General features: G+C 41.2%; 3 protein-coding genes across 5 annotated transcripts; 2 read left to right on the top strand and 1 right to left on the bottom strand.

Annotated features, from left to right (window-relative positions):
• Positions 1-21391: 21391 nt before the first annotated feature.
• On the bottom strand, positions 21392-23943 carry MRPL32 (mitochondrial ribosomal protein L32). Its single transcript, XM_032696195.1, has 3 exons — positions 23700-23943; positions 22604-22788; positions 21392-22016 (listed from the first exon to the last, which is right to left on the bottom strand). The coding sequence occupies exons 1-3, from the start codon at positions 23821-23823 to the stop codon at positions 21762-21764; spliced, it is 564 nt and encodes a 187-aa protein (XP_032552086.1). The 5' UTR covers positions 23824-23943; the 3' UTR covers positions 21392-21761.
• Positions 23944-24096: 153 nt separating this feature from the next.
• On the top strand, positions 24097-31244 carry PSMA2 (proteasome 20S subunit alpha 2). Its single transcript, XM_032696182.1, has 8 exons — positions 24097-24206; positions 26317-26393; positions 26951-27083; positions 27470-27592; positions 27952-28033; positions 29117-29190; positions 29641-29698; positions 29780-31244. Exons 1-8 carry the CDS (start codon positions 24166-24168, stop codon positions 29894-29896), a joined length of 705 nt encoding a protein of 234 aa, XP_032552073.1. The 5' UTR covers positions 24097-24165; the 3' UTR covers positions 29897-31244.
• A 2480-nt stretch (positions 31245-33724) lies between these two features.
• On the top strand, positions 33725-37418 carry C1H7orf25 (chromosome 1 C7orf25 homolog). Of its 3 annotated transcripts, none has more exons than XM_032710758.1 (2): positions 33725-33822; positions 35842-37418. In XM_032710758.1, the coding sequence occupies exon 2, from the start codon at positions 35858-35860 to the stop codon at positions 37124-37126; it is 1269 nt and encodes a 422-aa protein (XP_032566649.1). In that variant the 5' UTR covers positions 33725-33822; positions 35842-35857; the 3' UTR covers positions 37127-37418. The 3 variants fall into 3 exon arrangements, with proteins under 3 accessions (XP_032566649.1, XP_032566665.1, XP_032566658.1); XM_032710774.1 differs by lacking the exon at positions 33725-33822 and adding an exon at positions 34151-34239; XM_032710767.1 differs by lacking the exon at positions 33725-33822 and adding an exon at positions 35267-35569.
• The last annotated feature ends 33937 nt before the right edge of the window (positions 37419-71355 follow it).

Genomic DNA, 71355 nt, shown 5'->3' with positions numbered 1-71355 from the left:
TACTAATTGAAAGTAATTGATTAATCTTTGCAAAACACTTTCTAATACTTTGGCAAGACTACTTGATGATTATTGCAACATTAAGTGATATATATATGGGTGCAGAGATATCAATGTATATAGAAAGGCATTTTTCTCTCTGTGAAATATTTCCAGATAAATTATTGATGTGTTTTTTTAATGGAAAAACATACTTTTACTAATAAAAAAAGAAAACACTTTAGCATACAGGAAAAATGTAAAAGAGCCTCTATTTTCTTTCAGTGAGTCACTTCCATAACCACTTAAAACTGGCTTAATTAGACTACCACCACCAAAAAAAGGTACTTTCAGTCTCTCCCCTAACCTATTTTCTGCATGCATTCTTGTGCTTGGCAGTAATGCCTGCATCATACTTTTAAATCTCCTGTTAATTTTTTCCCTCCTCTGGATATGTTTCAGCCAGATCTGTTCCTCTGCATGGCCCTGTGCCTGCATGGTAGCAGGAATGCTTCAAAGATAAGGCTCTGTATTGACCCTAAGCCAACCTTTATTTCAGATGATGGCTTCAAGACTAGGAAAGTGATTGGGAACCAGAGCACAGGGGATCTGATGTCACTAAAATAACACAACAACCATTTCCTATCTCTCCTCTGCTTACTAGCTTCTGAGCAGCACCAGGTCTGCCTGTCAGCTCAGTAGCAGCCCAGTCCACATTTCTCTGTGGTGTGTGGGAGTTTCAGCATTACTACGTGAAATCCATTTCTGAGTACAAGTATCCACATGGAGGAACAGCAACATGAGACTAGTGTAAAAGCTGTCTGTGCTGAGAGCCCAAATACACACAGAAGTCTCAACAATGCAGATTTTTAAAGTAAAAAAGAAATGGCTCGTTTGCCAGAGAAATTAAGAACAGTTATCCTGGTAGCATGTGTTTTATTTATAGTAACAGGTAATATCTCTGAGGACTGCCAAATACCCGTAAAAATGCAACCAAGTGCAGTGTGACTATTAATAATAAATTTTAACTCTTAGTTGGTCACTTCACTCAGATTCCTTTGCTTCTCCTGTCAAACTAGCAGAGCAAAGCACACTGACAGCTTCCATAAATAGCAGAGATTTAAATTATTCAACAGCAGGCAAACTGGATGCACATTTATACAGAATGTGAGCATCTCCCTTGCTAGCTCTTAGAGCCCAAGATAGCTGAACACATTTCCTTGTAGGCATCAGTCAGCTCCAACATGAAGGAGCAATACAAGAGCACAGAATCAAAGGGAGTATTTTGTCTGTGATTTTACACAAGGGACCAAAACTTTCCTGATTCTTAAAGCTGACTTTGGCAGCCACTAAACTTCTTGCTTATACAATGCAAATAACTATATTTCTCACTTGAAGAACTCTCTGCATATTGAAAGAATGAATGAAAGGCATTTAGAAGTAGAAAAACTGGCTTTCCAAGGGTCTTTGGATGCTTAGATACACTGCTGAGATGTCACTGATATTCACAAAACCACCTCTCCAGTGACAACTAGCCTTGTAGGTGCATAATGGTAGGTTACAGTAATGCCACACGCTATTTATAATGGTTACCTGTAAGTAAGGAAGTCTGGAAATAGAAGGCGCACAGTAAAGTGTGGGAGGATCCCAGGACAATGCATGATGCTTCTCCAGAAGGCAAAAAGAAGCAGAGTAAAATGCCACGGTAACATGTCTAGGCTGCTTCCAACACCAAGTTAGTGTGTTCAGAAATGGCTCAGATATCTTTATGTATCACCACTGCTCAGGTGTTTGCACCACTGTCCAAAGGCCCGCAGCCATGAGTCACTGTATATCTAATACACATCCAGGTCCCATCACGAGCAACAAAATACTGTGAATCTGCTGATTTCATCTGCTAGACTCAAACCAAGGGGTGTGCTCTCCATGCACCAATTCCTCTGTGCTGCCAAGGAAGTGTACAGAGGACACCACCACTTCCTTCTGCTCAGTGGCTTAGGATGTTCACCTGGAAGGCTCCAGGAATCAATGCAGTGTCTTGGGCTTTGAGGAATATAGGTCAAGTTTCCTAGACAGAGGGACGTTTTGAACTGAGGTCTCCTATATAGGTGAATGCACTAGCTAACAGCCTGTTGCCTACACGGAGGAGATGCAGTGCTGATTCATCCTCTGCCCAGATCCTGGAGTGAAGCTTACTCAGAGAGCAGAATCCTCACTTACGCTCAAACAGAGCTAGTTGTTTACAGTGAAGAGAAAACAGATGCCGCAATCCTAATTTTTCGAGCACCTGAATTTCCTCTGTAATACACAGTCAAGCAAAACTATCTCCATATAAAAAAACAATTCAAAGAATGAAAGAAGATCTCTCTTAAATAACTGAGCCTAATGTGCAAGGATTCAGCATGGCCCTTGAATATGTAGAAATATCAATATATCATGTAAGGATCAGTGTGACTTTGCTTGCACTTAATGTTAGGCAAATGCTGCTTGGGTTCAGGGACTAAATTTTCCTCTTGCAAACAAATAACACCACGGCAATTAATAGAAACCCAAAAGAAATCTAGGCTAGAGGATTGTTCATTTCAACAAAATAATCCTATTATCTGAGAGAGAACGCCTGAATATTCAAGAAAAGTGAGTTGAGCAGAATGTGCAATCGCATTGGGAAAATCTATTACTTATTCAGTAGCAAATGCATTAAGGATATCATCACAAGCAGTAGCACTGCCAAGTACTATTAAGAAGCTCTGCATTGAGCCAGGCTGCTCCTCATAATTTATTAAATGAATGCCTCTTTCTTCATTCCAGCAAAGACTGGCTTCTGAGATTGTGATGCTAAGAATGATTGAGTAAATTGTTTTCTTCAGGACAGTTTTCAAAGGAGCAATACTTTCTATGTGCTTCGTGCACTGTGGAAAGCAGTGCCTGATGCTGATAGAGTCCCTGTGGGCCTGGCAGCTTCTCAGCACAGTGACCCAAGCTCCAGCGAGGAGCTGGGAAAATTTGTCCTCTGTAGGGTCCTACGGGAGCTGTAACCTCCTCCAAGAAAGCCAGCTGATGATCCCCTCACCTGCACTTCTAGAGAGCTGAAGGATCCCAGAGAGTAACACATCAAAGCCTGGCCTGTTCAGGAGCATCGCATAGCCCTATATCCCCACATCAAGTCTAGAGAGTATAACAGTATCTCACCTAATCTCATTACTCATTTTTTTGATTTTTTTTCAAGCTATTTGTAGCATATGCCATGCAGCACCCCCACACAGCACTGGCACAGGAAGCTGGAGTCATCTTAGGCAGCTGCAACTCACTAAATTTACTTTTCCTTTAGCATCAGGGAGCCTGGGCAAAAAGGCATCGAGGGACCTGAGCAACACGACTTTCAAAGATGACTTTGTATTACTTCCAGTAAGCACATACATTTTCACAAGTTCTGTTATTCTGCTGCACAAGAAAATACCCCTGGTGAGAGAAGGAAAATGTCCACAGGAGTGAGAGCAAAACCTCAGAACCACTGAAGGGTTTGAGTTGGAAGGGACCTTTAAAGATCATCTAGTCCAACCTTTCTGCCATGGCCAGGGCTGCAACCCACTGGATTTGATTGCTAAAATCCCCATCCAACCTGGCCTTGAACACTTCCAGAGATGGGGCATCACAATCTATCTGAGCAACCTGTTCCAGTGCCTCATTACCCTCACTGTAAAATATTTCTTCCTTATGTCCAGTCTAAAGTCTGCTGCTTGTGCCCTTTTACAACACTGTTTTCAGGCAACAGTGAATGCTTCATTGTCTCAGAAATTATCTGTGCTTTTATTGTAAATAATGTTATTAAAGGAAATTATAGCCTACCTTGGAGCTCATTCTGTTTAGCCTCAACATGAGCAAACACATCATCCTAAAAAACTTGATATCTACACATATGATTAATTAATTTGGGGTGCTTTAGGTTTGAGGTCTTACTATAAAAATCCTTTTGAAAAAAGCTAAGCCCTGTAGGTTTCCCATCTAGACTGCCACACCAAATTTTGAGCAGCTGTAGAAATTCTGTAGGAACTCAAATCTGGAATTTCACCACTTTGACTTAACGTGGCCTCCTTCCTGTGGAGCATTCGTGATAAGCAGGTCACTTCTTAGATAAATCCTAATGCTTTGGCAATTCTGTATACAAACAAAAGGCATTCCTCTTGATGGACACCCACAGCCTCCCGAATTCAGAATGGGATTTCCCTCCATTGCGGTAGCACACATGGTGCCATTGATCTGTTCACCTCGCTTGGAAGTTACTACAAATACATCCAGCTGCTTTGACAACAGGTTAATCACTTGAAGGGGGTTAGGCTGCAAGGAAGCAGTGGTCTCCACTTATTTGCATGCAGATGTGCTGTTATAACCCAATTGAACACTCACTGGTGTTTCTGTTGACTGCCTGAGTGCACAGGTTACTGCCTGCATGGCTTCCTTGAAGATCAACTTGCTTCTCACCCCTCGAGGCACTGCCTTAAATCCAAGTTGAGAATGTTGCTAAGACCACAAGCGACAAACCTGCACCACCACTGTATACTTTCCTGGGATACTTGTGAAACAGCAGTATAGAAGACCTTGGATAAATCCCATAATTAGCAGACATGAACATATTATTCTGGTTTTCCTTTTAGAAAAAAATTTTTTTTCCCATCCCAAAACACAGCACAGTAAACTATTAAACTAGAGATTCAGATGACTGCATTTTTTTCTACATCTCTGAAAATTTGCAAATCTGACAACAAATTTTCCAAGAGGAAAACATCCTTTTCTTTTTTGTCCCCCAACTTCTCCTCCCCAACATCTTCATCCTTCTCCCAAAGAAGGTAAATTTTTCATGCACACAGCTAATTTGCTCAGTTGTTTTGATTTTGCATTTCTGAGTTTTCATGATGCTGGCACCTGTGGGAAAAGTTCGCTGAATCTGGATGAGAGCTCTACCCGGGCGTATTGAAAGAGGGCTGGCTGAAAACTAAATTTAGTTTTTCCTTTTTTCCATTTTTTAAAAAATAGAACAAAACATCAGTAGAGACCTAAGGCTTGAAAATATTATTGAAAAACTGGAGGGAGCAGAGATGGATGTTATGTATTCTCACATCTTCATTGAGCAGGATAAGAGGGAGAGGAAGAAGAGGCCATCATTTTCTTTTGGATTATTTATTATAGGAATATAAAATTTGGGTTTAAATTAATATTTTTGGAAGCAGTCATAAGACAGACACACCAGAAAGACCACCCTGGATATCTGAAATAAAATTAATAGTCGGCTTTCATTTCTCATTCAAGGACAGAATAGTTTTAAAGTGGATGTTACTATCTTTGCCGTGAGCAACTGGTTTCTAGTAGATGTGAAAGTCACAATGACTGTGCAGTCTGTTTCTATTATTTCCCACTGTGGGAGAGAGCATCCCCAAACTCTCAGGCATTAGTTTGTAGCTTCAGGTTAAAAGTACCCACTTATCCAAACATGCTTTCTTGTTTGTTTTCTAACAGGTTGCTGGAATGGACCTTTCTCAAGCCTGTGGGAACCAGTCAAGGGACTTCTTCTCTTACATCTGAGGTGGTCACCCACACCACATCTTACACACTCCATGGTCTGCAGAATGTGTATCTAGCACTGAGAAGACACTGGGAGAGATGGAGACAAAAGCTGGCACCAAGCAGTATAACCTATAAAATCACATACAGTTATTGGCTTTTCCTTCCCAAAGGACAAGTGGTCTGAGGGACTAAGGACAAGCAAAGCTGAAAACCTAGCAAGTGTCTGTGTAAGTGTCTGCAGGAAGAGAAAGCAGCTGGAAGCCTAGTGGCAGACTTTGCGCTAGACAGAGCTTTCCATGTTGGAGGCACAGCACAAGGGATCAGAAGAGGCACAATATGATCTGGAGCTGTGACTGCGCGATTGTTGCAACCTGGATAAAACGAAGAAGTTCTGAAGCTTTGCTCATTACAGCTGACAACAGTTTCATCAAGGGTTCAGCAACTTGCAAGGCTGGTGTGTCAGACCATGTATTTATTTTCCAAATCAGCATGCTGACAAGAACTCAGTGGGAGATGTGCTGCTGGTGTGATGTGCCTGTGTGGATAATAGCACTTATCCTTTCTTCTGAGTTTGTCTCTCAGTGGTAGCTGCTGCTTCTTGTAACTGTCTCCCTCAAAATGCTGCAGGTCTCTTGCAAAATCTGCCAGAATGCAGTTTGGCAACTATGCTTGAGGTGCCTACACCCCAACCCCAATGACAGCAGAAGGGAACCTTGCCAGCCTTCACTGTCACACACCAGTAAGGATGGAGGACGTGAGTTTGGCTCAGTGAAAAGTGACTTGGGTCTTTACCAGTATCTGCCTCCAGCTCCTCTGTTCATTCTCCCTGTTTCATTCAGCATCCTTTTTTTGGCTTACCCATTCTTCATGATTCAACACAAGTTTTCTTATTCCCAGTGCTTGCTTTCCTCACAAGTCTGGCAGCCTTTGTGACCTGCAATGTCTTTGGCAGCTGTCTCACACATGACTTTACTGAAGAAGTTTAGTCTAGTATCGTTTTTAGGGAAAGGTCAGTAGTACAGTAACTAGCTGAAATGCAATAAAATACAGTGCCTTGTGTAAATGCATCTTGCCTCTGTTTTATCTCAAGTTGGTCAGGTGAAGACCATAAGTTCGACACAAAAGAAGCAGGGAAGGAGACTTTTGGAAGAGAGCGAGTTGAGGGAACACCAGAGTTTATTTGCCAAACCTATATAATTGCCTGAAGCACTGAGAATATTTGCTTTCAAGACTCTTATGAGTCAGATTTCTGCTGTAGAGTCAATTTTATCTCTGCCAATTCATCAGAAATCACCTAAGGAATCTCATACAAGTCTCACTTTGCCACTTTATTCTCTGTTTAAAGAAGTGCTCAGAATGCTTGCTAGCATAGACAATATGATGTTTACCTTTATATACCTGGGAAGATGTGGAGCTTAGCTTCTCTTTATGACAACTGTCTTATTCCTTACCAACTCACACAATCACAAAATAAACCATATTTCACCTGCCTTTTGGCTCTGGCAACACTTGTTTTCTCATTATCAGACTGTATTACTGGCATATCTCGGGTCATAGGATAATTGCTCAATAAATTAGCTTCACCATTTTCCCAAGAGGATCTGGACTAGACAGAAACAATCTGCTGGGTGCTCAGTGGTCATTAACTGTTCAAAAAAGCTGAGTCAGAACAAATAAAAAAATGAAATATACAACTACAGAATATATGTGAAATTTTCAAAGCAGCCTATGCTTACGGAGACAAATTCCTCTTTATTTTAAAGTGCTTACACTGTGGTTTGTGTTTGTTTGTTTGTTTGTTTGAAATTCCAAAGCATTTGTTTCATTAAATTCTCTCGATTTCTCCACACCTTTTCACTTCTGCCTTCCTTACATAACTACAGGTTTCCCCACAAATTCTGCTGAACATAGGGGTTTCTCGGGCTATTAAATAAAAGTAGGAGCTACACTGTGACTGGAACCAGCCACACTGTGATGTTGGATCAAATGCTGCTTAGATGTTACTTCAATCACACTTGCAGAGTGAAGGCTATTCCTGTACTGGAGCAGGTAGAGGTAAAAATGGATGCTCCTCGTCCTGCTTCTCCAACCCAGTGTTTGTGAAGGGAAAAAGTTATGCCAACTGTGTCTTATTAATACAATTTGTCTTCCTCTTTAGAGGATTAAGGATAACAAACTCCAAAAGAATCAACCAAAACCAGCTAAGCAGCAAAATTTGATATGGGGGGAAAAAATTCCCTGGGAAATGCCATCTCCCATTAACTATAGTCACAAACTCAAATGCAAGGAGACAAAGCAGGAAAAGATGCATTTTTTTAGTTTAAAGTTTCGTCCCGTAGGAGCTGGAATAACTTGAATGATAAAGTCATCCATCACAACTTCATCACAGCATAGCTCTCAGCTCTGGAATTACTAAATCCCAGAATTAATGCGAGCATTTATTAGGCTAAATAAAATCCTGTCAAACCTGATTTCCACAGCTGGATTATGCCTTCTTAGGTTACAGCAAGACAGCCAAATTAGCCAAAGTCTTTCAAAAGGAAGCCCACCTAAAATAACCTTTTCTTCATTAACAGGTCTAATTTTACTGAGCTGAGTTATATCTTTATCACAGCCCTTTAGAACTCTGCTACACATAGGACAAAATTGTGAGCTCCTTATCTCTACCTTAGAGGAACTCCAGACAACCAGGAAGCAGTTTCACTGTCTGTATTAATCTTTGCAGTGCAGAGGCTGATAAATTTTTGTATACAATAGCTCAACATTTACCCAGACTTGTATGTAGGGTCATGACCTTGCCTTTAAACAGAGCTCGTCATTGCTACTATAGAAGATAAAGAAGTGGAAGATGAGACCTCGTTTTTCCCTGTGGTCTCAGAAGTCAGTCACCTTCCAAACAGCTGGGTGGTTTTCCTGAAGACTCACTACTGGTATTCACAATTACTGTGCTGGTGCATCAGCTATTTATTGGGGGAAAAAGTTCAAGGTAGTAACTGAACTTCGCTTTCACATTTCGTTTCATCATGAAACATTTTTTTTTTTTTTTTTGCTAAGAAGCTGCTCACATGCTCCACTCAACTCTTGCCAGTTTAATTACACCTTCAATAATTCAGTCGGTAGTTGCTCAATCTCACCAGTTAAATTATTAAGTAGAAGAGTGGAAAAACCCACAACTGAGCATGTGAGGTAGAGCATTCTAGGAATGCAACTGGGGCTGTGCACACACATCTGGGAGAGCGAGTCCTGGAGTGATTCTCCATCTGAGCCTAATCTCTGAACACACAGGATTTCCCTTCTTTCCTCCCTGACTCCATATTTTTCTGCATTCATGTTTTTCTTTCTTAATAACGATTCCCATCACCTTTCCTAAACAAAGCTTTCGTGTGTCCTTGTGGCTTCCCCAGTAAACTAAGTGAAAATATCAGGTCCCAAACACACTTCAAAGCAGGGCACCAGAAGAACAAGGAAACATTTGTTTTCAGGAGCTAGGGAAGAGCATAAGATCTCTCAATCTTCAGTAGGGTGAAAATAAGGGTTTCATATAATAGTTAAAGATGAAAAGGACAAACCACAGAATCACTGAATTGTTAGGGTTAGAAGGGACCTCTGGAGATCATCTAGTCCAACCCCCCAGCCCTTCGAAAAAAATATGGGAAGAAGGAAAATATGGGAAGAAGGTGTTCCTGCCTGTGGCAGCAGGTTGGAACTAGATATCTTTAAGGTTCCTTCCAACCCAAACCATTCTATGGTGTAACAGATGGGTCAGAGATGTGAGAATAGTGAAAGAAAGTGGATAGCTTCACTGAGACAAAGGAATGTGTGAAGCAAGAGGAAAAACAGATTTGGGATTATACGTGACATGGCAGAGAGAAAGTAAAAAGGCATTTTTAATGACATAATTAAGTATCCTTATTGCAGCTTTCTTTCAGCTGCTAAATTTGCATATATGCTTCCCATATTGATCCACATTTCTAGTTATTAACTTGTGAAAAGGTCATCCACTTGAAAAGAATTTCTGAACAAAGCAATGAAGTAATTAATTTTTCTGTTAGAGAACTTGTTTAGGCAATAACAGTTCTTAAAATAGTAAGTCAATTTTCCTCTCCTTAGAAGAATATATGGAATATGTGTGAATAAGTAGTAGAAAAAAACCTTACCCTTCAAGGAAAGTGCTGGGCTAATTAAAGCACTTCTCATCCACCAATACAATATTAAAAACAAATTAATTACGAAATGCAGCTTCCTGCTGGCTTTGAGAAAAACAGTGCATAAATTAATTTAAAGGTATTGCAGCCAGATGCAGCACATGGCAAGTGAATCAAAACCATGATGGTCATTATGGAATATAAACTCTACAACTGGTGGTGGTCCACAGCTAACAATCCATACTGTCTTTACACGGCCTTGCAAGAACCATGTGCTTACAACACGATCATGACACTTACGCTGAGATCTCTGCTTTCCCTACAGAGTACCAGCTCTGAGTACTCTCCAGCTGTTCAATCCCCCCTCCATACACATTTCCATACTGCTGCTTTTCTGATAATCCCCTGTGGCCCTGGGACTTCCTCTGTGGCTAAAATAAGATATAAAGCCATATAAGTCTCAGCATAATGAGTGATGCAGCAGATCTCTTCTTCTGTATGTTGCCTCTGTCTTTCAAGCTGTTCAGAAATAAAAAAAAATTGGAAACACGTCCCTGGGTGAGCAAATGGAGGATCCTTCTCAGCATGGGCTCTTCATTGTTATTAGTGTTACGTATTGCTGCCACTGGAACTGTGCAGACACAAAGCCTTCTTTTGTTGGAGCTGAATTTCACAAAAGCACAGTGTCCTTTTCTTTAAAGGAAAATACAAACCGGAAAGAAGAAGTCAACAAGGTACAGAGAGTCCTCCATGTTTATTGACTGTCTCAGGGACTGAATGCGGAAAGTAATTTGCACCAAGCTGTTGACCAGTTCTTGAGCTTTGGCTCTGTATTTGGCTTTACTGGAAAATGACTGAGGAAGAGAGCAGGAATTGTGCCAGTCCAGGATTTCAAACAAAACATGGAGGAAGCCTGAACATATGGCTTAACTTCAGCCCTGCAGGAACTCATCTGTTGCAAAATTCACAGGGACTACTGCAGAACCCAGCAGTAGGTTGGCTGGAAATATGGAACCATGCTTTTCCCCCTATTCACTGCTTAGATCAATAGTTTACCAAAGGTGAAATTAGCCCCAAGGCCATTCGCAGAAAATAGGAGGAGGATACTAAGAAAATCAGACTGTATAAAATGTGAGATCTTCTTTTAAGGAAGGTTTTAAACAGTTAGTGTTTTCTTAACATTTCAAACTGGGGAAATAAGTGATTAGACTGAGAAATCACAAGACATGCCAAATCTATGCCTATTTTGGCAGTGTGATAAGCAGCATAGGGGAGTCTACAATGGCCAAGTTATCATGCAAATGCCTAAATATTCAGGCATTGCTGTAAGAATTGCCTTATGGATGGAGTCCAGGAAAGTAGAGAACCAAGCAGGCCGTGGAAGACAACAGCTGGCAGTTTTTGCAGCAGGAATAAGAATAAAAGTCTTTGCCTCTGCTCCCTCAGAACCTGAGACGGTTAGATAGTCCATATTTCCTTTGGCCACTACATTTGGCAGAATCTGTCCCTTGCCATTTAGGGGCCACAGTACATGGCACAGTCAGGAAAACACACAGACCACACATAGGCTCGAGCCTGCTGCCACTGCTACAACCAAACCAAGATGTGGTTTGTGCCATCTCTACGAGGCTTTGTCTTTTCTTGTTGACCCCCAGCAATCAGTGGGAAGGAACATTTTCTACAACTACTCCTCTGAGACTGCCAGTGCAGAGCTGGTGTTAGTGCTTCTGTGCAGGCCAGTGATCACAGAATCAGAATCAATGAAGATAGAAAACAGAGACACAGAGAGATGGGGACAATTTTCTCCAGTTATTGACAACATACCCACTAAGGACCATAGCTTACGGTAACCACTTAGGGGGAGATGCTGAGTTATGAAATGTAGATGCCTATTACTTGACCAAACTAACTATGGATTTTACTATTGAAGTAGGGGACTCGTAACTCACATTTTCCTTACAGCTTTTTCTGCTCCTTGCTCTTTTAAGGAGATCTACTTGTGATCATGATTAACACTGACTGCAAATGTGTAAGCGAAATTCTCTTGGGATACAGATATAGAATGAACAAAAAGTAGCCTGCCTGACAATCCTCTCGACAGCTTTAAATTCAGCAATGAACTTTCGTCTTCTTATTTTTTTCACTTCCACAGGCTGGGAAAACTCAGTGAAACTTTTTTCATTTCAACTTTGTCTTTGAAAAGAAAGGAATCTTGCTTAAAGTCTCAGAATTTTCTTCATATTTCTCAGACCAAAATGTAACTAAAAGATCTGTGAAAGGTTATGGAATCCTTTTTTTCCCTCCTTCAAGCGATATGTTCCTGATACAGATAGCATTCTTGAGAATCATATTAACAAAGCCAATATCTATGCTCTTGGGAAGATTCAGTCATTGCAAGGGGTTATTAAAACATCAGTAATTATAACAGGGTTATTAAAACATCAATAAGTTGAAAAGAATTAAATTACTTTTGATCAAGACTACCTATTCTCAATGGTTTGCCTGTTGAATCTGATACTCATATCAGCTAAATCAGCAGCATGAGGAAGATACACTATGAGAGCTTGAAAGCAAAGTACAACTCTTTGATCATAAAGAAAAGGGAAAAAATTATTGCGAATTCTATTCCTTTTTTTTTTTTTAGCATGAAGTGTCTCAGAAAAAAACTTATTTCTTTGAGAAGTGATCTAAATCAATTCTTTGCACATTGGTACTGCTGGTTTTAGTTGTGAATGATCTCTGGATCTTATGTTCTTGTTTGTTTTTCTTTCCAAGCAATTTTATCACTTGTATTGTTTGTTTGTTTGTTTTTCTTATTAGACAGAATGTCTTGTATATAATAGATAAAGAAAGCACCTTATTCCTGGACTAAAGGAATCTAATCTGTGGAGGAGAAATCTTTTACTTCTAGGACTACACTTATTTTTATATTCATACATTAAAAATTCCTGAGGACAGATTCTGCCATTGTTGTCCAGCTGAGTCATACTTTTATAAATAACCTTACTGCACAGAATGGCTTTTCTTGTAGGGGAAGACACTGTTTCTGCAGATGAGAAGTGACTGGGTTTGGTCCTTGGAAGCTTCCTGCAAAAATCACAGTTTTCCTCCTGTTCTCAAGTGAAAGAAGAAAAAAATATAAAAATAAAGGGGGCATCATTTAGTAATAAATCAGATTTCCAGCTCATCTGAAGAGCTCCAGATAAAGGCCCTCATGAGCTTATGTCCTATCAAATGTTTTGATATATGGTACCTTTGCAGCAGTTTACTTGATCAAAATGTAAACCTAACTACATTAATGGCCACTGCAAGTGATAATAGTCATTATTCCCTGACTTGTGACACAGCAGAGAATACAACAGGCTGATAATCTGCTGCAGTTAATTGACCCTGGCTGGATGTCAGGCACCCACTAAAGTCACTCTCCTATTCCCCCTTGCAACTGGACAGAGGAGAGAAAAAAAACAGCAAAGGATTCATGAGGTAAGAGCTGAGAAAGATCACTTACTGGTCACCATCAGGGGCAAAAAAGACTCATAGTAGGGATATTAATTGAATTTATTACTAACAGGGTCAGAGCAAAAGAGTGAGAAGTAAAATAATCCTAAAAACACCTTTACCCCACCCCTCCTTCCTTCCACGTTCTCCCTCCTCCCACTCAGCAGTGCAGGGGGACAGAGAATGAGAGTTACAGTCAATTGTTGTTTCTGCTGCTCCTCAGGGACAGGAGTCCTTCCCCTGCTCCCATGGGGTCCCTCCCACTGGAGACAGTCCTTGATGGACCTCTCCGGTGTGAGTCCATCCCACAGGCAACAGTTCTTCATGAAACTGCTGTCCCGTGGGTCACTCCTCCATGGGGTGCGGTCCTTCACGGATGAGCTGTACTGATGTGAGTCCCCCACAGGGGCCACAAGTCCTACCCAGGAAAAACCTGCTCCTTTCTCCACGGACTGCAGGTCTCTGGCAGGACCCTGCTCCATCTTGCGCCTCCCACAGGATCACAGCCTCCTTCATGCATCCACCTGCTCCAGCATGGGCTCCTCCATGGGCTGCAGGTGGGTCTCTGCACCCCGATGGTCCTCCATGGGCTGTAGGGGCACAGCTGCTCCACCATGGGCTGCACCACGGGCTGCAGGGGCCTCAGAGCCTGGAGAACCTCCTGCCCCTCCTTCTGCACTGACCTTGGTGTCTACATTGTTGTTCACACGCTCTCACTCTGCCTTTCCCCAGCTGGAATTTTTTCACCTGTGCAACAACCTTCTGTTCTTAAATATGTTATCACAGAGGCATTACTATCACTCTTGACTGGCTTGGGCTTGGACAGAGACTGGAAGCCAATCCTGGAGCCGGCTGGCATTGGGTCCACCAGACAGAGGAAGCTTCTAGCAGCTTCTAACAGAAGCCACTCCTGTAGCCCCCCTGCTACCAAAACCAAGCCACAGAAACCCACTACATCTGCAAATAGGTTCAGTTCCTTCCTCTGCCACTGATCAAGGGAGCAATTTTGGGGAATTCCTTTGCTCTTCTGGCACCTATCAGTAGTAATTGTGTCATTTTGCTTCCAATATGAATTGCTAACATCAAAGTGATGTATGATGGCGTGGTATTTGCTATGTTCCCCATTTCTGCAGTGCCAGACACACAAGCACTTTGCAGTTATTCATTCAGTTGCACAACGTAGGTATATTTCATGCTGTAACTTCTGTTGTACTCCTTGTATTACATACACAGTGACAGGATGCCTCTTACTTCTACATACTTGCCAATCACTATACCTTCTTGGTCTTCAACCTTCTTCCATTCCTTTTTTGTAGCAACTTTGTGGTAATCTGCTCTGAGCTGGACAAAAATATCCGAGACGATATTACTCTGGGGCGAGAGTAATTCAAATGTGTCAGCATTATTCTGAACCCTTAAAAGATTACATCATTTATTCATAAATGAGCTTATCCAAAAGGACTATGACAGAACTGGACTCTTGGGCTCAAGTGATGTATCATGATGGGTGTTGGCAACAGACAGGATTAATTTTTATTTCCTTGATTTCAATTAAAAAAATTGAAAATTTAAAAGTAAAGATTTCACGATCTCATTAAGTAACTTTGTAACCAACAGCTTGACGTTGTTTAGCCTGACTCTCAGTCACTTGGAATTAGTTTCCTTTAAAAGAAATCCTACTGAAGTCAATGGCTTCTTGAAGATCAAGGTATCATTTATCCTGTTTAAGAGTGACAGAGTTATGTAAGATATCTATAACTGGACAGAAAACTGATGTTATTCTTCAAAACACCTTAGATGCTCTACTTGATCTGACTATGACTGAGTATGAACAGCCAAAAGATGAATGAGTAGGAACTTCTAAACCCACTATATTTAGAACAAACCTTCCCTACAGGACTGGCCTGTCAATTTTGAGCCTGAAGCTATTCAATATAGCCCCCACAAAGCCACTACTCTTTGTATTAAATAGTAATCCCAGATTATAAAACGAAACGTCTATCTTTCCAACGGTCTGTTCAAAATCCTTAGTTCCACTGACAGAATGCCACCTAATGTGCTCTAGAGCTACAGCATAATGGGAAACACAGCTGTAAGCCATATTGCTGGACAAGCTGATGAGCCTGTGTGATGGGGCTCAGAATAGAAACATTATATTCCTTGGAGATGGATGCAAAAGCTGGCAGCTTCGTAAGTAGGGGCCAATTTTCCTTCCTATACCATGTCACACGCTGCATTTATGGTACCTATTCCTCTTGAGCCTCATGAGCTGATCCCAAAGGGTTAATCTAGCTTACACCCAGGATATGTCAGAACATTCTATATGCTTGTGTAGTGAGAACAACTCCATCAGAATCATCTTGTGTAGAGAAGAGTTTGTGTATTGACCTCAACCAGGGAAAACTGAAACACAGGATATTTGAAAGAAATTCAAGTATCAACTCATTTGTCTCAATTTACTACATTCAATCTTAGTTTTCAGCTGTAAACCAAATTGGGTTTGTATACATGCTCTGCATTAAACATATATATATATACTTGCATATATGCTCAGGGTTTCAGCACATTGGACCAAATTCTGCCTTGAATTATATGCCACTAACTTCAACAGAATCTCCTATATGCAAAACTAGATCCATCACTGCTGCATAGTCTACTATTATACTACTGTAATACTACTCATTCCTTTCATGGATTTTCCTTCCCTTTGGCCCCATTCTTAAGTCTTTGGTAGGTTAAGAGTGAGGCAAATTATTTGGAAACACCTTGTCTTTAGTGATCCTCATTCACTGCATAAATTACACAATGCAGTCATGTGAGATAAATGAAGGATTTTTGCTAGTATCTCATATTTAAATACTAATTCACAAGTTCTAAAGACACAGGCACTTTTATCACTTGTGTGCTTCCAAAATATTTTAAAACTTTGAAGGAGCACAAAATCTTCTATTCCCTTCTGAACAACTAATATTCTTTTAAAGACCACACTGGTTTCCTTTTCTTTTCAGTTTCTCTCTGCTGTTTGCAAATTGATCCTTATTGACTCTATGAACTCACGACAGTTATGCTTGGAAATTCATTGGAATACCACCAGATTACTTTTAGGACTTTATAGCTGCGTAAATAAAATGTCAGCTAACTGAAAATATTAGCCATAGAGAGGAACATACAAAGCTACCTGTATTTAAGGAAAAATGATAGGTACAATTCAAATAATTCACCCAGCAAAGAGGAGAAGTGCATAAATGTCCACAAAAGCCAGTGCATAAGTTCTGTGTATAGACTGAATTAACTATAGTTGGAAAAATTAATTACAATGTATTAGTTTAGATTTCATAACAACTATTGTATTTTTCTTCATACTTATAAAAGTCCTTTTGCAAATGTTTTTCTTACACAGGTTCACTGTTTCCTATCTTACCTGTGATCTTGGGCTTTTGTTTTGCACCTACTGGAAAGCTACACTGCTCTGCCACCTAGTGCTTTCAAGAAGGGTATTTTATACCAAAGGCCAGCTCTGATTGTTCAGTGTGTTCAACAGAATAGATGAGGATTGTGCAGAAACATTTTATTCATATTTTCTTGCTAAATAGGTGATCAAGGAGAAACTTGGTTTATCAGCTACTAAGGATACTAAGAATTGATCACTGCCAGAGATCAACTCCATGTCTGCAGATCTTAGTGTGATTAGCAATCTGCATCCTTGTATTTTAGGATGTTACATCATCTTCATGAATCTTCTTAAAATGTAAAATAAAATAATTTTTACCTAAAATCCCTATGGAAGAAAAAATATAATCAAATATAACATGATCATATGACATTTTTAGACAAAAAATGTCTATTTCAACTACTAGCAGGTACCCAAAGAATCAAATGGCACATGTAAATGGATTCTAGATTACAGCATTTGCAGAAACCAGCTTGCTTTTTGTTATTTTAATTTAGACTGTTTCAAAAAGTGCATGTTCCTATATTAGCACCATTACCATTTACATTTCTTTCAAAATTACATATAAATAGGGCTTATTTCAAGTAACAGACAATGTCACATATTTTAGAGGAATTTTGATTTTTTAATTTTTTTTTAAGTAATGGAGCTTTGCATTATCAGAGTTAATACAGCAAAGCTCTGAAAATGAGCTTTCCTTTGCTCGTCTTTTGAAGGAAAAGTCATTCAAGCTAAACTACTCTGACTCTCACTGAAGATAATTTCCGCCATAGAAAATTAATTGGTACTATATCAATTGGTACTATATCTATGAATCTTCAATATTTGTCAGTTAGTTCTAATTTTTTTTTTAGACACCATGAATACCAGATATTTTACTGACTTTCCCTTCACATTACTCAGAAATGACTGTGAAACATTATCAAGTATCTCTTCTTGTCTGGATTGCACAAAAGCAGTACTAACATAAGCTGTATGGCTATGAAATGAATCACAGAATGGTTGGGGTTGGAAGGGACCTCTGGAGATCATCTAGTCCAAACCTCTTGCTAAAGTAGGTTTATGCAGACCAGTTTGCACGGGATTGTGTCCAGGCACGTTTTGAATATCTCCAGAGAAGAATATGTCCAGCCTCTCTGGCAGCCTGTTCTAGTGCTCAGCCATACTCACAGTAAAGTTTTTCCTCATATTCAGATGTGTTTCAGTTTGTGGCCATTGCCCCTTTTCCTGTTCCTGGCCACCACTGAAGAGGAGTTGAGCACCATCCTCTTGACCCTCCCCTTAAAACATTTGTATGCCTTGATAAGATCATCTCACAGCTCCCTCAGCCTGTTCTTGTAAGACAGATGCTCCAGTTTCTTAATCATCTTTGTTGCCTTCTGCAGGAGCTCCATGTCTCTCTTGTACTGAGGAGCCCAAAGCTGGATAGAGCACTCCAGATGCAGCCTCACTAGGGCTGAGTAGAGGGGCAGGATCACTTCCCTCAACCTTCTGGCAACACTCTTCCTAATGCAACCCAGGATACCCTTGGCCTTCTTGGCCGCAAGAACACACTGCTGGCTCATGGGCAGCTTGTTGTCCACCACGACCCCCAGGCCCTTCTCCACAGAGCTGCTTTCCAGCAGATTGACCCCCAGCCCGTATTGGTGCAGGGGGTTATTCTTCCCCAGGTGCAGGACCCCACTCTTGCCTTTGTAGAACTTCATTAGGTTCCTCTCTGACTAACTCTCCAGCCTGTCCAGGTCTCACAGAACAGTTGCACAGCACTCTGAGGTATCAGCCACTCCTCCCAGTTCTGTATCATCAGCAAACTTGCTGACAGTGCACTCTGTCCCCTCATCCAGGCCAATCATAAGCTGAACAAGATTGGACCCAGTACTGAGCCCTGGGGAACACAGTAGCTACAGGCATCTGGCTGCACGCTGTGGTGCTGATCACAACCCTCTGGGACCTGCCATCCAGCCAGTTCTTGCCTATGAGAATATTGTGGAAGACAGTGTCAAAAGCCTTGCTGAACTCAAGGTAGACATTATCCGCTGCTCTCCCCTCATCTATCCAACCAGTCATTCCATCATACAAAGCTATTGGATTGGTCAAGCATGATTTTCCCTTGGTGAATCCATGCTAATACTTCTGACAGCCTGCTTTTTCTCCGCTTTCTTAGAGATGACTACCAGGATCCATTACCTTTCCAGGAATTATGGTGACGTTAGCTGGCCTGTAGTTTCCTGAGTCTTCCTTCTTGCTCTTTTTGAAGTTCCTCATGTTCTCAGGCACCTCTTCTCTTCTTCATGATCTTACAAAGACGATGGAGAGTAGTTTAGCAATAACATCTCCCAGCTCCCTCAGCACTTGAGGCTGCATCCCATCAGGGTCCATGGATTTGTGAGAGTCAACTTTGCCTTGACACCTACAACTCTAACCTGATTCTCCTCAACCAACACAAAATCTTCATTTGTCCAGACTTTCTCACTTGCCTACAGGGTCAGGGATTTCTGAGGGCTGCAGTAATGGTAAAGACTGAAGTAAAAAAGACATTCAGTAAGTCTGCCTTCCCCATATCCTTTGTCACCATCAGCAGTGGGTCCATGTTTTCTCTAGTCTTCCTTTTGCTACTGATGTACTTGAAGGAGGACCTCTTGTTGTCCTTGACATCCCTTGACAGATTTAATTCCAAATGAACCTTAGCCTTCCACATGCCGTGCCTGCACACTTTGAAAACATTCCTATATCCCTCCCAAGTGCCCTGTCTCTTTTTCCACATTCTGCAGACTCCCTCTTTCTGTTTTGCCAGAAGCTCCTTGCTCATCCATGCAGGTCTCCCGCTCCCTTTGCTTGATGTCTTACCCATGGGGATGCGCCAACCATAACCTCAGAGGAAATGATGCTTGAATATTAACCAGTTCTCTTGGCTCCCACTACTGCTTAGAGCTCTGACGTAATGGGACTCCTCCAAGTAGGAATCGTTACCTAACAGTGACCCAGCAAGTATCTTAAAATATCTTGTATTCACACAGCCTCACTTCACTCATGTTTTGTAAGGACTCTATTTTTAAAGCATCTTCATTGCTTCACCAACACTGTAATGCAATAAAGTAATGCAATGTACTGATGATTACAATTTTTACTCCATTAGCACGAGTTGCATGTCCTCCTTCATGTTTAGAGAAAAATAGTGGGTTTTTTTTAATGATACCTCTATGTTTCTGAGAAATTAGCCCATGACTTGCAATATCCCAGGTTAATTTAGCTTATTTCTCTAGAGAGGACTATCAAAAATATTAATACACAAAAAGCAACTAAGACAGTGTAGTTGGTAAGGTGTAATTGGTCCTATAATATGCGGACAAAAAACCCAAAAAAACCCACCCCTCCCTAAAATATACTGTCCTGAGGGAAAGGTGTATATTTATGTGTCTTACTGCCTGGCTAATCTCACCTCCGGTATGTCAGTCTCATCCCATACAGTTCTGTCAAAAGTTAGCTTTCCACTCTGCATCCTGCTTGCCATCTTTCATTGGCTTCACCTCTGAATGAGTGGAAACCAGATACGACTGGAATAAATCCTGTTTGGACAAATCAGAAGGATTTATGTTGTTTGCTTGGATACTGTCAACTAAATGGCATCAATTTACCCTTATCAGCTTTCATTATTCCCTTATTCTATGGAGGAAATGTAACATCTCCACTAACATCCATTCCTACCAGTTATGCTTCAGAACATGGGATCCAGAGCATGGGAAGCAAAAGTGAAGCATTCCAGTACACATAAGCCCACTCCTTAAGGAGGCATAAGGAGCTCAGCCAAGTACAAATGAAGGCTGTTATGGAAAGCATGGTCCTGTGTCCTCTACTTTCATATTCCTATGGTCCACATTGCCACTTTTATGACCCTGACACAAGCCAAGCTACAGGGAGGTCCCTACCAAAAAAACAAGATGTATGAAGCCAGGGAACAGTTCTAAGTCTCCCTGAACTAGGACAGCACAGGAGCATACACACTTAAGCTCCACAGAAACACAAGGGCAACCCAGATCGGGTTGGGGCAGTCCTGCATTTTTTGGCAGCAAATTGGGCTGTCTGAGCCATAATACCAAAGAGTACTGTTTGCATCCTGAAATCCTAAACAAAAACTGAAAACAGTTTTAAATCCTAAATGCAGTGGTGCTGCTGTGTGGTTAAAACCTAAGTGAAAATCCACAGTGAGGTGCTGTAACTGCACCACTGAGGGCAACGGACAGTGGAGGGCAAAGTTGCCCCTCTCCACAGAGGACTCCAGACAAAGGCACCACGGCTGTTTGCAGTTTTCCCAAGCACATGCTGACCACCCAGATGACTAAAGGGCAATGATGGCAAAAATGCAGATTTGACCCTTGTCAAATTTACAGATTTCCAGTCATTACATTTCAATTTGCTATTTTACTCAAGAAATCAAGTGCACTGTAAAGGGGGGAAAATAGGCTTTCCATATCCCTTTAAGAAAGAAAATAATTTTGTATACTGACAACAGCAAGGAACACTCAGCCTTCAATCCAGTGCAGAAAAAGTACCAATACTATGCAGCAATCACTATTTTGCTCAAAACCAGGAATATCACCAATTATCTCAAACAGCAGCATTGTGGAGAGATCCAGACCAGGGAAATAACCAAATAACTGTATCTTTCCTTGTAAATAAGCTTTGTTTCTAAACAACACTGGCCTTCAACATTTTTTCTCCCTCAGAAACAGCAGCAGCCAAAACCAAAAAGCAGATTCCCCCAGAAACTTAACATACTTTATTGTACACTTATGAATGTTTTCCCTTTATTAAAAAGATGTTATTTACAAAAACCAGCACAGAACATTAGCATGTAAATTATTCAGTGTACTGTACGCAGATGTCCAAATCCAAAGTAGATCCCAATTTCTCTTTGTTGACTGCTGTGATGTATCACTAAGAAGCACTTCCTACTGTATGCTACAGAAACAACACCTGACTGCAAATCATATGGCATGACACAAATCAAGCAGACTTCCCAAAAGTCCATAGGCGTTCTGTATTGACATTGAGCGAAGGAGAAAACATTCTTGAAAATAATTTTTTCTCTTGCTGCAACAACTGTTTTTGTTAGCATTAAATCTATAGCATCAATTTTGAACAAACCAAGATGGGCGTTTCCTGGCTCTTTCAATGATCCGTTTGCCTTCATCTTTTTCTGAAGGCTTTTCTCCATCATAAAGGACAACAGTCTCTACAGTTGGAGCCTTAAACGGTCCTCCTTCCTTTTTGCGCATTTCCATCCGTATCAGACGAGTTTCTGCTTTGACTTTTGCGTAGCAATAGCCACAAAGGATGTGTTTCTGTTTCAAGTTTCCACACTCAGGGCAAACATCTATGTTCCTCTGAAACAACAGCGGAAAACAGGAAATTTTGTAATTTGAACAGCAGCAACAAAAGAACAGGGAGCAATCACAAACTACTAAAAAATTTAAATGAAATACCAGAGAAGTTCAATTACCATTCAAAAATCTATTCTTCTATATAATTTTTCTGTAATGTGTTGCTATGTCAAATGCTTCCTACTAAAAACAGCCGGTGAAGTCAGCATCTAAGTCATTACGCTTATTGATAATGACTCAATTAGGTGCATAGAAAGCACAGAGCTTTTCCACTCACACTATCTGTTCAGCCAAAATTCACATTTTGTTGACTTGCACCTAAAGTCTCACTGTTTATTTAACGACAGACTGCTGTCACACATGATGAATGTACCTCTTCCAAAGGATTTTAAAGATTACAGTGTCTTTTATGCTTCTTTATTTATAAACAAAGTTCAGAAAGCTTTTTAGTCAGCACTGACGACTGTGATGATTCTCTAAAACAAGCAAGGTGAAAAACGACTGGTGTAAATATTACTCTGCCCTGTTTGCCACCAACAAAATTACTCGTGGTGGATACGGTGGCAAGGCAGTGGAAACTTGGTGATTACCTTTACTTCTATAAGCTTGCTGGGATGCCTCCGCCGGCAGCGGTTCACCTCGATGGTGCGCCGTTTCTTGGGCACTGCCATCCACAGGATGCTCTCCAACAGACCCGGTGCTTCGGCACTACTTTCACTGGCATCATCTGCTGCTTGTGGGAGAACAGCTGGAGCTTGCACAGCTAGTGCTGGTCCTGAAGGAGAAAGAAAAAGAGGGGGGGGATTGTCCCGCTCTGCTCTGCACTGGTGCAGTCTCACCTTGAATATTGTGTGCAGTTTTGGCCACCACAATATAGGAAAGATACTAAGCTCTTAGAGAGTGTCCAAAGGAGAGCAATGAAGATGGTGAAGGGCCTTGAGGGGAAGATGTATGAGGAGCAGCTGAGGTCACTTGGTCTGTTCAGCCTGGAGGAGACTGAGGGGAGACCTCAACGCAGTTTAACAACTTCATTGTGAGGGGAAGAGGAGGGGCAGACATTGATCTCTTCTCTGTGGGGACCAGCGACAGGACCATGGGAATGGCCTGAATTTGTGTCAGAAAAGATTTAGGTTGGATCTCAGGAAAAGGTTCTTCTCCTAGAGGGTGGCTGGGTGCTGTAACAGGCTCTCCAAGGCAGTGATCACAGCACCAAGCCTGATAGAGTTCAAGAAGTGTTTGGACAATACTCTCAGGCACAGGGTGTGACTCTTGGGCTTGTCCTATGCAGGGCCAGGAGTTGGATTCGACGATCTTTGTGGGTCCCATCCAACTCAGTATATGCTGTGATTCTGCGAAACACAAATTCCTTACAGCCAAGCCCCATTTTCGCTGGCGGCCGCGGAAACACGACACGATGCTGCGGCCACCCCCGAAGGAAGGCAACCAGAGCGGCGGCCCCCGCCCCGCGCCCTCACGGATCCCAGGGCCGCACCCCAGCCGTTCAAAGGTAAAACGAGTCCCGCAGCCCCGACACCGCCCCCTCACAGAATCACAGAATTGCAGAGATGCAAGTGCTGTCTGGAGATCATCTAGTCCAGCCCCCCAGCCAAGGCAGAGTCACCTGGAGCAGGTGGCACAGGAACGCGTCCCGTTCCTTCAGCGGGCGGAGAACAGGGCGGGACTTACCCCAGGGCGGGCTCTGGGCCCCTAGGCCGCCCGGCAAGAGGCCGCGCTCCAGCCGCCCCCAGCAACGCTGGAGGAGAGCGCGAAGCCGTGGCAGCGGAGAGCGGACTAGCACCAGCACCGCCATGGCCTCGTCGAGCCCTCCAGGAAGGTGCGCCTGTCGCTGAGCCTCCTGGGAAACCGAGTGCCCACCGCATGCCGCGGCATAGCAAAGACACTAGACGGGAACTCCAAGTCCCAGCATTTCTCTCGCTACCGGGAGGGAGGGGCAGTGGAGGGCGCCTGGAGGACTCCAACTCCCAGCGCTCCTCACGGCGCGCCTCTCCGCCAACCGCATCCCGGCAGGCTCAGTCACGCGCCACCACCGCACCAATCAGCGCGCTCGCCGTGCCCTCGCGCAGGGAGCGGGAGCGGCGGCCGCGCGTGCGTCGAGGGAGCCGGCGCGGAGAGCGCAGGGGCTGGTGCCAAGATGGCGGAGCGCGGCTACAGCTTCTCCCTCACCACCTTCAGGTGCCGGTGCAGGGGCGGCTGCAGGCCCGGGGGCAGCGGCGGGCGGGCTGCCGGGACAGCGGGAGGGCGGCACGCAGCTTGCACGGAGCGGCCTGCTGGCGGCGGCGACGCAGGACCGAGGGCTCGCTTTGCAGAGTCATCGGGCCTGCGGGCGCTGGGAGGCAGCGGGGGCCGGACCCGCACAGGGGCGGCGGGCGTGGGGAGAGCGGCGGGGATCGGGCGGTGCTGCCTTGGCCCGAGGGAGACATGCAGCGGCAACGGACTCTTTGCCGACCTGAAGGGCTGCTGGCGCCCCCGGGGGCGGAGGCGGGGGCTGCGGGAGAGTCCCGGCTCCCACCGGCTGTCTGTCGCTGACCTCGGGGCCCGCTGCGGGCGCTGCTTGTGTCTGCTCTCGTGGGCCAAGCTAAGATCTGTCTCGGCACTGGCTCTGAAGCGAGTGCTTGGTGAAACGGCTTAGCAGGGTCCTTTCCCCCCCCCACTCTTTAGGCTGGGGAGTAATTCTGTGGTTCTGAGCTAACTGGAAATGCGTGATGACAGCTGAGCTGTGGTACCTTGAGAGCTTGCTTCAGAACAGGCTTTGCAGATGCGGGAATGAATGAAGCAGATGAGTTATAAAGTAGTATATTTTCCTTCTTGCTGCACTCTGCAGTCGCTGCTTTCCGTGCACTTTGTGTTGTGCACAGCCTGGATGTGGGATGTTTGCATGCACGGAATGAATATGCTGCTGTTGGAGTGGTGTCTGTTGAGATGTTGCTCTAATACACAGATTTAAGATTAATTCAGAGAAAAGGAAATTACCTTCCATTCATTTTTTGATGAAACTACTAAGCTATCCAGGGCTATGTTATACATATAAAAAAGAAAAACTGGCAAAAAAGCAAGAACCTTTTGCTGCTTGTGGTGAAGTTAGACCCCCTTAACCTCAGAGGAGAGTCGTGCTGTGTAATTGCAGAGTGAGTTGCTAAAGGCTTGTTGCAGTTAAGCAAATGAAGTTTATGACCTAAAATGATGAAGAGTGTTTTTAGTGGATGGAAGCAGCCCAGCGTGCTTGCTGTGCTCTAGCAGGTTGAATTCTCTGTTAGCTTTTGGAAATGGTTTCCTGGGGGAGTTACAAACTTCTTGTATTGTAGAGAAGCACTATGTGCTTGGAACTCTTGTTCTGATTTGTTAGTATTTTGTAGTGGAGAAGCCAGAATTATTACTTTGTCACCTTTATAACCTGTTTCCTCAGTGTATAAATGACTACAGTGATTGGTTACGGCTTGCTTTGTTCTTTCTGACTCATCTAAGCACCAAGTTACATAATTTTCTATTTTACTTCTGCAACTGTTAAAGCAGCGGTGTCTGAAATACAGCCCAGGGACTAGATCCCACTTGCAAAATCACTTGACAAGTGAGTGGCTGTTTCTGTGCTGTCCTTTTCCCTAAGGGTCAAGAAGGGACCTCTTGATCCCGCTCCTTATGAGTAAGTTATTATGCCAGCTTTAACTCCTTCATTTCTCTTCTGATGATTCTGCATCCATTACCAGCACATGGATTGTTAAAGAGAAATTCGGGAATACCTGGAAATGGAACAGGGGTTGTTTCTGTCTTATGCTTATCTGTCAAGAAGCGTAGCTGTGTTTTGCTGGTACCTTTCAGCAGAGAACATCAGTGCCTTGAAAACTTTTGGACACCACACATATAATGTATATCATGAGTAGAAACTCATGACACGCTCTGAAGATTTTTCCCTCTGAGTGGAAAACTTTTTTAAAATGATATAAAATTGGAGAACGGACTCATCCTCCTTCAACCTGCATCCCAGTCACTGCTCCCTATCTGTGACTCCTTAGCTTTCATGAGGGCTGTAGGTTAATGCTGTGTGAGTATCCCAGTAGCACTGTGCAGCAGTGACTTCTGTGCTGAACCAGTCCAACTCCTTTAGAAGCTCTCACAAGTCTTCAGACCTGTGGGGTTTTGTTGTTTGTTTTTTTTTTAAATTCTGGTCAGAATATGCTGTTGCCAGATGTAAAGAGGCTTAAAAAAGCAAGTTGGCATCAGATTGTTGTAGGAAAGATTTGAGCGCATCGGAATTATGTTAATCTTTCTTTTGCATCTTCCTTTTTAGTCCTTCTGGAAAGCTTGTTCAGATTGAATATGCTTTGGCTGCAGTAGCTGCAGGAGCTCCATCAGTTGGGATTAAAGGTATGTCCAGAAAATAACTACTTTAGTGAAGGATTTGGGATTCTGACTATCCTTTGAGAGAACTAAATCAGTTTGGATTATGTACTGGGTCCTGTGTATTGGACCTTTCTTTATCTTTCCTTCTGTTACATATTTTGTTACTCTTTCAGTGGATTTTCAAATGTTTTAATAGATTTAGTGTTTTCTGGGGTTCTTTTCTGGGTGATTCTGTAGACATTCAGGTGGTAGAGATAGGTGTTTGGTTTGGGGTTTTTTTTGATTGTTCCTGTCCTTATACATAGAAATTACACACAAAAAACTTACTTTGATTACTCAATTATTAATATGTTATTCAGAAGCTTTAGAATGGGACTGTGGGAGCTGTATGGTTATTTAAAATGAGAAACAATGGGTTGGGTGGATTCATCAAAGTATCTCTCTTTAACACGATTGTAAACTTGAAGAGTTTTTTTAAAAATAGAGGAAGAAAATTTTTAGTCCGATAAACTTGTTCTGTGTTTCGACTGCTTTCCATAGGTTTAGTTTAATATTTAAAAAAATTTCTTGTTCTTTTCCAGCTGCAAATGGAGTGGTGTTGGCAACTGAGAAGAAGCAGAAATCCATTCTGTATGATGAAAGGAGTGTCCACAAAGTAGAACCAATTACCAAACATATAGGTTTAGTGTACAGTGGAATGGGTCCAGATTACAGGTATGATAACATCTTCTTTGATCACCACTTAGATCCATTTTCATACAAGAAGTGTAAGAAGCAGGTAGCAATTAGCTGTTTCTAAGTCTTTCTAAGTATATGTTGTAATACCATATTTTATTATAATAAAATGACATCCACTTGAAATTTTCCTTAATATATCTGATACCTTGTCAAATAACCTTTTATATGAAAGTGGTGTTATTCAACCTTAGTTTCAGTTTAAGTGTTTCAGAGATTACTCAGTTGATAAAGGTAAACCAGCACAGTCTGTTTTCTTACATTAATGTTACGACAGAGGTACAACTCTGTAGCATTGTATTTATTATGAGTTTTCAGTTCTAGTTAGAATTTCTTTGACATAGTAATTTTGTCTTTGTTTTTAGAGTACTTGTGCACAGAGCTCGGAAGCTGGCCCAACAGTATTACTTGGTTTATCATGAGCCCATTCCAACAGCTCAGCTAGTACAGAGAATTGCTTCTGTGATGCAGGAATACACGCAATCTGGGTATGTGGTGGAATTGCAAAGTTGCTTAGAAAGATATTTTTTTAAAGTAAGGAGTAACAGCTACCCAATGATTCAAGTTTTTGTGTCAAAGACAGTTAGTTTTTCAGTGGAGAACATGCACAGAAAGTGGGCCACTTGGAGGAGCATGGACTGGCACTGGCTGAGAATGAGTCTCCATATCTTGCAAACCAACACGTCAGACAAGGCAGCATTATTTGGGCTTGTTCTGGTGGTTGACTAGTCATTCCTCATCACAGCTACAGTCTGGTGGGAACCATTCGGGGGAAGGTTAACACATCCAAAATAATTTAGTCACCTTTGGCTTTCGCTGAATAATTTATCATTTTGTTTTCCTGTAGTGGTGTTCGTCCTTTTGGTGTGTCACTGCTAATATGTGGCTGGAATGAAGGGCGGCCGTATTTATTTCAGTCGGATCCATCTGTAAGTATCTTACATTTGTAAATTCTGCTGCTCTTATAAAACATGAAATTTCACAGCTGCTTATGAAATACTTTCTGTGATGAGAACAATGCAGAGCTAGAACAAAAGATACCTTAACATAACTTCAGAAGTTAAAATGAGCCATTTCAGTAGGTGCTTGGAGCAAGTCTGGATCATTCTGGACCTCCATGTTCCTGAACTGCTTGAGGGGTGGGAGCTGCTTTTCAGGGAGATCACCAACCCTTTTCATGCTTTTCCTAGTTGATTGTGCCAGCAAAAATGGCCTTCTGCAACAGATACCAGAAAAAAAAAGTCTGCTTATGCTGCTCAAAACTGAATGGAAGTTAAGTCAAAAGCTGTTGTATTGTGAAACGTAATGCACATGCCTTTGTATTTAATGACAGTGGTTGAGTGAGTTTATTAGCTAGGTTTGCTCCGCACTTCTGAAAAACTACCCTTTGATGCACATGTGAGGTGCAGTGCTTCAGACAAAAAAAATGAGGAGGTCACTGTCATGGATCATCAGTGAGCTTCAGAAGTTTGAATTACTGCCTGATTCTCCAACGTAAAAAGCAAAATGCAGATGCCTTAAGGCAATTTGATTAAGGCATAGACCTGCTGATAGTCTTCATGCCAGAGAGAATAGAAGTGATGGCTAAATATCCTGTTAGTAGCTAACACAAATCAGATAGCTGATTTGCAACAAGTGTTTTATACTACCTAGTCTTCAAAAAGAAGAGTGGAGTGAACCCCAGTAGGGATCTGACTGTGCACTTTCTCAAAGGCAAACATACTATTTCTGTTTAAGGAATCCCAAATCAAAGCTGTGCTAACTACTTACGAGTTCATATTTCAAAGTAGTGGGTTGATGAAAATAGTTTGGGCCCCATACAAACATTCTGTACATTTTCACAGCATGTGTTCCTATATCAAATTATTCTGAATGTGATCCAAAATTATCTCCCATAGTCTCAGAACATTCAGTATTTTCGTAATTGTTGCTGTACTTTTTCCCCAAGTAATTGAATACATAGTGTTTGACTAAGTCACACAAAACAGTTCAATAGATTGTTGCTTTTACAGGGAGCTTACTTTGCATGGAAAGCAACAGCAATGGGAAAAAATTATGTCAATGGGAAAACATTCCTTGAGAAAAGGTAATGTATTTGATACTTGTCTGAAAGGATACTGTGTTTTGTTCAGATTCCATGTAAAACAGCCAGATTAAAAAAAATGCACACCTTTTAGATTATCAGAATAAAGTTTTAAAATACTTAAGATGTGATGCTTCTAGTTTACTTACATACATATGCACAGGAAATTTGATTTATTTAAACTCCAACTTTTGTGTTTATGGAGAATTGTATGAGTGCAATAAACATTATATTCAACATAATTTGCAGCAATATTGTTATATACAGTGTCAGTATGAAAAGTACTGTTCTTATTTTGACAAATAATAACTTTGACTCATAATGTTACAGTGCTTACAAATTATATTTGTATGAGAAAGATTTTAGAGTTTTTCAGTTTTTAGAGACTCCAGGATTAGTAAAATTTGGAAAGGGCTTTGTCCCTTGCTGAAATACATAAATGTCTGTTTACAGATACAATGAAGATTTGGAGCTCGAAGATGCCATTCATACAGCTATTTTAACACTAAAGGTGAGCAAAATATTTAAGAAAGAAGTTTTTTATGTTATGACTTCATTGATATGATCCACTGAACTGTATTTTTTTTAATAGGAGAGCTTTGAAGGGCAAATGACAGAAGACAACATTGAAGTTGGCATCTGTAATGAAGCTGGTTTTAGGAGGCTCACTCCAACTGAGGTTAAAGACTACTTGGCTGCAATAGCCTAGTAGAAACCAAGCAAGACTGTGTGGTTCACACAAAGGTCTTTTTAATTTTGGCTACTTAAATGTTTTTCTTTGCAGTTTTTGCATACTTATTTCTACATGGTTTGTCTGAGAGATTTTTTAAACATCATGGGTGCAAATACAACGGTCCTTAATATTGTAATACATGAAATCTTGTTAAAGATAATTCTTTCCCTTGATACACAAAATACTGTACAAAATGTAAAGTTATAGTGACAGCTTGAAAAAGGCTAAAGAATAAAATCGAAGGCCACTGTTTTGGGGGAAAGTGTCTGTGTGTCTTTTTAATCCTAGCTTGTTTATCTGCATAAAGCTTAGATTTCAGTATCTTTATTTTTGAGGAAACAGTTTTTCCCATACAGCCATGATGGATTCATGTTAGACCTTTTAAAGAATTTAAATGTTGAGCGGACAGGATAATTTTTCACTTTGGAATATTGTTTAAATGTTAAGTAATTTCCAGAAATGGTTTTATCTGGTGTAAAAAATCATGTACTTTAACAAAGAGACAGAACAGTCTTCCATTTCAGGTATGAACTGCAATCTACTTGAGCCTCTCTGCTTTTGACCTTCTTCGTCTTTGTGTCACAAGAACTTGTTTTCCATTACTTGAGTTATTTTCGTGGCCCTAGAAATTGCACTTTTTCAACCCTGAAATATTGTTAGAAAAAGTAGAAGTAATAACTCTTGCTGAAAACTAAATGCATTTATCACCATCAATAAAAATCAACAGGAGTTACAAAACAGAATGAGAGTACGTAATGTAATGACTTTATCCCTTGAATTGTCCTCAAATATTTTCCAACTTGCAAGATAACTCTAAAGACAGGTGCAGAACTTGAATATTATTTGTGGGGGGTGTATGTATCAATACATTTGTTACATGTATAGAGTTGGTCAGGTCATAAAGAAACACAGAATTTACTACAAAAGAAAGGATAAATATATGGTGGGGGGTTCAGCAGAAATAATCTGGTCTGCAGCCGTTTAAGTTACTGTTTGCAGATTTTATATTTTTTTAAAGCAATCTCATTGTTAAAATGTTGATAATAAACTCGGAGTGACAGCTGCATCCCTCTGCTTGTGTGTAAGCCTAAGGGCGGAGGGGAGCTGCCTGGCAGGCTACATGTCATCCAGCCATAACTGATGAAGAAAATACAAAGTATCAGTTAGTCTGCAGAAAGTAGCATATAACCTAATTGACCTGTGTTTTCCGGTGTCTGTCTTCTGATGGTTCATGTTATCATCAGGTAAATAAGAGTTTCTGAAGCATGCCATAAATGAAGTTTTATTTCCTAATGTCAGAAATAAAAGCTCTGTCCAAACAGTTCCTCCAGATCACTTTTGGAGTATTTGGCTCTGAAAACCAGTCCATACTCTGATCCTTATTCTAGAGAAAATTAAACAACTGGGAACTGAAACTGAAGACTTGGTATTGCTGCATCTTCAATTTAAAATATTTATACATAGTCGGTGTTTTAATGATATATAAATATTCAAAAGGGTTTTCTCTATGAAAAAATGTAGGTAAGTACTTCAGAAAGTGGTTAGCCTGAACTGCAGTAGTTTAATAGTCTCTGCTACTAGAAACAGTTGATTAGCAAAGAACACCTTATGAAGGGTAGTTGAAACTAAAGCGAGTTTCAAATAAATCATGCTTTCTCACTGCCAAGGTGGCAACAGTGGGAGAAACAAACAAAAATCTCTTGAGGTTTGGGGGCTGTGGTTTTAGTTTTTAAAAAATTGAGCACCGGCCATCTGGAGAATGTTACTAATTTACAGGTGGCAAAGGGAAGGGAAAAAACCCAGTATCATCCATAGTTTCCTGTGGTTTAATAATTTAAATGTAGTAACTGTTCTGTGCATTGTATGGAAGCTATTGTGTTCTGAATTAGGAAAATACTGTCTGTGAGACACCTGATAATAGATATAAGTGTTGAGGGGGTGTTTCCCCACTCCCCCCCATCCTGCCAGGACAGGCAATCATTACAGCACCGGGCAATTTTAACACTTCAGTACTTCAGGAGTGTTGCTGAGTTTACTTCATGTTGGGCCAATGTTGCAAATGGGTGGCAGCATGAAGCTACTACGTTTGTCAGATACTCCGAATGACCACCTCTAGTTGCCAGGTTGCTTCAGTGAGTGCTTTTTAGGAATATAAACTGTTTGAATTGGTAAAATAATGTTTGATTTATTTTTCAATGGTGGCACATTTTTCTTCTGAGGACAAATAGAAATGTACCTTGAAAAACGTGAGAATACTATCACTAGGCTCCTCTTACAAAAAAAAGCTTCAAAACGGTGAGCAGTTGTAACTTTCCTCTGAGAATACTTTCCCTTTAGAGTGCTTTCCTCAGGCTGTCTCTCTGCAGTATGATATGGGAGCCCCAAGTCATAATTTCCATAGTAATGGTTTATTGCTCCTTGCATAAAGTGGGGTCAAGGGGCAATAAAGCAGACAAATACTCTTTGTGAGAAATGACAAATTGCAGGTGAGATTATTTCAGCTAGCCATGAAGTGTGACTGCTTCGTTTAGCTTGTTCCTAATCTGAAAGAAGAAGAGACAGCAATCACTTAAGGCAGGTGACGTTGATTTGTTTGTCCTGCAAGATGGTCTGCTCCAAGGTAGAGCAGTGTGACACCTACGAGAATTGGGATTTATTAACTAGTAGAATTGGGCTCTGAGAACAGTATTATCATTTCATTAAGTTATTACTTTAAGTCACAGAGTCACAGGATGGGGCAGTTTGGAAGGGACCACAGTGGGTCATCCAGTCCAACCTCCCTGCCCAAGCAGCGTCATCCTAGAGCACATGGCACAAGATTGTGTCCGGACAGTTCCCCGGTATCTCCAGTGAGGGAGAGTGCACAACCCCTCTTTTACAGTGCACGGTCACTCACACAGTAAAGAAAATACAGGTGGAGTAAGCCCCTTACAACTTTCTTTGTCTTACTATTGCTTTCCAGATCTTGTGAAATCATTTAGGCACTTACTCCCTGCAGGAACCAGCGATCAGAAGGCACGTCTTTCCCATGCAGGTAGGGAATATTGCTGCATGGAGAGAGGCAAGACCATGGCTATGTTTTGTGCATGAAGGTGGGCAGCAACTTGGGGCAAGCATAGGGGACACTTGCTCACATTTAGCACAGAATCGTTTTGTATGGGCTAGTTTTGTTGTCCAAGCTTCGTCGATTCAATGGGCATGGGGCCAGCGTGCACGGAGCCATGGCTGCTGTTTCTCTGCTGAAGTTGAAAGTCCAAGGCCCAATTGTTTCTGGCCTGTCTGTTCCCACTCTACTCTACCTTGAATATTATGTGCAGTTTTGGTCACCACAGTATAAGAAAGATATTAAGCTGGTAGCATCCAAAGGATGGCAGCTTCCCCCTTCCTTGAGGGGAAGCCATCTGAGGAGCAGCTGAGGTCACTTGGTCTGTTCAGCCTGGAGGAGACTGAGGGGAGACCTCAACGCAGTTTAACAACTTCTTTGTGAGGGAAAAAGGAGAGGCAGACACTGATCTCTTCTCTGTGGGGACCAGCGACAGGACCATGGGAATGGCCTGAAGTTGTGTCAGGAGAGGTTTAGGTTAGATATTAGGGAAAGGTTCTTCACTTAGAGGATGGCTGGGTTCCTTCACAGGCCAGGCAGGGCAGTGGTCACAGTACCAAGCCTGACAGAGTTCAAGAAGAGTGACTGTGTCTGACCTGACGTATTGCCCTTGGCCCTTACAGGGTTTTCGGGACAAGCCGCGGGCACCTCGGTGAGCATGGCCAGGCCGGGCGGGCCGAGCCCGGCGGAGCGAGGCGGGTGGTGCCGTGTCCCTGCCCGGCGGCCCCGGGGGAGGTGCCGGCCGGGCCGAGCAGCCACACGCCACGCCGGCTCGGGCGAGGGCTGTGGCCGCTGGGCTGTGAGTACGGGCTGCGGGGGCCGGGGAAAGGCGGCAGACCCGGGGGAGGGAGCGGGGCTGGCAGCGCCCAGAGAGGCGAGGTTGGCCCGGGGACATCGCGCCCCGGCAGTGACTGGGGGACGAGGGCGACAATGGGGACAAGAGCCGGCGTCCGGCGGCGTCCGCCGCCCGTCCTGCCGGGGCCAGAGTGTGGGCGGAGTGCGAGGCTGGAGGGAGCCGGGGCCGCCGGGCCGGGGGCGAGCGCTAAGGGCGGTCTGCCCTCACCGAAGATGGCGCCGCGGCCTCCCTGGTGCTGCGGCCACGTGATGGCGGGGCGGGGGCGGGGAGGGGCGGCCGGTCCTGCCGGTCCCCGCACGGGAAACATCGGGCCCTGAGGCGAACGAAGGGGGCAAAGCGGAGTCTGCGTGCGAACCTGTGGTTCGTAATGGGGCCACCGTGCAGTTGTTGGGCTGAAAAAGTATTTGGGTTTGTGGGTTTACTCTCACTGTAACCCTTGATGTTCGCTCTGTTTAAGTCTCAGTGTGCCTGGAGTAGGAGTTGTAGCTGCTGTGGGGAAAGGTGCCCAATTGCTAACCATGGGGGTTTACTCATTGATTTACACACAAGAATGAGCTTATAAGAGAAGACTTTGGGGGGGAAAGGCTGATTTCTCTGTCTAAAGAGAGTCAGTAGGTCGAGTCGGAAGGCATTGGGCTTCTTGGTCGTGCTGGATGTTGACTGGGCCAATTCTGGCTGTTTCCACTTGCGCGTAGTGCAAGGGTGATTTCCACTCCTTGAAGGCAGGCTCCACTGCTGCACTGGCAGAGCCTGTTGTAAGACCCAGGCCGTGTCCTGTTGCTCGTTTGTCTTGTCCTTTAACACCAGTTTGCTTCAATGTGCAGGTTAGGTAAGAACTACAGTGTTTATACTTGTAACTGGGAGTCAAAATTGATTAATTTCACTATTCACTATGGTTATTTACTGCCCGTCATTGTGCTATTGTTTGCTGTGGCATGAACCCTACATTTTTCAAAGACAGCACGCATTCAGTGAAGTAATTCCTATCATACTTTACTTAAGGGAGGCATACTAAAATCATACAAAGGCAAAGGAATAGATTTATCAGATGCAACACAGTATATCTCTTGGTAGAATTAGAAAGCATAGCAATTTCTAGGTTCTCCTGACTCTAGAATTGTGAATCATAGTCTTGTCACAATGCCGTATAATAAAAACATACAATGGTTAGGGTTGGAAGGGACATTAAAGGTCATCTAGTTTCTCCCTGCCATGGGCAGGGACACCTTGCACTAGACCAGGTTGCTCAAAGCCCCATCAAACCTGACCTGGAACACTTCCAGACGTGGGGCATCCACAGCTTCTCTGGGCAACCTGTTCCAGTCTCTGAGGGGTTAATCCACTGAGCTGAACAGTGCAGGCTGGAAGCGGGAGAGGATAGAGCCGTGCTCCCCAGAATTGTAAAGTGCAATGGGCTTCCTCTATGCTGTGTTAAAATACTTGCTGGGAGTCAGACTTCACAGTTTTTATGTGTATCTGTGAGCACAGTGGGTATCTTTTAATTTTAATGATAACTGTGATGAGAGAGAGAGGCATTTACTTACGGCATTAACTGTATTTCTAATTTTGCTCTGTATGGCAGCTTTTGCAAATGAGCTGTAAGAGTTAACATCTAAGTGACTGGTTCAGTGAAGGGCTCCTATGCAGAGAAGGAGGAGGGGGTATTGGAAAGAAACCACAAACCTGGAAGGTGTGTGTGGAGACTTGAATGCTGCTGTTCTTCCTAGATAAGAACTGGGGTTTTCTGAGTCTGTGGGTTGGACGTCCAAAGGTAAAGGAAAGGAATTGAACTCTTTGCTGGGACTTGTGCTGAGGTTCCAGATGCTTGTGCTTTACAATACTGGTAGCTGTTGCACGAAGTCTACCGCAAAGCTTGAGTATATGCTGTTGGAAAGACCTCCTTTCACTGTCTCTATTCTTGGCCATGCAATAACAATCTTCTCCTTTGCTCTCACTTGATAGGAATAATGTTTCCAACATGTCTGTGCAGTCACTGCTTTGTGAAAGAATTGCTGTTGCCAAAGATTTGATCAAGAGAGCAGAAGCCCTTTCCAAGTCCCAGAAAAGGAGAATAGAAGGTGGGGCAAAACTATGTAGCAAACTGAAGGCTGAGCTAAACTTCTTACACAAGGTGGAGGCAGGGAAAGTGGCCATTAAAGAGTCCCATCTGCAGAGTACAAACCTTACCCACCTCCAAGCCATTATTCAGTCAGCAGAGAATCTGGAGGATGTTGTCAGTGTCCTCCATGTCTTTGCTTACGAGGACAGGTTTGGAGACAAACAGACCCTGGTGGTAGATGTTGTTGCAAACGGAGGTCACACATGGGTGAAGGCCATCGGTCGGAAAGCTGAGGCCCTGCATAACATCTGGCTGGGGAGAGGCCAGTATGGTGACAAAAGTGTCATTGAGCAGGCAGAGGACTTCCTGCAAGCAAGCCGTCAGCAGCCAGTGGAGTACAGCAATCCCCACATCATCTTTGCGTTCTACAACAGCGTGTCCAGTCCTATGGCAGAGAGACTCAAGGAGATGGGAATATCTGTGAGAGGAGATGTTGTTGCTGTGAACTCACTGGTGGAGCCATCTGCAGACAGCGAGCACCCTAGCGCCAGTGAATCAGATGAAGAAGGCCCTGAACTCCTGCAGGTGACCAGAGTGGACCGAGAGAATTTAGTGGCCAGCATTGCTTTTCCTACTCAGATCAAAGTAAATGTCTGCAATAGAGTTAACTTGGACATCACTACCTTAATAACCTATGTCTCTGCTCTGAGCTATGGAGGCTGCTACTTTGTCTTCAAAGAAAAAGTGCTGACAGAGCAAGCAGCCCAAGAAAGGAGGGAGAGAGTGCTGCCTCAGCTGGAGGAGTTCATGGAGGGAAAAGAGCTCTTTGCCTGCGAATCTGCTGTCAGAGATTTTCAGTCCATCTTGGAGACGCTGGGAGGACCTGGGGAGAAAGAGCGAGCTGCATTGCTTGTTAAAAGGATTACCGTGGTGCCAGATCAGCCATCTGAGCGTGCCTTAGGACTAGTGGCTAGTTCAAAAATCAACAGCCGTTCTCTAACCATTTTTGGGACAGGAGACACTTTGAAAGCCATCACCATGACCGCAAATAGTGGGTTTGTGAGGGCAGCGGCAAACCAAGGCGTCAGGTTCAGCGTTTTTGTCCATCAGCCACGAGCATTGACAGAAAGCAAAGAATCTGCTGCCACACCTTTACCAAAGAGCTGCCCATCTGATAATGGACTGTAAGTCATTAAATGAGTTAGTCATGGAAATACTGTAGGTGCTGCAGTGGAGGCTTTTTGAGAAACAGAAGAATCATAGCAATACAGTTTTGGGTGTGTATCAGTGATGACAGTAAATGTAGCAGTGGAAGAACTCCTCGAGGGATTTGCAATATCTTCACTCATTCCTTGGGGGTTTTTTGTTCAGCTGACCATTAATTTATTCACTGAAGTAATAAGATGTCAATGAAAATTGTTAACTGGCTTACAGTGTATTAATTGTATCCATCCCTATTAAAAAGTTCAGTTAAAGCACAGTTACTGTTGTGCCCTTGTCATTTTTGTCCTCTACAAAGAGGTAAGATCCATCACAGATGAACTTTGGGCTTGACTTCTGTGGAACTTAAATATTTCTTTCACCTATCCTATTTGACTGAATTCTTTGTTGATTCAGAGGTACCTTGCATAGACACCTGTGCCTTTTTGGTGTATGATGTTTTATGAAGACGTGACTAGGAGCCATGAATAGAAACCAACTTAAGCCTTCTTTCTCTTACTGAAAGGAACCTCTATATGTGTACCATGTTAGACTGAATTGGGCAACAACTTTAAAATTCCTGGAAAAATCAGTTGAAATCAGAGCTTATTTGCATTAACATGTGACTCTTGGGCTAAACTTGACAGCCAGTGGTAGTAGACCAAGGATGCAAATCTGCTTCCCTTTTCTTTTAGTCTTTGACCAAATGCAAAGTCTTGCAGGGTGCGATGCCCAGCTCGAGATAACAGAATCCTTCTAAAATGAGCCAGCACCCAGGTGGTTTTTGATACTAGTCTGCTATCTGCTGAGGACTCACAGTGAACTTGAGTCTCGCTTTGTTGCATTTGGATTACCTGAAACAAAGCCTCAGTGAGGTTCTTTAGTGTTGGTGTGGCAGATGAGGAGGTTTGCGGGGCATGTTGTTAAATCCTAGCTTGCTCTGTAGCAGAGAGAAGCCTTTTCACTGGTGTTGTAGTTGCTGATTTTATTCAAAGTGTAGAATAAACAATTCCTTCTTTTGTCTTTTTTCTTTTTTTCTTTCCCCAGGAGAGTTTTGCTGTTTTAGAAGTGTTTGTCATGTTTTTTCCTGAATGCTGTAATGACAGCACTTGCTCTTCGGTATTAATTTGCATCAGTTTCCTAGTGGAAAATTTTGAGATGTCAGAGTGAGCCTCTGGGCCCTGAGCTATACATTTTTATCAGGTCAGGGAAAGAGATAACCACTGAATATTTTATAGGCTGTTGTTTCAACATGATAGCATTGTTACGCAGCTTATGGTTCAGGCAAAGAACATTCTCTTGCCTCCTTCCCTCCACTCTAAATCTGTTCCTACAGTACAGTGTGGCTGCAGTGCTACCCTTAGCCATGGCCTCAACCCATTACTTTCTGGTCCCCAACAGTGATGTACAGATACTGGTGTGCCCACAAAACCACTCTGCCAGCCTCATCTAGCTGAATAAGCTGAACTCCAAGGAGCAAAAGTGTACTTCTTGTCCATGTGACTCTTGCTCTGCTCTTACTATGCCCGTAGAGTAAACTCTTAGTGGTTGTCACCAGTAACCACATGCTGCATAGCTTTACCTTAAACTTTTAACAATGCAGAGGGCAGTCTGCTCTCTACCTGCCCCTTGTTTCTGTGGGTTGCTGAAGTAGTACGTGGGGTTTAATTAACATGAGCGGAACTGGATTTGGGTTTTTTGCGGCTTCAGCATCCGCTGTACTTACTACCTGCCAATTTCACAGTTCCTCCATGGTGAGTTCCAACAAAACATCTACCTTGTTCCTACAGTCTAACACAGTGTAATGAAACCTCCTGGCAGGATACAACCCCCACTGTATCCACTAATTTTCTTGAAACTTCTTCTGAGGGAAAAGGAGGACCAACACAATGAAACAATATAAATAATATATTGGCGTTGCTGCAGAAATGCAAGTCTGCCTTAGTAGTTAACAGCATACAGGAGCTCAGGGAGGTATCATGGTATGATGGATTTACCAGAGCACAACCACAGATGTCTATGAAATGTTAGAAAGAGCTGGAAGGAAAGTGCCTTTCATTCCTACCATGAGACCTCTTGCTCTGGCCACGGGTATGATGGCTCTCCTCTCCAGTTGATGTGGGAATAGAGGTGGGGAAGGTCATCTGTCCAAGAGAAAAAGAACTGTGTTTCTGTTTTGTATCAAGTCCTGAAAGAAGATACAAGAAACCTCCTAGTGAATAATTTATGAACAAACAGCCTGGGAGAGAGGGTTTCTTTTTGTTTGCAACTCAGACCTGTAAAAGTTGAGGTCCCAACAGACAGCTTACTATTTAGTAGAATCATTGAAACAGAAAATATTGAGAGGTTAGAATGGACCATAAAGATCATCTAGTCCCGAACCCCCCGCCGTGGCAGGGACACTTCCACTAGACCAGGTCACTCAAGGCCTTGAACAAGTCTAGCTTGGCCCTGAACACTGCCAAGGTTGGGGCATCCACAACCTCCCTGGGCAATCTGTTCATGTGGCTAACCACCCTCACATTAAAAAAATTCTTCCTAATAATGTAATCCTACATTTTGTAATCCTACATTTTGCCTCTTTCAATTTGTAGCCATTACTCCTTGCCCTATCACTACAGTTCCTGACAGAGTCCCTCGCCAGCTTTCCTGTTTCCCCTTCAGATACTGGAAGGTTGCTATGAGGTCTCTGTGCAACCTTCTCTTCTCCAGGCTGAGCACCTCAACTTTCTCAGCTTCTCTTTGTAGGGGAGGGTCTCCAGTCCTTTTACCAAGGCCTCCTCTGGACTTGCTCCAAGAGTTCCATGTCCTTCTTATGATGGGGACACCAGAACTGCACACACTACTCCAGGTGGCGTCTTAGAAGAGCAGAGTATAGGGACAGAATCACCCTGTTTGGTTGTGAAGGAAGTTCCTTCCTTTTATTAGTTCCTTTCCTCTTCTTTTGTTATTCTTGTGGGGTTTTGGTTTTTGTTGGGTTTTTTTGTTGTTGTTGGTTTTTTTTGGGGGGGGGATTTGTGCACTACTTCCCAAGCTGTGTTAATGCCCTCCCTGCATTTCCTGCAGCTTGATCACCTGTTTCTGGAGGTCTTCCACCAGGGCACATACTTCTTGACCTCTCCACGTTTTCCTTCAGCTGTGCCACCAGGTTGAGCAGATTGTCAGCCTGTTCACACCTCAGACAGATACTGCCTTCACTGTCCTCTGGCATCAGCAACAAGCTCAGACAGTCACTGCAGCTGGAGACCTGGACAACTGCATGGTGCTGTGTGAGGTCCATCTGGCTCATCATGTTCCTTCTGACAGTGGCTTTTGACAGAGCTGAAAGCACTGACAGAGCTGAAAGTCACTCCCAAAGTTTTGTACCCTATCTTTGCACCCTGTCTGGCAAACTGCCTGCGCCACACCCTGTTTGCCAGCCTGGGTGTCTCGTTCCCTGAAGCTGTTTAAATCTCCCTCAGTGCTCCTGGAAATGCCCCCTCTTCACCAATGACTTATCACTGATTAATCTGTTTTACAATATTACAGAGTATGTTCGAAGCTAGGTGCATGATAACAGTGCACTTATGCATGGTAATTCATTATGGCCTTTTAAGAACTAATCCTTTGTATTTAAGTTAATTTGCTTGCAGCCTTTTTAAAGTGATGAGGACTTTGGATGAATAAATGGGAGACAGCTGCTTCCTTCTGCTTCTTGCAGAGCAGTGGGTTTCCATCAATTTCCTTGTAGTATTCCATTTAGCAATCTTGACTATCCTCTTGGGCACCCTCTAAGGAAGTGTCTCCAAACCATGGATGAGAGGGCAGTGGCTTGGATTTGTACATGGTAGGTGACCCAGGGAAAGCTGTGAAAAGCGAATAACCTCTCTATTACCAGGATTAGGAGTGGGTGAGCTCTGTTTGCTGTATTCCTTCACCCCTACTGCTGCAGAGCTGGCTGGCTTGTTTTGTTTTGTGACTAGTAAGTGCAACTTTGTTTAAAAGCCTCTGTATCTGGAGCCATCGTGTGGTGATTTTCGTCATTACCAGTCATTTTTGCCCAATGCGCTATTTGTTATTGAATCAACTTTCTCTTTTACTAATTTCTGCCAATCATATGACATTATTTTAGGAATATGAAACTCTTTCTGCATGCCCCTGTGCAACTTGAGGGTTCTATTGTTATTTTCTATCTCCCTGTTGCATTTTGCAATAAAAAAACCTCAGAATGTGGATTTTTTTTTTCCCTCCGGTGGTTATCTGGCTTATCAGTCAAACGGAAGTGTAATATTGACAGGCTGTAAAAATTATTTTATAAGATGAAACCCAAAACTGAATATTGGCTTGGGGAAAAAATGTGTAATACTTGGTGGCTTTTATACTACCTTTGAATATACTGGTGATCTACCTGTATAAACCAGTGTTCTGGTTTGTTGCATTTAGATATCTTCTACTTAATTTCACAAATAGGGGATTAGACATAGAACTTCCCTTATTTATGACTTTCCAAATGAGTAATTAGAAAATACAAAATTATGTTTGCAATTAAGTTGAAAAAAATGGAAATCTAAGGCTGCTTATCCTTTCTTCCAGTATCACACAACTACTTTATCTATGCTACACCAGGCATTAGAGGATCTGGAGACACCTCATTTGCTGCTATGGATTTTGTTTGGGGTTTTTTCAGTTAAAGTTTTCAGTATTAAGTTCTTTTGCAAAGATGGATTCCTAAACTGTTTCAGGGAACCTTGTTTTTCTGACACTTTAAATTTGTTTTACATTATCTCTGTATGGTTCTGTAGTCTCTGAGGAGAGCCAGCATCTCTGTTCTGTGCAGAGCTCAGCCTGCTCTATTTGCTCCAACAGTAAGAATAGCAAAAAGGAATGCTGCAATTGATGCCAGACAGTAGAAAGCACTTGGATATTATGTGAGAAATAAATCAATAAGTTAAGTTGTTAATACATTCATGTTTCTGTATATGTTCTTTACTTGCTATTGCTCTGTCTGACAAAACTTGCAGATCAATGACTTGTTTGTCATTGTACTTGCAAGCCGCGAAAACAGTCAGAGGTAGTTTTTGCGTGTTGTAGCCACTGTTGTGTAAAACTGTTATTCATTGGTAGTTTAATGGGCTGAATAGTGGTTTGTGTTTCGAACTGCCCCTCTCATCTGATGATACCGTCTGGAGACTGTCTGAAAATGTTTTCACAACCCTGCCCCTAGTTCCTGCAAACTGAAGGTAGGCTTGGTCACAGCAGTAATAAAATAAGAAAACACAAGCATCAGTTGTTTGGAATGTGTTTGAGAGGAGACCTATTAAAAAATGCCCTAAAATCTTTTTAATCTTTTTTGTTAAAGTGGACCAAGGAAAGGATTACAATAATGACGAAGCATGTATAGTTGCAGTGACATTCTTTATTTCAGGTTATTGTGCAAGCAAAACAGCACAGATCACCTGCTATCTAATTAACCTGGTAAAGTAAGGAAGAATTAGGTGGAGTTCTTTAACTGAAGGTTATGGTTACAGTTTTCCTGCAAGGTGTACTTCTAGGAACAGCTCTGCCATCTAGCTTGCTACAGGCACCTCACGTGTGCTCTTGGTGATGAAATCACCTCTGTAGATATCTGGATGTTGCTTTTCCATCAAGTTTTAATGTTGCAATTTATTCTAGAGTAAAAACAAAGACAGTGAATGTAAAACTACTACACTGCTCAGAATTGCGATTTTGGGGGTTTGCAAATTGTTTCCTATCAATGCATGGAAATCAAGATTGTTCCTGTATAAACTATTGTAAAGAACAAATAAACAACCCCCCCCCACACACACACACACTTTCATTGTTCAGAAGATCCTTGCGTAAATATAAAAGATCCTCGCTTATAATGTCTTACATAAAACATTAATCTCTTAATAAAAAATACCCCAAAACAAACCTCAAACCAACAAAATATATACCACTCCAACCTCCCCCAAATCCTCAAAGGGATTGACAACATCTGATAATGAATCTGTGCCCCTTTATTTATTAATGAGACTGAGTACATGCTGAAGCAACTCACTGTGATACTGAGAAACATGGAGATAGAGGGCACAGAAGTTTACACTGTGTAGGTACGAAGATCCTTCTCAGGTTTTTCTTCTGTAGGGATTAATTTGGCCCATCTTTATGGGGATGATGTTCACCAGAGCAAAATGTAACTCAAGTGTACCACAAACCTTCATAACAATGAAACTTGACCATGTAAGTATTTTTGATTTTGTTGGCTTTGTGGTTTTTTTCCCACATTAGAAATATGCATTATAAGCCAGCCTTAACTATATTCACAAGAGAAATCTCTTCCATGGAGAGGAGAGGTGTGACCTCTTTACTTCACATACAGCTGTAAAATGCACTCATCCATAATAACACAGTTTGTCTTAAGGAGCATTACCTTTCTCTCTGTTGCTAGCAATTTATTTATGTTTTTGGAATGAGGAGAGGAGAAGAAGATGGCTAGATCTCTGGCATGCCAGATACCCTGCTAGAAATCAACCACACGGACCTGCTGCATTAGTGCAGGAAAGGTAGGAGCACTGGGGTAACAAAATGTAGATAACAATAAGGTGGGCAATCAAAGACAAAATTGGTCTTACCAAATATTTCAGTGGATGACTCCTGGGTTGGTTCTTGGCTTGGTTCCACACTCGGCTTAGGGGTAAATTCAGTACTTGGCTCTCCGCTCAGCTCCCAAGTGATCTGTCCACCTTCTTGCACTCCAGTGTTCCCAACTTGCTCTGTGCCATTCTCCTTGTGTGAGTCTCCACTGTAGTCCAGGGGCAGCTCTGTGCTTGGTTGCATGCTGGGATCTCTGCTTTGCTCCACACTTGTTGCCTCAAGCACTGGGGTAACAGAAGTACCTGCGAATGAAATGAAAGGAATTTACATGGATGAGGAGGATGGTTTGAAAAACCAAGGTATTTCTAGGGATATCTGAACATGCACATAGTTGGTTGATAGATCAGAGAGCCCAAGTAGGAGTTTAGGAAGGGGAAAAGAATAAAGCACAATCTGGAACGTGAATCTTATTTCAAATTGACAAAGGTGGATTTTCCGATATGTTTTTGACTCACCGTGTGCCTTTAGCAGATCAACCAGAACCAGAATCAGCAGTGCCGAAAGGATTGCCGTCTTTTTTGTCATTGTTACCTAAATGCCGCGTTAAGCCCAAGCCTTTGGAGCAAAACTTGAAGTGAGTGACAGACAGAAAACCCTGAGTATTTAAAGGCGAGCTCGTACCTCTGCATGCTTTGGCACTTTCCTGAAAATAACAGGTTGCAAAAACAGCATCAAATTACATGCTCAAAACAAATGTAGGACCTGTCAGGAACTGTAATCATGTAGCTCCTGCCCTTTGCTTCAGGGTGAGATAACCTTTTCTGCAAGCAGTAAAGGACTTTGGGGACGGAGAGGTGGGACTGTGGTGGCCTAGATTGCAGTAGCACTGACAGTGGCGTCACAAGATTGCCTCTGGCAACGCTGATTTCTCAAAGCAGTTGATCCTGTTGGTTTCGAATGAGGATCTTCAAAATCCTTTGATATGACACTTTACAAATTGAATGTACCTTATGGAAAAAGGTGAAAGGTGAGGTGTGACTAAAAATCGTGCAGCTGGCTTCTGTGTTGAAAGAAAATAATAACAATGTGAAAGAACTGTGATGTTCTGGTCAAGGATCAAAGAGCATTTCATTGGGAAGCCTTTCTTTTTTCATTGTTGAAAAGTTGTGTGTTTATGTGTGTGTGTGTGTTCAGTCTGTGATATCTTAGGCAGTATCCCAGTCCCAGAACGGTGCACTTGAAAGGCTTGGACAGAACCAGTCAAATTTCCAAGGAGGACCTGGTTCCTATATGTGGTTTAATCAGCAAAGCACAATTGTTCCAAGGGACCTTTCTGATGCAGAGAAGTTGCTCTGTTTGCATGCATGTGGTTCAGTTCCCCATGACCTTCTCCATCCAGGGAAGTGCATCATGATCAGACACTCAGAGGTTGTGGTAACTGTAACCAGGTTAGTTATGTTTTGAAGTCTGCTGGGGTAGTAGTGGAACTTAGGGCTGTGTGTGCAGCTCTGTGTTGCAGATAGAGAACTGTGGGCCTGGTTCTATACATTACACTCATATGAGTGAATGGTGTCATTGCTCTAACTAGCAATTCTGCAGTAATTAGCAGAATTAGGTTAGTATCAAATCAGTGTAAAGGAATTCAGAATCTGGCTCTCAAGATTTCCCCCCCACCCTTTTTCCCTGATTTCACTTGTTTAATATTGCATCAGCTTAGTTTTTCAGCACAGTGTTTCTTTCAAGTTGCTTCTACCTCTAGGGTTAGCCTGAGGCATTATTCTTCTAATCAAGCTTTTTATGCTGCAACGGAAGGATTTTATTTTTTTCTTGAAGAGAAAAAGAAATACCAATGCCCATGAACACCTACTGATACATGTCTACAGCCATAGCTTTCTCCTGTGCTGTTGGCTTCAAATGAATGTTGATATGTAACAATTTTTCTTTTTCAAATGTGGAAGAATATTTCTTCAATATGAAAGAATTTGTTCCTGACTCACTTGTAAGAGGTAACGATATGATGCACAGGACAGAAATCTGCACATAACTGTCTGCAATGAGCAAAATTCCTCAGTATAGACTAAGAAGTCTTGTTTTGCATCCTTGAAAATGTTTTTCCTACACACAATTTCACATATTTTCATGAGGTATTGGGACTGTTAGTTGTGTAGGAACAGTAAACAAATATGCTACAGGTTCTGTTACTCTTAATGAGTTATTATTGTCCAAGGAAAGAGGAATTGTCATGTTACTGCCTCAGTGGATCTCAGTTTTGTTTCTGAAGTATTTATCTTCCCTTTTAATGAGGCTCACTGAGTAGAGTTGCCCGTCTTGATTTTTCCAGATTCCTCTGCTTGTTTCATTGTTACAGTTTCTAAAAATTTGAAGCAGGGAATTCAAGCATTTTGAGGTAGGGTTTCAGGTTAATTTGTCTGGAGACAAAGTTAGTTTTGCTGTTTTTTCACTGCTGCCAGTCATACTGTTAAGGAGAAGTCTCAAAAAGTTTGTTTGGATTTTAGAATTAGTATAGAACCTGTCACTGTTCAATATCTTCAGAAATCTGAAAGTAAATACAGTTAACCTTGCTGAAAGAATAAGTAATGGTGAGGACAGAGGTGTGTTACAGATCTACTGTTTTTAACTATAATTTTTTCAATGAGCCCCAGCCAACAAAGCAAGTTACATGCACAGGATAAAGGAATAAAAGCTGCACTTAAGCATGGCAGCTGCACCTGGAAATGTCTTGCTCCAACAGTTTCCCTCCCTGTATTCCTGAACGTGGTCCTCAGTCCAAATATTGACATCCATTATAGAATATATCCAAGCTAGAGACGGTAAAGAAGGAAATGTTTATTGGTGAAAAAAAAATTCTCCCTATGAAGGAAGAAATCCTTCCAGATACCAAATCTGTTTATTTTATAGAAAAGAAGGATACAGGATTGACTTATGTTTTGTTGTTCCATCAGGGGGAAACCCCCAAAAAGCTGGGTCCTAAATCAATCATTAGTGGGATGGATAGAAGTATAGCCAGAGACTGTGGCTTGAATCATAGGATTTACTATAAGGGAACTGAGTGGTATTTAAAAACCTGGTGGATTAAAAAAAAATGCTAGGCATGATTATCCAGTGGTTCCTCTTAGCCTTGTGGTCTTTTGAGTCTTAATTGTCCAGATTACGTATTGATATTGGATTCCTAGGGAGCAGCAAATATGACTTTAGTACTGTGGAGATGTATCACCACCTTCCTCTGTGAGGTGGTGGAAAATATTTGGTGTCTCTGTTAAAATGCAGGAGGTTGCAGCATAGTGGGCACATTTGTACAAACTATTCATACACTATGTCTGCCTCACTCATGTGCAGAAGATGGAAAGCTGTGCAAGTGTCCACAGAGCCTCTTTAGTCAGGACAAGAGAAGTGAACTCTATCTTAACTGAATTAGAGTTTTGAAGGATACCTAATAGAAACCCGATAGTGACTGAAACTGTTTGCTGACACCTGGAGTATGACTGGCTGTGATGCTACTGTGTCAAACCATCTCTGTGGAGGACCAACTTCACTCATTCTTAGTACTTTTTTGGTCCAGGTGCCTTGGTTGATATGGAGACTTGCAGCTGGGACTCTAGCAGGTGAGAGACAAGCAATTCTTCCTTCTCGTTCTTCTGTGCCTATGCAATTACTGGATGTGAGAACTTATTTTGCATTTTAACAACTGAGTGCAAGTATGCCAAAGGTGAAATGTGCAAGCAAGCACAGTGCTAAGTAATGGTAACTGGGTAGCCTCCTTTCCTTCTCACCTCCAAATTTGAAAATGTAGTGCAGGGTATTTATTAAAAGTGTTTTCATGGACTAAGAATATTGTGAATAAAGGATACTAAAATAATTTTAAAAAAATGTATTTCTTTTCTTCCCATGCTGCTATTTTTTATCTCTTTCACTTGAAAACAAGCCAAGGTCATGAAATATAGCTCAGTGGTGCTAGGATCAAAGCAAGGGATGTCGTTTGTCAGATAGTGGAGGAACTAGTTGTCAGAAGTTTATACAGGCTCAGGAGAAGACTGCATATAAAAGTAAAACTGAGGCAACTTAGGATATGGAAGCAACATCCAGATCAAGAGTTTCTCAGATGAAAAATAGGACCATAGGCTAATTCAGCTTAGAAAGTATCTTGGGAGATCTCTAGTCTGATATCCCACTGAAAGGAGTGTCACCTGCAATATACCATTTTACTCGGAGCTTTATCCAGCCTGGTTTTGAAAGCCTCCAAGGACAGAGCCTGCATAACCTCTCTGGGCAACTTGCTCCAATGCTTGATAGTCCTCATGGTGCAAAAGTGCTTCTTTATATTCTGTCTGAACTTGCCTTGTTTTAACTTATGCCTGTTGTCTTTTGTCCTTGCATTGAGTGCCACTGTCAAGCCTTTTTATAACCTTCATAAATAGCTGGAAAGTGAGACAGTATTAGCTGGAGGCTGATATATTACATTCTATTATGTGAATAGAATATAAAGACTTATTCTAAATTTTTACTTCTCTCTGGGCATCAACTCATACCCACCTTTGCAAATGGGGCACTAGGTTAGATGGATCCTTGATCAGACTGGGTTACGTTAAACATATTGAATAATATGCTTTGTTAGACTAGTGTAGGGGAGGGAAAGGTGTTGATTCTAATTTGGATCTCTGAAACATCTGCAGAACACTTAAACCCAAATGTCTCTCGTTATTTTCATTGCTGTTTGAAAAATAAGCAAGTTCTTACATGGTTGTTTTTTTGGGTGGGTTATGCAGAATATCTTTTAGGCAGAATAATTTTTAGTTTTACAATCTTACCAAAGGAGGTAATTTGGAAAACTGTTTAATTTAGAGAAGTAGGCTCAGTGCTAAGGAGCTGTGAGATTACATCACACAACATGAGACAGAAACTTCTGTTGTAAAAGCAAGCTATTTTTTTTTTTTTGTTAGCATTAAGGACCAGACTTTCCGGAAAGGTGAAGGATGCTAAGACTAGTGCATTCTTTTCTTGTGAGCTAATGCCCTAGGACTTACAAATGTAAGTGCTCTGGGGCATCTTGTGTAAGATATAACCATGTCTTGGGAAAAGGATGTGTGGTATTGTCCCTTCAAGTACTTTATTTTTGTTTTGCAAAGAGTTCTCCTTTTTTATGGAGATTAACATGAGAGAAAAGGAAAGTCAAAGACTAGTCAAATTTCACAGGAAAAAGAAGAGTTTTGTGTACTTTACTTACTGTTTAATGTTTCAGGAGGCTTTTTGGAACTAATTGTTTGATTGTTTGTTTTGGTTTGTCAATAATGCAGATTTTGGCCTTTTCTGGAAAATCTGAGAAAAATATTAAGTCAAGATCTCTTATATATCGATAAGTGTAGGCTAAGTTACATGTCAGAAGCTCTAAATACAGCAGTTTGAAATAATGTTTTGTGATTCAGGCCAGATTTTCAGCACTACTTGGAACACAGACACTTTCCCCCCCCCCAGATGTCCAATGTAATTTATAAAGGTAAATAAGTTTTTGTCACTTCACAGCTGGGGATAGAGGCACAAACAAGACTACAAGACAGAATGAATGATAACCTGCTACCTCTCAAAGGTGTCTCAAAACAAAGTATTTATCTCAGGTTTTCCAGAAATGAGGGAGAGGGTGGGGGAGGAGGAGCCATATAGAGGAGGTGAAGGAGGTCATGACAGAGAGAAAGATGTTATGGAAAGTTAAGATACCTTTGGTAGGTCAGAAGGAATTGGTGTTTTGGGTGTGTGCTCTTTGTAGGCAGAATAACTCACGAATGCTAAAGTTGAAACAGGTCCTGCTGTCCTCAGTTGAGCCTTGCACAAAGCTGAGATCCACTTTTATCACAGAGAGGGTGAGGAAGCCATGTAGTAAGCTCTAATTGGACAATTTTGCCCCAGAGAGCCCTTCTTTCTAGCTGTCACTAATTACATGCTTGGGGAGGTCTAAATCCCGTGTTTGTTTCTGCTCTGTGTGGGTGTTACTTGGATTGTCTCATTCTCTCCAATAACGTTAAGTGCTTCTGGAATAGTTACGTTTTTTTCCTTGTTAAATTTGATGACAGAGATTTCCATGAGCTAATGATGGAAAAATGAATGAAATGGTTGAGAAATTAATCCATGATGCATGGCCAATAATAAGGTGGAGAGCTGATCTTTGCAGAAAAGCTGTCAGAAGTCACAGGTTTTATGTGTCTTCCTTTCTGAAGATGTTTGAGAACTGGGTTTGATGTTTGACTAACTAAATTAACCCACAGGACCACTTTGTAGAGAGAATATCCAACTGCTTGAGTAAGGCAACTTTAAGCCACTTCAGTGTGTTGAAGAGAGTGATCTGATTCTGTTTTGCTTAAGTGGTCATCTCCCAGGAGTGGTTCATGCACTTCCACAGAGAATTGTGTGCTATTTATTTAACAGTCTGGTACCAGAACACCTAATCATTAGGTAATGTAACCTAATATAATGTTACTCGGTGAATGTAATGAAAATACTGTAGATAAATAAGAGGCAGCTTCTCTAAAGCTCTAACAACAGAGGAAATGGTTTATAACTTGTCTTTTCTGCTAAGACTTTCAGTTTAAAAGAATATAGTAAGCTGGGAGCTTTATGAAGCTGTGTAGATTCCTCTGTAGAAAGCTTCCACATTGCTTAAGCACTTCACTCTGACTTCCTGTTAATTGTACCAGCTGAAGGAGTGGAGAAACGTAAAAGACAGAGCACGTGAATCTTTACTTCTCCTGTTCTTTATTAAGGGTACTCTAATTTTGGCCATGTATATGTGGATGTAAATTTGAATTATTGCATCTGAAATGATATAAAAGCCTTTACAGAAGCCCTTATTTAATTTTGAGAGGTGTAATTTGCTACAATCTAAATCAGATTCAGTTATGAATTCCATGGGTAGAATCTGGGTAGAATAATAAAAGATCATTCAACTAGCTTAATGAACAAAGCAGAAATGCCACTCAAAAAGTCTTGATTCCCTCTCCTCTTCTGCTCTGTGCCCCTGTGCTTTCTCTTCTGTTACCAATGATGCTTAACTGCTTCCTGGGAAGCTGATTTAACTTGCTGATTCAGCAGAAAACTTTCTTTTCCTGCTAGACTGAAGATTTAAGATACCTCAGTAGGGGTATCTTAGTACCTCTGGAGCTTATGAAGGCAAGCAGTGGGAGCACATGGCCAAGAACAGAGTCATGTCGGTGGCTGCTGGGTCATCTCGGATGATCTCCTCTGGTAATACATAAATTGAAATTAGCGTTGTAGTTAGTCCTTGCCTATGTAAGGACAAGTTGGCAGTAATTAGTCCAAATGGAGCTGATTTGGCAGTGGCAGCTTTAGGTCAGACAAAATAATGCTGTATCAGAGGAGCCCCCATGCAGGTTCTGTCACAAGTGGACTTGGCAGCACCAGACGGAGCTGTGGATTGCAGTGTTACAGCTCTGAAGTGCACTTGGAGCTTCCCCCTAAACCTCATTGATTTTAGTGGAAATTCTCATGCCACCCTGGCTTTGTCCATAGCTACTGACAGTGTCAGGGACTGACATTTGAGACCAGGCAAGAAAGTATGAGCTAGCAAAACAGATGTGCAATATGCAGTGGTACTCTGCAGAGGAAAGACAGACAAATGGGATTAGTTGATGTATTAATCTGCTAGTGTGTTTAGTAGGAGATGCTGACTTGAATATTTTTTCCTGCTTTTATCAAGACAACAATTTCCACTTTGTATTCCTGTTCCTTGTCTTTTCATGTCACAGCAGTGTCATGTCCTTTCAGCCCTTTTGCCTTTCATTTCTGCATCTGTTTTCTCCTGTCACTCTTTTCTAAATGCATGTTTATCACTATTTCGTAAGACAGCTTTAGTCTCCCTTCTATGGAGGGTCATCTGAAGGAGGTCAGGAGGGAAGAAACTCACCTGAACTTTTCCAGGAAGGAGTGGATAGAAATATTTTCTTATCTGTAAAACTTAATCCTCTCAGCTTTCTGCCAGAGGGCAAAAATGCTTACTCAGAGATAATGTGACCCTTCTCAATCGCTGAAATCTTTGGCTTACCAAGCAGCATATTTGGCTCCATATGTAATGGCTTCCCACTACCTCTGGAAGCTCTTCTGAAATGGAGTGCTTCATGCAGGGAAAGGTCTATGGAAAAACAAGTACCATAGCAGCACAGAAACCAGAGGTCACCTGCTCTGTCAAGGGTGTTCACTGTAGTATCCCAGTTCCAGCAGGTTATGAGGAAATGGGAGAATGCTTAGCAGAGACACCTTGGCTCTTCTGCAGGAGCCATGCAGAACACATCTCCATGAAATGTGGAAGATGCAATGCAAAATGATTTTATTATTTTCCTCTGTCACTTTTTAAAGATGTTTCAAGACTCTGTAGCTCTCAGTAACTTTTAAACTTTTGTATGACACACCAAATGATGGCAATATTCATACAACACAGCAACATTGTCTGCAAGAATATAATTTCTGTTTATGAGAGGAACAAATAGAAACATTGCTCAGAAATACACTGTATGCTTTAGAAGTGGCTTGTGAGCACCATAATAAAGCCATAGATTTCTTGTACCAGGGAAGCGTGTTTTATCATGAATTATTTTTCCTTTTTTAGTGTTTGTAAAGCTAATGGAAGATGTATTATCAACTTCAGTGAAAGCAGCTGTGAGGAATGCTAAAGGTCATATTTTCTGCATTTTTTAATCTTATATAAGCAAAGAAGTCATCTTGCTCCCCTTCCAGAATGCTCCTCTTGAGGTTAATATCACACCAGTAAGTTCTGGTCATAGAATTATAGAATCATAGAATCAGCCAGGTTGGAAAGGACCTCTGAGATCATCAAGTCCAACCCTTGATCCACTACTCCCATGGTTACTAGACCATGGCACTAAGTGCCACATCCAGTCTCATCTTAAAAACCTCCAGTAATATCTAACCTAAACCTCACCTGGCACTTTTCATTCTCTGTGAATACCTTTTTGGTACGTACCTTTGCTCTAACTTCATAACTTCATTATTATCACTCTTGATAAGTTTTCCATATCAACAGCCCTGGAGCACAGCACCTGTTGGATCAAGCAATAACTTTCCTTAGCATCCTGATTATTCTCTTAGATGTGGGCTTGAATATCCGTGGATTCTGCTCAGTTTGCAGTTATGGTATGTGCTGTTTATCTTTGTGAATGCAGCACTGGATAAGTATGAAGGAAATTTAACCTGTCAAATAGAAAGTGATTATGTGATCTGATGGAGATAGCTGGGGGCTGGATGTAGTGATCCAAAATAATTTCCAACTTTCCCCCTACCCACCTCCTCCCTGAGACAGCAAACTGGGCAGAAATGAATGTTTCAGAATTTCTTTGTCTTGTAATGTTTACTGCTTAAGGCCTGTCTTCAGATGATTTCCATTTCTTCTCATTCTACTCTCAGAGAAATAGAAATGGAGTATTCACAGAGGCAGGATTACATTCTACAGCCCGATCTAAATTCCAGTGACATTGAGAAGGATCTGCCTGTCTTTAGGTGCTTCTTGTTTTCCATTGTTTAGTTAGTTTCCCTATTTAACAGCGTGAAGCCGGAATGGAAATAATGGGTAGGTTTGCACAGTGGTGCAGTCTCTAGGTGATTCACACTACTAGGTAACGTATATGCCTCCAAATCCCAATTTTCTTTAGGGTCTAAGAGAGAATTTGATATTGAAGCTTCTATTGTACCTCTATTTTAGTCTGAAGTCATGCAGTTACTTTTTAAATGCAACAAAAAACCACAATGCTGGGAATAGTTGTCTACCGCTCCCCCATGCCTGACTTTTTATTCCCACCCTCTAAGTTTGCCCCTGTAACATTTGTCTAGCTATGCAGTCAGACAAGCCAGGGGAACTATTTGCTGAAAAAGGACTCAAAACAAAAAGGGTTGACTTCTGCTGAATTTGTTTCCCGTCCTGGTTCATTGTATAGGGAAAGGATAGTAATAACAGTAGCAAGACAGAGGTGTGGAGAATGGACTACACTGTTCAGCAGGGTCATGGTTTACCTTGTGACTTTAAAAGCAACTAAGTTGCAGTGAAGATCAAGGCACACAAAGCAGAACAGATGCCAGAAATGGAGGCAGAGCTTGCCTTTCCCTTGTCAACAAAGGAGCTATTTGTAACGCAAGATGCTGATTCCCACCTGGGAGACAGGAAATTCTGGTATTGTGAAGCGTGCCTGCTATTTAGTAGGTAAAGCTGCTATGATTGGTAGCTAACCAAAAAGGCACTGTTAGCACAGCAATTGGGGTTTCTGTTGAGAAAAAGCATTAAGGGACTGTATTAAGGAAGAAATATTCTTTGACTTAGAAGTAGGTGTCAGATGATCATCTGGGAGAGCTGTGGTTATCTGCTTCTTATTTGGGACTAGAAACTGAGCCCCTGAAATGTGATGTTCATCTAATACAGGTGCAAGTACTTGATCAAGAAAATCTTGACCGATTCTGCTCTTTGTGAGGTACTGGAAGAGTTAAGAGGAAACTTCATCTCTGCTCAGCCTAGCAACATCCAGAAGATAAAAGCACCTCTCATAATGAACAGCCTGCAGAATGTATTTGAAAATAAATTGTTTAATGCCAATTGTCATTGCAAATTTATCTTCAAATACATTTTGCAGTTTGCTTATGCTGAAAGGTGCTTTTATCTTTGTAAATTCCAGACTGTGGGATTGAACAAAATAGGTAGCTTTCCTTTTAAATAAAGTGGAAAATATTGGAACAAGATTATATCTGTCACAGATTATAATATTTATATGTATTTCTCATCAAACCCAAATTCCCCAAGTATTCTCAGATTTGTATGAGACTGAGCTGTTTGCCTTTGCTTTACTGGCATTCCATTACACTTGGTCATATGTACATAAAAGCCAGTCTAAATCTGTTTGTAAGGATGATACTTAAGATAACACAACGAGTGCACGTGTCATGGCTCAGCCTCGATGCTTAGGTTCAAACTTGGCAGTCCTGGCTACATCTGTTACAATTTGTTAGCAACCTCTTGATTAGGACTAATACTGTAGTCTGCACTCAGAGACAGAGTGTAGTTTGTGTGTTTCCCCGAGTTCTACCATTTTTTGGACAGCAACTTTACGTGCTTAAAATACTGTGAATTCTATTTATTCTGGAAAATTATTAATTCCTTTATTTCTTCCTTGGAAGTTTCAGAGGAAATTTCAAACTCCAGTTAAACAAGGTTTGGTTTTGTTTTGTTTTTTCCTTATTTCTGATACTGTGCTGACCTCTAGAGAGACTAAACTTGGTAACCATTTAGAAGTGGAACTGAAGGTTTGGACGTAGGACATATAGAGCTGTTTTAATCAGATTAAACATTTTGCATTCTAGTAGATCTCAAAACACCCTGTTGAAAATTTCTATAAAATACAGTTTGAATTAGTCCTACATTATCAATTTCACAAAATATATCCCAAGCACGTGGGATGGAACTCAGGGTTTGGTCTGATAGCATGCTTGTAAGTTTGGGAGTAACTGCTCCCAAAAAGGACAGTCCTGCTTCCCCTGTTTTCCATCATTAGAGACATTTCTACCTTTGCCTTAGTGCAAGGCTGCTTGATCCTCTACTGAAACTGTTCAGGGAACTAAACAAAGAGAAGACTGCCAGTGCCAAGGTGATGCTGGGATCACACAGGTAAGACAGAGACTGTATCTGCTAAAGGGGCAGCAGCCAACCATGAAGTTGCTATTGCTGCACTGTCAAATTTCACGCTCCATTGCGCAAATATGAGCAACAGGGAGACTTCAGGATAAAACTATCTTCTTGCTCTTGTTGATTTGCATCCAACACCACAGACATGCTGTTTGTATAGAGTTGCCCTTTACAAATAGCTGCTTTAGACCCACATGGATCAGAGGCCTTGTATTAGGGAAGCACAGTTTTTAGAGTCTTTCTGGAGATAAATAAATACCTAAAAAGTATAAATTCATATCTAAAAAATATAAATGTTTAGGTGATAGCCTGGGGTTCTTGTGGTTCTTACCTGATTTGTAGGCACCTGATTTACTCAAAACAGTAGAGACTTTCTGTCCTTCTCCTTCCAGATTTATTAGAAATAGCTTTTGGTTTAGTGTTTGTTTTGTTTGGTTTGGTTTATTTTGTTTGGTTTTTTTTGTTTGTTTGTTTGTTGGTTGGGGTTTTTTTTGTGTGTGTGTGTGTGTGATTTTTTCTTATCATCTATTCACTTCCTGCTTGGCTCTCCAGAAGGTGTCCAAATCTCAGCCTTTACTTTTGCTCTTACTCTTCTTTTGAAACATTACCTCATGGTTATAACGACAGAACTAAGCAGAATTACTCTTTTCTTAAGCTGGAGATTCACTGATATGTCTTTAGCATACATCTTTTAATATCACCTGCTGGAGGTCCAGGGAAGTGAACTGAGAGCAACTGGCCAAGTGTTTGGAGGAGAAATTTAAATCAGAACAGGAAAAAATGTCAAAAGAAAGGCTGTGGATTGGAAAAGAAAAGACCACCACCCCCAGAAAAATAATCTGCGTCCTTATCACATGTTAAGGTAACCCTGTGAACAGTCCAACTGGACAGAGGGAGACCCCAAGGCAGGAGGTGTGTTAAGTTTTGGATTAGCATCCAGGGTAGAACCCAGAACTCCTACCTTTAATTTTTGGAAATGTCTGGGAAACTCACAGTCTCATTTTCCTGTAGTGCTAGTAGGAGGTGACACCTTGCTGCTGTTCTCTCCCTTGGCTCAGATGAGGGTGACTTGTGAGGTACCTGAAGTTCATGCTCTTATAGATGCTGGTATGATGCCACCTAAGGAAGTTCTGGCTTTTTTGGCTTGCTCATTTTTTAGAAAACTTATACAACTCTGTTCATAAAACATTAATGTTTGTAAAGTCAAAAGTTATGAGATGTTAGAATTTTTCCTTGCAACTTTGCTTTGACTCTTAACTGTAATACTATCCCTTAAATATATGATACACATTATTTTTACTCTGGGATATTGACCTCATTTATTACTGGATGGGAAGGGGATGGTGAATAAAAATGAGTTGTCTGAAATTTGTGTAATTTGTTGAAGCAATTGACAGGCACTTGAGAAAGACAAAGATTTGTTATCGTGACTATGCACTGAATCTGTCTCGAAAACTTTCTTGCCTCTGCTAAAAGTACCTTGGGTAGGCTGGTCCACAGAAAGCCCTCAAATGCACAGAAAGCACACATAAAAAAAACACTTGAATTTAAACTAGTCTGTGGCTTGTATCCAGTACTGTCAGCTCTGGATCTCTGTGATAACTTGTATGTTTTCAACACCTCTCTATTTCCTAGCTGTGGAACTGACAGATAAACAGGTATATTGCAAGTATTTTAGGTAAGGTCATGATGTGCTGGAATGGGGTTTTCCCATGTCATTGCCTTGGTCATTTGTGGGGAAGGGCATGAGGAAAGCAGCACAATAGATTCCCAGAGAGGTGATGTGGGATAGGTATTATCATTGAAAACCTTGTTTCTTGTTGCAAGCTCAGTTTGGTCAGAAGTTGGAGCTACCAGCAGAGAGAGCTATCGAATACTGAGAATTGCCTCGGTTCCTATTGCTAGGTGTGTATTACCAGGTGTTGCCAGGAGACAGGCTGACCTGAGAGACAGATGAAGGCAGATGTCCTGAGAGAAAACAAATACAGATTGTCCTCTCAGACTTTCTCCATGGGGGAATTAAACATGACTGATGACTGGTCTATTGTTTTTAATAGTGGGTTCGGTTTTTTTTTTAAATGCTGTGTGTCACAGAGCTTGTCAAATGGTTCAAGTTGTCACAGCCCTGGAGGGAGCTAAATGCAGGGTCCACATATCCCAGGCAGATACTTTTAAACACAGGAGGACTGCAGCTCAAAGCACTGGGGAATGTTAGTGCTGCCCAAAGGAAAGATGAACAAAAAGGTTTACTACAGATAAATTAGAATGCACTAGAAGAGATTAATTTTTTTTTTTCTCAACAACAGTCTGTTGTAACACCACCAAGTTATGTGAGTTTGAAAATAAACTTAGTACTTCATTTGAAGCACTGTAGTAAGAAAAGAGTAGAGCTTTTTATTTGTTTATTTAGTTATTCTCTTAAAATCAAGAATGTTCTTATAACACTGGTCAAATTTTTGTAATCTTTCTCAGAGCAAAGCTAAGTATTAGGAATTTAATATATATCACAACTTTTCTCCTTCTATATTGCAACAATAGCAATAATAATAAAAAACCAAAACAAACAAACAAAAAAATGCCCAACAAACCAAAAACCCGTACAACACCCTCCCAAACCTACAGGCCAATTCATTCCGGAGCTATAGCTGTCCGGTTCAGCAGAAGGGGAAAAGAGCAATGTCTTTATTAATAGTTATGGCATTAGTTAGAAGTTAGAAACTCAGCTTGTAGTTGTGGCTCTGCAGAGAACACTGAACTTATCTCTGAGAAGCCTGTGCTCTGTTCCTGACTTTCCATCCAATCTACTGTTTGACATTAAACAGTTCTCTTTCCTTCTGTTTTTCCTTATGCTCTTTACATATCTCATCTTTTCGAACAACAAATGTTAGGACTGGTGCTCTTTCTTTTAATGTGGCTGCAGATCACCTGTCATCAGTGTATGATTCTCTGATAAAGAGATGTATAGCTTTTGTCACATGCTTGTTGTCGCATTTAAACTGTTTACTTCAAACTGGATTATTATTCCATTTAAATTAAATCCACACTTTACACTCATTCTTTAAAATCAGAGAGATATGATGCTTTTTCAGGTTACAAAGCAGTATGTATTATTACTGCTGTTGTTTAATTTTCAGCAAAACTGAGTTTTGTTTGCACTCCTATCCTATTCTGAAATAAAGAATTCCCCTGTGGCCATGATAACAGTCTGTAGCATAGTCTTATAGATATATTTGCACTGAGGTATTAAACTCCATCTGTATTAAAGAAAAATCTTAATTGAAGCAAGGTTCTGCCCAGAAAGGTTGTTCTCTTTAAGAAATATAGGTTACTCAAAGCTGCAGTTTCAGCCTATTGCAGTCCCACCTGCCATTCAGGAAGCGTCTGTTTTAAGAAGGAATTCCTATGGGGGAGGAAATTCCCCACAGATTAGGAAGGATTTCTCATGCAAGAGTGTTTTGATTTGTATAAGGAACTAAAAGGCTATTTTTCATGTCACTGGAGAACTTCCAGCCAAATAGATATTTTTCTTTTTGTACTGCTTAACTGGAAGGCATTCTTGTCCAGAAATAAAGTTCCTAGGAGTTTTTGCAACTAAAGCTATTTCTTAATGATGTAATTATTATCCAAAACTTGCATTTAGGTAGCAAGAAAAGTAAAGAGTCATAAGCTAGGGTAAACCCTCCTTCTTGTGCCTGGGACGTCTATTACGTTAAATATACAAATTAAAATCTAAAACCACAGTGGCAGCTCCTTTTCGCTCTAGCAGGTCTGTGGGGCAGGTGCAGTCAGATGTGCTGCAGAAACACTGTTGGACTACAAGAGCACATAGATTGGTTTTCTAGTTGAAAACACCTTTCAATTGCATTGGAAAAAATAAACTGGTCTGGACTTTTGGGAAATATGCTTCAATCAAAATCCAGGAGAGGGAGCCCTCCATCAAAATAAGACTCTGAGCTGGATCACGACCAAGATTCACAAAAGTTTCCACTTTCTTGTCCACCTGCTTATAAATCACTTGGTGGAATTTCTTGCCTGTCTGCCTATTCTTTAAAGCCTAACAGCTCACAGTTGCTAGCTTTAAACAGTATTATTCAATAACTGACGTGTATGTGTGAGATTTTTCTTAAAATTCTAACTGGACATGTCAGATATGGATCTCAGTCCCTATAAAAGAAGGGCTTCCATTATCCTGCAAAAAGAACACGACTTTTTTGTACAATGCTCAGTGTATTACATGGCAAATCAAGATTTTTCACTCACAGCAAAACCTTCCTCTGCTTTAAGGAATCTCTTAGTTACCAACCTAGTTCTCACTTGGCTGAAGGCAGTGAAGTTTGCTATTGTCTTTGACAGGGAGTTGGCCCTTTAGCATAACAGACTATGCTTATACAGGAATTTCTCTCAGATCCTCATGATGAGTAATTAGCTCTGAGCAAGACCAATCTGTAGCATATTGAAGCCAAGTCACCTTTTCTGGTACTGTGTGTGCTATTTGTAATGTTTGCTATACTCACTTTTTAACCTACCTGTGACAGCCCCAAATGTCCACAAGTGCTGATTGCCTGAGTTACATCAATTTCCAGCTGCTGAAATTTTGATGCTCAACAGATATTGGTTTTCAGACCTCTAGAGTTTACTGCTTGTCCTATCACCCTGGGTGTATGGGACAAGTTAGAGGAGATTTGAGGTCCAGCCCTCTGCTAACCAATTAAGAGTGTTCTGTCACTTATGGTTTGTTTGTTTGTTTGTCTTTTTTTATTTCCTTTTTTCTTCCCCCCCCCCCCCCCCCCCCCCCCGCCCCTGCGAAATATCAAGAATAGTCTGCCTTATAGCTGCTTGTTTCCTTGGCAAGGGTCCTAGAAAAGGTCAAAACTGAGGCAAACAGGTCTTCAATTTTTTATCTAAAATGTCTCTTCTACCTTTTCTGACTCTCTCTGCTGCTTCTCATAGTCCAGGATGAAATTTAGACTTCAAAGTCCCTTTATTTTGTAAACATCTAGGTATAGCTGGGAATAGCTCCAAGGTTTGTATAACTCTCCCACATTACTACAGTGCTCCTCCAGATTCAGCTCCAGTGTGATTCAGAGGCGTGAGTATTGCTTAGGAACTAAATCCGTTTAGCTACTGAGAGAAGATGTGACAGTGACACTGCCTGATAGGATGGGATTTGAGAAAACGGCACCAACAGATACATTGTATTAGGCAGGAGCAAAAAGATCCATGATGCTGGAGCCAGTAGCTAAACTTCCTGTTAAAGAGACCCTAAATAGCTTTGCCTTTTTTTCCCCCTTCTTTTTCATATTTTTTTTTTCATATTCTCTCTTTTCTCTTTTCTTTTTCTCTCTTCTCTTTCTCTTCTTTACTGGTTTTAGCAAAGCACCCAACCTGCCTAGGGTTGTTACTCTGTTTCTTTGGACTAAGCCCTCATCTTGATTTGCCCCTTGATGTATGGTTGAATACACTGAATAGCCATTCTAGTCATAACTGTAAAGTGAATGTATTGAGATAGCATCTGGAAAAGTCTAATTAAAAAAGGAATAGGCTAGATTCTTGGAAATTAAACTTTCGATATATTTATTATCCTATATATAACTTATGAGGTGAATGGTAGCTGCCAGTGGTTTATGCTTACACAGAGTGGCTTGTTTGTGCTGTCTAGAAGAAGACAGTAGTGTAAATATATTTACAGCAGAGTATATGTGTGTTTCCTTGCGCTTTAGAAGAACACATTTTACTCCTGAGCTGTGTGTTGTGATTATCCATTTCAGAAAAGTTTTCAGAGTATATTTTGAGGACGGCAGGCGCTGTGGCTAATTGGGTAAGTTATGGCCATCCTGAGGTCTGTGCATTATCAGTGGGAAGGCAGGAAGGCAGTAGTGGTCAGGTTACTTCCCTTCCATTCCCCCTGCCAAAACACAAGGTTAGTCAAATTGTCTTCCCCTTGGGTCTGAGTGCTGGAAGGTGAGATCAGGCTGTCAGATTCCTTTCTGTTGGAAGGTGAAAATGTATTGGTAAATTAAATCCCTTCCTGCTACTTGAATGGGAACACCAGCACCCTGAGTTTCTGTTCCTGTTGAGTGAATTTGTTGCTGGCCAGGAGGCAGACAGGCAGTGGGAGAAAATGTGAGTGGCTTACAAGCCAGTACAAAAGCAGTGCTCTGCCTTCCAGGCCAGAGCAGTGTAATAAGAAAGGATCCAGTATTTTCACATTGACATTCGGGTTTGTTTTCTAATAAAACACAGTGTAATTAAAAAAATCCTAAATCAAATCAGTTCTATAACAGAGCTCATGGGCTGGCTGCAGTTAATGCCCTTAAAATAATGCAGTAATATATGAAAAAGTCTCCTACTGCCCAAAGACAACCAGTTAACTTCCTTTTATGAAACTGTAGGTCTTTTTATTAGGCTACAAAACTGATTCAAACAAATGAAAACCAAATGTGTAAAAAATGTGAGTGCTTTTCTTTAAACTCATACCAAAATAGTGTAAGCCACAGGCTTTGCAAGAGAAGCTCTTCCTCAGTCTCTCCTACAGGCTGGCTTGTGCTTTTGTGAGTGAATACAGAGCTCATCTATTGAGCAACATGCTTCACCATGCTGTTAGATACAGGACCTATACAGTAACTGTACTGGAGATATTAAGCAGCCTTTCAGTATGGAACTATTCAGAGTAGCAAACCCTGAGATATGTGAAAGCATTATGCAACTCAGATTGGCACATGTTCTGTTCTCCAGCCCAAAATAGTTGCTATTGTGGAGGCAAGCTAGTTTAACATTCACATGCAAAAGCTTTCAACACGTACGGTGAACCTATGCCCTGTCTTATAATATTATTCATTCTCGTACTAAATAGGCATGACGCCAAAACCAGCCCCACTATAAATGAGTGCATCTACTATTGAGATCGATAAGAATTGCACTTGCTTACACCAGGGCAGAATTTTTGCCTATAAATTACAAACAGTTCCATTGTGGATGGAAAATACATTAACCTTCTGCGAACATAAAACTCAGCATGTCATCTGTAGGATTTTTCTTTTCAGTGATTACTTCCTAACTGGAGAACGATTACATTCAAGTGGGAAATGTTTTAGCAACAGATCTTTGTGTACTCCCTGAACATGTTCACATCTTGGCCTTAGTGAAAACAGTTCATGTGTAATGACTGTGGTCTGGGCACTTAGGACTTGAATTCTGATAAAGTCCTTGTAAAGACTAAAGCTGAGACTGTTTTGGCCAGGAGAGCAGTAAATGGGACTGCAATAAGGCATGTTATTACACGGAGCAGACCTTAATAAGCAAGATACAGAGGTTTTATTTCCTGTATCTGTGAGTCTCGACTGGTGAGTTAGGGTCTTCCCATTAGAAACTACCTCATCTGGTTCATATTTCAGTCAAAGGCTAAATCCCTACTCATAGATTTATCTGACCATGCACCTAGCACTTGATACCAAGACCAATTAAGATACATAGATTGTCATATTTTCTGGCAAAATGAAAGAGAATCAGGTTCCTAAATGTTTTTTATGCCTTTGGTCTACACTGGATTTAGGTACTGGCACATTAAGTTATCAACTTTTAAATTTCTGTCTGTGCCACTGGGGCTTATGAAATTTTTGCTGTGTGTTCCACAGAGAGAGAGCTATTGGAGGGTGAATAGCCAAATGGGTCTAGGACATGGAAATTCCAGCAGAAATCATCTAATTCATTATAGATATTGGGCAAGACTCACACATGCAGAAGGTCCACAGAAATCTTTTGGAGTTTTCTTGGCTTCCTTCATGTAAACCGGCTTTGTGAGATCCATGTGTAAACAGGCTTTGTGAGGTCCATGGTAAAATCAAGTTGATATATAGAAGATAATGTACTCTCTATCTTAAAAATGAAAATAATTAAAGGACATGATACTACATTTGAGGAAAAACTGTGGTCTTGCAGTTAAATTGCGTAGAACAATGCACACCTTTAGGAGGTTGCACACAGATCTTTAATTTGAAATGTTTTCTGAATATTAAGTGTTTAATTGTGTACTCTCTCAATGCAGTTGCTTCTTAAAGGAATATAGATTATATATTCCTCCTAGTTTTCTGTGGAATGATATATGACATTTGGTCAAATTCACTGTGCTCTCAGGATAAATTATAAAGTACTTAAATGTATTTCACTACACATTATACTTCATCTTCAGGCAAAAATGTGTTTTGTCAAAATATTGATTTGTATTATCAGGGCATGTTGTATAAAATCCAAGACTGAATTTCATCTTAGGGAATGGTGCAATTTGTCTAACCATTCCAAGGAAAAGGACATCAAATACATATGAGCAACTGTGTTGGTGAAATGAATTTTAATCATGTTTATCATCCTTCCAGATACATTGTACAATGGCATTTGATAAATTTCACTCCCTAGACCTTAGTCTGATCACTGATGAGATAGGAATGTTACAACGTCCCAGTGGCATCAAGCTGGATTCTTGCTCTTAATAGGGTGCTGATAATGTAGACACTGGTAATTTATCTGTTACTTAAGAAAAATTAAATCTGATTTTGTGAAAGGAGGAAAACCAAATAAATGAATATAGGTAAGAATTAATGTAGACACAGCCTGCAGTATGTAATTGGTGTCTAGAGGTTTTAAGGACTACGTGTAAGTATTTGAGTGATTGTTTTTTCTATCAATTGTGTGTTTAAAACTTGAGAGTCATGAAACATAGAGTCTCTCTTTTTTTTTTTTTTAATTTAACTTTCCTACAGATTTTCTACATGACCTTGAAAATGTTCGATGCATCTGATTCTGCACTGGAAGTCAATGGGCCATATTCTACAAAGAGATGAGGACTGAAACTGCATCCCTCCTGTACCTTCTGTTTCTTCACTTGTAAAAGGAGGCCAATTATGTATGCCTTCCTCCTTCTTGGGATACAGCAGACCTAAATCACCTGCTATTTGCAAAGATTCTAGTATCAAAAATATGTGGGCTGCTTCTGCTTGAAGTGCTGAGACTCTAAAGAACAAGGGCTTTGCTCTGATTGTGGGTTACCCAGCAGAGGGCAACATCACCCTCACACAAGAACGTTATTCATACTCTACTTGATCCAAAAGTTGCCAATAGCAAAAGGAATCTTTTCTTTGGCCTTTATAGTTCTGCTTAAATGCAGGTTTTTACTGTATTTCAATATTAGCCCTAGAGTGAAATGGCATTGTGTTAGCACTCCCATGGCACTGTTGGCAGCTAGCCTTAGAAAAAAAACTTCAAAACCTTCCACTGCCAGCCAGAAACACAACAGCAATTTTTATTTTCTTAGTGGTTTATACAGTGCTAATATCCTTAACAGCTGTGACTGAGCAGTGCTTTGAGTGTTGCATGGTTTTAGTTAACTTTTCTCACTCTTATCTATTTTGTTTGATATGTGGCCCAAGGGCACCTGAGGTGCCTATCACAGGAGCTGGAAAAGAAAGACATCAGATGGATCCTGACCTCATAGAAATCAATGGCAGTATTTTCTTTCATTTTCAATGGGGTCAGGACTGTACCTGAGCTTTTCCTCAAAACTTATGGCTCTCGGGGTCCTTTGGGCACTACTGGGCCTTGCTGGTCCCGACCAGCTTCTACTCTTCACCCAGGAGCCCTGTTTCAGCTCAGGGCTCAGCACCCAGCCTTGACCTGAGCCATGGCTTGGGCATGTCTATCTCTGACCTTGCCTTCTGGATGGACCCATGTGCTATCTCCAGTCCTACCTCTTACCCTTGTCTGCTGAATGGATTTAAGAACTGCCTGGTTACTTTGTCTTGTCTGAGGCTGCTGATGAGATTCATTGCTATGACCACCAGGCTCTACCCCATCTTCAGACCCTATGGAACTGCACCCAGAGTGAGGGCATGGCCTGTGCTGGATCACCTGTGATTCCTGGTTTGTCTCCACTCATGGCACAGCCCTGCTCACACTGCTCCTGCAGAGACTGAATTTATGCTCTGTGAGAAATCCCCTATGAGAAATTCAGTCAAGCCATTTAGAGCACTTGAAGAGAACAGAGGGGTTATAATAAATCTTTGCAAGATCACAGGTCTGTGTAATGCAAAAATGTGAAACCCTGGAAATTGAAATAATTGTATACAGCTTAACTGAGTTGTAAGCAGCTCATGCTGGAAGGTGGCCTTTTAGATATCCAGATCTATTAAAGAAACGGTTAGTCTTCAGTCTTGCAGAGAACAACTTGAAAAGTGAAGAACTACAGAGGTCAAAAGAACAAGAACTGAAAATAGAAGTATCGAGACACCCAACTTACCTTATTGTGCTTGGAATTTAGGAAATCAGGTGGATTTTAAGCTAACTTCATGATTTATTGCAGTGTATTGCCTGACACTTGGATGTCTGTAACTAGCCAGACACAGAAGATGACAGGCAGTGATATATTTTGTTCACCATGAGGCAAAAGGGGCAAACTTCAGTCAGTTTTCTATTAAGATTTTCCCACCAAGTATCTAAACAATACTGGTATTTTAATTTAAAACTCTGTTGGTGGGGAAACAGCTATAGTCAGGGTATTTACCTGTAGGTTAACAATTGATTCACATTTTATATTGTGTTTTCTCACTTTTTTGTTTAAGAAATACAGCCCTCAGAATGATTGGGAAATTCTTTTGGATGTTGTTAATATGAGATGCAAACACATGTGTAAAAATTTGGGACTGGGTAGTTCATATTTCATTTGTGAACCTCTGGGTCCTATATCTAACGTATGTCATGGAAGGACTTTGTGGAATTCAAGTGTGTTTCTGTGTGATCCCTGCACCAGCTTTGTTTTTTGAGTTAAGTGGAAGAAGTGTCATTGTTAAGTAGCTAGTTGCAGGGAGGAAACTTGTCCAGCCCCAAATGGGAGCTGCATGGTTTAACAGGAGCTTCATACTGAATAAGAGGGGACGAAAAATACCCAAGGCTTGTCTGCTTGGTGTAAATAATGCTTCTTCCAGCTTTAATAGATGCAAGGAGGCAAAAGGTTTTGTTTGGCACATGTACCACTCTGAAGTGAAATCAGGGAATTGTTCTCAAACTAGATTTGCAGAAAATGGATATAACAAAGTTTAAAATACTCCCTTGCACACCTCTCCTGTGGAAGTGCTTTGAAAGTCCTTCTCATTGCCTTTTTCCCTGTAAAATGGTATTCAGATAAATGGTACTCTGTGGAAAGATTTTGGGACCTAACAGTCCAGGTCCAGGAGCAGAATTGCCCTGTGACACTGGAGGAGCCCTGGGTGTGTTTGTATTGTATAATGAACATAGTGCAGCACCAGGAGGGTGCAGGAAGACCTGCTGTAATCGTTGAGTTTAGATGAATGTTACAACCTGTGTTAGGTTTCGGTGTGACACGGCCATGCACTTCTGAGTGCAAAGCTTGTGCACTGTATCCCTTCAATGTGACTTTATTAATAACACTAATAACAAGTGAGATTGCTAGAAAGAAGTGTTCTTTCGCTTCCCCTTGGTAGAAATCCTCCAAGGTTGTGCTAATACTTCAGACAGTTATTTGGTTATATTTGGGTGTCTTTGAAAGAGTCTTTTTAGCAAGGAAGGTATTGTTTATTGCTACATTTAGGATTGTTGCTGTAGATCCCCTTTGAGACAGGCAGGTGCTGTACACCGCAGATGCTCAGTGGATAAAGAGGTGAGTCACCGCCAGGAGCGCTGCTGGTGTAACCACTGTGACACAGTGACCAAAACCAGCAAACCCCTGACATTAAGGAAGGGAGTAGGAGATCAAGGTAACAAAACAGCTGCAGTTTAGTAAGATAGCAAGTTTGACAGATCACAGTTCACCTAATGAATGAAATCAGGCTGCTTCTTCCTTGAAACACATGTGCTGTGACTTCTACTTTTTATTCTCTTGTTACCTTCCTCCCCAGTTCTGATAGCAGCTGAGATTTGGTCAGAGAGGACATCCTCTAAGGGATATTGCCTTTCATTGTCAGTTTGTCTCTCTCCCACATTTGCTGTTATTCCACTCTTATGTAGTATTGATGCACAAAATGGTGATTCTGGAATGACTTGACAGATGTTGCACTGTCTGTTTTAGTGGTAAATTATTGCTGAAGTGTCAGTGACCAGTGTGAAGGCATTGATTTGTAATAGGTATTAACATTTCCAGTTGATGGCATAAATCAGTAGGTTTTACTCTTTTGGTTATCAGATTGACACATTTCCTATTATAAACTTTTGCATACACAGATTGCTGCATAGCACATATGAAATAACTTATTTCAGTCAATTGTCTTGGACCTCATAGAGCATAAGTCCATTGAGAATAGAACTTGATTTAAAACAAAAGTGCTTTCAGAGTAAGATATCTAATCCTCTCAGAGTGGATTAATTAATGGAAATGTTGGTTTAACTTTTTTAAAAGGTACTATTTTACAGGAAGGTAAGTATATTTTTCCAGTAGATTTAATTGTCAAAATGTTTTTAGAGAAAATGACCCCTTGCCACTACTAATAAATAACACACCTGAAATTCCTCTATACCCATGACTTAAATTAATGTTCAGCTTCTCAAAGGATTGTGGCAGTAATAGTGTGCAAAGCATTTCTGTAAATTGTAGGAAGGTTAGAGAGTTAATTATTTGGGTCTGCCAGATTGTAGAGACATTTTAAAAGTATCAGTGGTGAACAAAAAATTGCTTGTTTTAAGGTAGACTTTTTTCTGCTTCTGAAATGTTGCTATCCAAAAAAACATGTTATGGATGCCACATGCTGTTAAGGCTCTCTATCAGTATCTTGCATGATTGATGTCTGTAAAATATCTAAAAGAGTCTGTGTAGTGATGATATCCTGAACAGAAAACAGCATAGCATCCGGCCATAAGATTATGTGCATAGCCCACAGCCTTTAGTTTTCTGGAATTAAAACTGGTCAGTAAAACTTTTCTGAAATTAACGCTGTCAGTTAAAGTCAGTGTTTTCAACTGCTTCATATCTACTTGGTATTTCTACCATAAGCATGATGTCCATTATCCAGGACTGTTGTGCTTAAGTATCACAGAACTAAAGTCTGTCTGGCACAACACATGGATTTCCTTTAATCAATACTACCTGAATGAGAGCACTAGCTCCTTCCTTGGTATGTTTTTATAAACCGCATATTTTCATTTTGCCATTAGGAAATTGTTTCCAACGTGTGTTGATAGTCTTAGTAATGCTGTAGTTATGCTTATAAATGAACAAGACTTCCTTGTCTGTCTTTTTTCTTTCCTCCCCTTTTTTTTTTTTGCTGTTTTACTGTGAAGGCAGGCATCATGCAGCTATAGGCAGTGAAATTATTTTATGCTTTTTTCAGGTCTTGATGTCTTGACTAATATGGCTCAAACCCATGATTTTTGGCCCTGTGTTTCTTATGGCATTTGTTCAGTTGAAAGGATCAATCTGTCCAGAGGAAGTATGGTATTCTCCATGTTTCATAAAATCCTCAAACTTACAGCTCTTTTCTCGTTTGTAGCAGACTCTGGGTGTTTTCTGTCTTCTGTTGTCTTCTGTTTGCAGTACCAACATGGTTTCTGAGAAGACTGACTGAATACTCCTCTGCTTTAGTGTCTGTCCAAATCTCCTAACATCGTCTATTGTTTGAAGCACATAGAAATTTCTTCAAGAGGAAAGTGCCAGAATGCTAATACATATTGTCAAAGACATTGTTCCAGTACTCAGAAATGAACTGTGATATGCCATTCAAGACTGTTATAGCATAAAGCTTGGGGCAGAGATGAAGAGAGATCCCATCTAAGACACTGGAAGGAAAAGAAAGAAATTAAAAACAAACTTAGGAAAAAAAAAAGGTGGCAGATCCTGAGGCAGCTTGAATAATATTTGAGATGGAGACAGATTTTATCAGTGTGGTAAAATAAGTCAGTGTTAAAATTAATCTGTGAAGAAGCAAATTATTTATTATTACACTTATTAGGCTTTTAATGAATTTTGAATAAATATACTTGGATTCTTTTCAAATTGTCTAGAAAGGTTCAAAAATGTGGATAAAAATCATCCACAGAGCTGGGCAATATTTCCAACAGGGTGCTAGTTATATTGATTATGAGGTTGTTAGTGATGTTTTGCAGCTAACATACTTCTGCAGTTCCTGTAACCATATATGTAAATCATTTCTAACATGCAGCAGCAATTTCTGGTTTATTTGATTGTCAGGTTTTAGTTCTACCGGACATTAAAGCCGTGTCAAGCAATTGGCAACACCAACATTTTCCCTGATATGAGGAACAGTTTTTTGCAAGCATTAGATGTTTCTAAATTAAAGACTGGCATTTCTCAAACACACACTGTGTTATTGGGACAGCTCCTTAGATCTTAAGAACTTTAGATTTTGTACGTGTTTGCAGCTGAAACTTTGTCCTGTATACGTGGTTTGAAGAATTATTGGTTTTTTTCAGAATATTTTACATTTGCTGCACAAAACTTCTGTACTGTAACCCTGTAAAACAGATGTGTCAGTGAAGAAACCCACTTCAGTCAATTTGCTTAAAGGATTTCACCTTCATCAAGTATAGTTTCTTCTAATTTTATTTATTATTACTTAAATAAGAATTTATTATTTTATATTCATTTATTATGGAATAAATAAATTATATCTATTTGTTTCCTATTTAATTTTATTATTTTATTCATTTCTCTCTAGGATTCCAATCATATTGCCTGCTTAAGCACGTCCTGTCATTTCATACCTGACGGGAAGGTATAAGCTTAATGTAGAGTTAAGCTGGCAAAGCTCTTCTGTAAATTCTTTCCTCAACAGTGAGCATGCTGTGTTTCCAGACACTTCACACTTCATAGCCTTGAGGAATGCAGCCTTTTGGACAGTAGAAGGGGTAAAAGGTCCATAAACATGAAACATGAGTGTGTCTGAGTGTTGCTGGGCTCCTTACGTTTTTACATTACTCCCACTGTTTCTTGTGGACATGACTGCACAGTGCAGCAGCAGGCTCCACTGTCTCCGTGGGTAAGGAGCATTGTGGTGCTGCAAGGAAAGTAGGGAGTGGGGACCCTCCTTTTACTCAGCCCGTTTGTGACTCCTTTCCCCACCAGCACCCTGTGGCCCGAGTTGTGGGCCATGTGGCATTGAATAACATCACGGCCTGAAACTCTCCCATGCCCTTCCTCTCTGTAAGCCCAAAGACTCCTGTGTCTGATACAGAAGCACGTCCTTTCATTTCCAGTGTGTCCTTGCTTGGGGGAACAGGATAAAGTGAGTCCTTTAGACAGCCTCTCCCATCTCCTCAGCTCCATTGGCGAGGTTCATGCAGACTGATACTTCTCAAATCCCCAGACCTCTTGAAAAATGTGACTCCTGTCCTCCCCCGGCATTATCTGGCTAACATTTTGTCTCTGCTGTGCATACCCTCAGAGCTATTGTAACCCTAAAGAATCTGCACAGCAGAAGCAGAGTGCGTGCAGAAGATGAGCTTTGTGTTCCCCTGTGCTACCCTGTGGGTGTTGTCACTGAGCCCTCCTCTGCTTTCCTGCCTGTCTTTACACGTGCTCAATTTGCTGTGAAATTTGTGCAGAGTAAACAAGAAACTGTCACAACTTTTGCCATCTTGTGAGTGATTTGGGTATAGCCTCGAGTATGTAAAGCAGAATATAACTTTCAGCCACGTGAGAAGAGGAAACCTGGCAGGACATGAGGGCTGAGCCTTGTGGTGAAGCGGAGGCTGATGGCAGGAAGGGGCTGAGGATATTACACCTGCCCTTATCCAATGAAAGGGTATTTTGTTCTCCGGAAGTTTTCCTGAAGGATTTCTTTCCCAACAGCAGAGATCAGCTCAGAGTTATGTAAAGCTGAGGGGAAAATAATGCAGCAAGGTTTGAGGCACAGCTGGATCTTCAAAACATCTGTGTGTATAACTTCAGATCTCTCTGAAGGATTGGCTCCTGTTTTATGAA

The sequence above is a fragment of the Chiroxiphia lanceolata genome, chromosome 1 (assembly GCF_009829145.1).
Source record: "Chiroxiphia lanceolata isolate bChiLan1 chromosome 1, bChiLan1.pri, whole genome shotgun sequence".
NCBI classification, from domain to species: Eukaryota; Metazoa; Chordata; class Aves; order Passeriformes; family Pipridae; genus Chiroxiphia; species Chiroxiphia lanceolata.
Note: the sequence above shows the minus strand (reverse complement) of the source record. Positions and strands in the feature narration are given on the sequence as shown.

Bases quoted from the DNA above. Each gene is read 5' to 3' on its own strand.
- MRPL32 (XM_032696195.1), bottom strand. From the start codon at position 23,823: ATGGCGGTGCTGGTGCTAGTCCGCTCTCCGCTGCCACGGCTTCGCGCT. The intron at 22,789-23,699 runs GTAAGTCCCGCC...TTTCTCCTTCAG, and splicing joins GGCCCAGAGCCCGCCCTGGG to GACCAGCACTAGCTGTGCAA. The intron at 22,017-22,603 runs GTAATCACCAAG...CTGTTGTTTCAG, and splicing joins GCAAGCTTATAGAAGTAAAG to AGGAACATAGATGTTTGCCC.
- PSMA2 (XM_032696182.1), top strand. From the start codon at position 24,166: ATGGCGGAGCGCGGCTACAGCTTCTCCCTCACCACCTTCAG. The intron at 27,593-27,951 runs GTATGTGGTGGA...GTTTTCCTGTAG, and splicing joins CAGGAATACACGCAATCTGG to TGGTGTTCGTCCTTTTGGTG. The intron at 28,034-29,116 runs GTAAGTATCTTA...TTGCTTTTACAG, and splicing joins TATTTCAGTCGGATCCATCT to GGAGCTTACTTTGCATGGAA.
- C1H7orf25 (XM_032710758.1), top strand. From the start codon at position 35,858: ATGTCTGTGCAGTCACTGCTTTGTGAAAGAATTGCTGTTGCCAAAGAT.